This window comes from Phyllobates terribilis, unplaced genomic scaffold (assembly GCF_046119375.1).
Source record: "Phyllobates terribilis strain yellow unplaced genomic scaffold, ASM4611937v1 Scaffold_4__5_contigs__length_816908805, whole genome shotgun sequence".
Classification (NCBI taxonomy): domain Eukaryota; kingdom Metazoa; phylum Chordata; class Amphibia; order Anura; family Dendrobatidae; genus Phyllobates; species Phyllobates terribilis.
In genome coordinates this window covers 666,634,125-666,706,213 of record NW_027362764.1, presented here as the reverse complement: position 1 = coordinate 666,706,213, position 72,089 = coordinate 666,634,125, and the positions used below count along the sequence as shown (strand labels likewise).

Sequence of the window (72,089 nt, the reverse complement as noted above, 5' to 3'; positions counted from 1 at the left end):
ATAAGTAATGCCACCAGACAGTGCACATAAAAACTGGCACCAGACTACAGACATAAGTAATGCCATCAGACAGTGCGCATAAACACTGGCACCAGACTACAGACATAAGTAATGCCACCAGACAGTGCACATAAACACTGGGACCGGACTACAGACATAAGTAATGCCACCAGACAGTGCACATAAACACTGGCACCAGACTACAGACATAAGTAATGCCACCAGACAGTGCACATAAACACTGGCACCAGACTACAGACATAAGTAATGCCACCAGACAGTGCGCATAAACACTGGCACCAGACTACAGATATAAGTAATGCCACCAGACAGTGCGCATAAACACTGGCACCAGACTACAGACATAAGTAATTCCACCAGACAGTGCACATAAACACTGGCACCAGACTACAGACATAAGTAATGTCACCAGACAGTGCACATAAACACTGGCACCAGACTACAGACATAAGTAATGCCACCAGACAGTGCACATAAACACTGGCACCAGACTACAGACATAAGTAATGCCACCAGACAGTGCACATAAACACTGGCACCAGACTACAGACATAAGTAATGCCACCAGACAGTGCGCATAAACACTGGCACCAGACTACAGACATAAGTAATGCCACCAGACAGTGCACATAAACACTGGCACCAGACTACAGACATAAGTAATGGCACCAGACAGTGCACATAAACACTGGCACCAGACTACAGACATAAGTAATGGCACCAGACAGTGCGCATAAACACTGGCACCAGACTACAGACATAAGTAATGGCACCAGACAGTGTACATAAACACTGGCACCAGACTACAGACATAAGTAATGCCACCAGACAGTGCACATAAACACTGGCACCAGACTACAGACATAAGTAATGCCACCAGACAGTGCACATAAACACTGCCACCAGACAGTGCACATAAACACTGGCACCAGACTACAGACATAAGTAATGCCACCAGACAGTGCACATAAACACTGGCACCAGACTACAGGCATAAGTAATGTCACCAAACAGTGCACATAAACACTGGCACCAGACTACAGACATAAGTAATGCCACCAGACAGTGCACATAAACACTGGCACCAGACTACAGACATAAGTAATGCCACCAGACAGTGCACATAAAAACTGGCACCAGACTAGAGACATAAGTAATGCCATCAGACAGTGCGCATAAACACTGGCACCAGACTACAGACATAAGTAATGCCACCAGACAGTGCACATAAACACTGGCACCGGACTACAGACATAAGTAATGCCACCAGACAGTGCACATAAACACTGGCACCAGACTACAGACATAAGTAATGCCACCAGACAGTGCACATAAACACTGGCACCAGACTACAGACATAAGTAATGCCACCAGACAGTGCGCATAAACACTGGCACCAGACTACAGACATAAGTAATGCCACCAGACAGTGCGCATAAACACTGGCACCAGACTACAGACATAAGTAATGCCACCAGACAGTGCACATAAACACTGGCACCAGACTACAGGCATAAGTAATGTCACCAAACAGTGCACATAAACACTGGCACCAGACTACAGACATAAGTAATGCCACCAGACAGTGCACATAAACACTGGCACCAGACTACAGACATAAGTAATGCCACCAGACAGTGCACATAAAAACTGGCACCAGACTACAGACATAAGTAACGCCACCAGACAGTGCACATAAACACTGGCATCAGACTACAGACATAAGTAATGCCATCAGACAGTGCGCATAAACACTGGCACCAGACTACAGGCATAAGTAATGCCATCAGAAAGTGCGCATAAACACTGGCACCAGACTACAGGCATAAGTAATGTCACCAGACAGTGCGCATAAACACTGGCACCAGACTACAGACATAAGTAATGCCATCAGACAGTGCGCATAAACACTGGCACCAGACTACAGGCATAAGTAATGCCATCAGACAGTGCGCATAAACACTGGCACCAGACTACAGGCATAAGTAATGTCACCAAACAATGCACATAAACACTGGCACCAGACTACAGACATAAGTAATGCCATCAGACAGTGCGCATAAACACTGGCACCAGACTACAGGCATAAGTAATGTCACCAAACAGTGCACATAAACACTGGCACCAGACTACAGACATAAGTAATGCCACCAGACAGTGCACATAAACACTGGCACCAGACTACAGACATAAGTAATGCCACCAGACAGTGCACATAAAAACTGGCACCAGACTACAGACATAAGTAATGCCATCAGACAGTGCGCATAAACACTGGCACCAGACTACAGACATAAGTAATGCCACCAGACAGTGCACATAAACACTGGCACCGGACTACAGACATAAGTAATGCCACCAGACAGTGCACATAAACACTGGCACCAGACTACAGACATAAGTAATGCCACCAGACAGTGCACATAAACACTGGCACCAGACTACAGACATAAGTAATGCCACCAGACAGTGCGCATAAACACTGGCACCAGACTACAGACATAAGTAATGCCACCAGACAGTGCGCATAAACACTGGCACCAGACTACAGACATAAGTAATTCCACCAGACAGTGCACATAAACACTGGCACCAGACGACAGACATAAGTAATGTCACCAGACAGTGCACATAAACACTGGCACCAGACTACAGACATAAGTAATGCCACCAGACAGTGCACATAAACACTGGCACCAGACTACAGACATAAGTAATGCCACCAGACAGTGCACATAAACACTGGCACCAGACTACAGACATAAGTAATGCCACCAGACAGTGCGCATAAACACTGGCACCAGACTACAGACATAAGTAATGCCACCAGACAGTGCACATAAACACTGGCACCAGACTACAGACATAAGTAATGGCACCAGACAGTGCACATAAACACTGGCACCAGACTACAGACATAAGTAATGGCACCAGACAGTGCGCATAAACACTGGCACCAGACTACAGACATAAGTAATGGCACCAGACAGTGCACATAAACACTGGCACCAGACTACAGACATAAGTAATGCCACCAGACAGTGCACATAAACACTGGCACCAGACTACAGACATAAGTAATGCCACCAGACAGGGCACATAAACACTGCCACCAGACAGTGCACATAAACACTGGCACCAGACTACAGACATAAGTAATGCCACCAGACAGTGCACATAAACACTGGCACCAGACTACAGGCATAAGTAATGTCACCAAACAGTGCACATAACCACTGGCACCAGACTACAGACATAAGTAATGCCACCAGACAGTGCACATAAACACTGGCACCAGACTACAGACATAAGTAATGCCACCAGACAGTGCACATAAAAACTGGCACCAGACTAGAGACATAAGTAATGCCATCAGACAGTGCGCATAAACACTGGCACCAGACTACAGACATAAGTAATGCCAACAGACAGTGCACATAAACACTGGCACCGGACTACAGACATAAGTAATGCCACCAGACAGTGCACATAAACACTGGCACCAGACTACAGACATAAGTAATGCCACCAGACAGTGCACATAAACACTGGCACCAGACTACAGACATAAGTAATGTCACCAGACAGTGCACATAAACACTGGCACCAGACTACAGACATAAGTAATGCCACCAGACAGTGCACATAAACACTGGCACCAGACTACAGACATAAGTAATGCCACCAGACAGTGCACATAAACACTGGCACCAGACTACAGACATAAGTAATGCCACCAGACAGTGCGCATAAACACTGGCACCAGACTACAGACATAAGTAATGCCACCAGACAGTGCACATAAACACTGGCACCAGACTACAGACATAAGTAATGCCACCAGACAGTGCACATAAACACTGGCACCAGACTACAGACATAAGTAATGGCACCAGACAGTGCACATAAACACTGGCACCAGACTAGAGACATAAGTAATGCCACCAGACAGTGCACATAAACACTGGCACCAGACTACAGACATAAGTAATGCCACCAGACAGTGCACATAAACACTGGCACCAGACTAGAGACATAAGTAATGCCACCAGACAGTGCACATAAACACTGGCATCAGACTACAGACATAAGTAATGCCACCAGACAGTGCACATAAACACTGGCACCAGACTAGAGACATAAGTAATGCCACCAGACAGTGCACATAAACACTGGCACCGGACTACAGACATAAGTAATGCCACCAGACAGTGCACATAAACACTGGCACCAGACTACAGACATAAGTAATGCCACCAGACAGTGCACATAAACACTGGCACCAGACTACAGACATAAGTAATGCCACCAGACAGTGCACATAAACACTGGCACCAGACTACAGACATAAGTAATGCCACCAGACAGTGCACATAAACACTGGCACCAGACTACAGACATAAGTAATGCCACCAGACAGTGCACATAAACACTGGCACCAGACTAGAGACATAAGTAATGCCACCAGACAGCGCACATAAACACTGGCACCAGACTACAGACATAAGTAATGCCACCAGACAGTGCACATAAACACTGGCACCAGACTACAGACATAAGTAATGCCACCAGACAGTGCACATAAACACTGGCACCAGACTACAGACATAAGTAATGCCACCAGAGAGTGCACATAAACACTGGCACCAGACTACAGACATAAGTAATGCCACCAGACAGTGCACATAAACACTGGCACCAGACTACAGACATAAGTAATGCCACCAGACAGTGCGCATAAACACTGGCACCAGACTACAGACATAAGTAATGCCACCAGACAGTGCGCATAAACACTGGCACCAGACTACAGACATAAGTACTGTCACCAAACAGTGCACATAAACACTGGCACCAGACTACAGACATAAGTAATGCCACCAGACAGTGCACATAAACACTGGCACCAGACTACAGACATAAGTAATGCCACCAGACAGTGCACATAAAAACTGGCACCAGACTACAGACATAATTAATGCCATCAGACAGTGCGCATAAACACTGGCACCAGACTACAGACATAAGTAATGCCACCAGACAGTGCGCATAAACACTGGCACCAGACTACAGACATAAGTAATGCCACCAGACAGTGCGCATAAACACTGGCACCAGACTACAGACATAAGTAATGGCACCAGACAGTGCGCATAAACACTGGCACCAGACTACAGACATAAGTAATGGCACCAGACAGTGCACATAAACACTGGCACCAGACTACAGACATAAGTAATGCCACCAGAGAGTGCACATAAACACTGGCACCAGACTACAGACATAAGTAATGCCACCAGACAGTGCACATAAACACTGGCACCAGACTACAGACATAAGTAATGCCACCAGACAGTGCACATAAACACTGCCACCAGACAGTGCACATAAACACTGGCACCAGACTACAGACATAAGTAATGCCACCAGACAGTGCACATAAACACTGGCAGAGGACTACAGACATAAGTAATGCCACCAGGCAGTGCACATAAACACTGGCACCAGACTACAGACATAAGTAATGCCACCAGACAGTGCACATAAACACTGGCACCAGACTAGAGACATAAGTAATGCCACCAGACAGTGCACATAAACACTGGCACCAGACTACAGACATAAGTAATGCCACCAGACAGTGCACATAAACACTGGCACCAGACTACAGACATAAGTAATGGCACCAGACAGTGCACATAAACACTGGCACCGGACTACAGACATAAGTAATGCCACCAGACAGTGCACATAAACACTGGCACCAGACTACAGACATAAGTAATGCCACCAGACAGTGCACATAAACACTGGCACCAGACTACAGACATAAGTAATGCCACCAGACAGTGCGCATAAACACTGGCACCAGACTACAGACATAAGTAATGCCACCAGACAGTGCGCATAAACACTGGCACCAGACTACAGACATAAGTAATTCCACCAGACAGTGCACATAAACACTGGCACCAGACTACAGACATAAGTAATGTCACCAGACAGTGCACATAAACACTGGCACCAGACTACAGACATAAGTAATGCCACCAGACAGTGCACATAAACACTGGCACCAGACTACAGACATAAGTAATGCCACCAGACAGTGCACATAAACACTGGCACCAGACTACAGACATAAGTAATGCCATCAGACAGTGCGCTTAAACACTGGCACCAGACTACAGACATAAGTAATGCCACCAGACAGTGCACATAAACACTGGCACCAGACTACAGACATAAGTAATGGCACCAGACAGTGCACATAAACACTGGCACCAGACTACAGACATAAGTAATGGCACCAGACAGTGCGCATAAACACTGGCACCAGACTACAGACATAAGTAATGGCACCAGACAGTGCACATAAACACTGGCACCAGACTACAGACATAAGTAATGCCACCAGACAGTGCACATAAACACTGGCACCAGACTACAGACATAAGTAATGCCACCAGACAGTGCACATAAACACTGGCACCAGACTACAGACATAAGTAATGCCACCAGACAGTGCACATAAACACTGGCACCAGACTACAGACATAAGTAATGCCACCAGACAGTGCACATAAACACTGGCACCAGACTACAGACATAAGTAATGCCACCAGACAGTGCGCATAAACACTGGCACCAGACTACAGACATAAGTAATGGCACCAGACAGTGCGCATAAACACTGGCACCAGACTACAGACATAAGTAATGGCACCAGACAGTGCACATAAACACTGGCACCAGACTACAGACATAAGTAATGCCACCAGAGAGTGCACATAAACACTGGCACCAGACTACAGACATAAGTAATGCCACCAGACAGTGCACATAAACACTGGCACCAGACTACAGACATAAGTAATGCCACCAGACAGTGCACATAAACACTGCCACCAGACAGTGCACATAAACACTGGCACCAGACTACAGACATAAGTAATGCCACCAGACAGTGCACATAAACACTGGCACCAGACTACAGGCATAAGTAATGTCACCAAACAGTGCACATAAACACTGGCACCAGACTACAGACATAAGTAATGCCACCAGACAGTGCACATAAACACTGGCACCAGACTACAGGCATAAGTAATGTCACCAAACAGTGCACATAAACACTGGCACCAGACTACAGACATAAGTAATGCCACCAGACAGTGCACATAAACACTGGCACCAGACTACAGACATAAGTAATGCCACCAGACAGTGCACATAAAAACTGGCACCAGACTACAGACATAAGTAATGCCATCAGACAGTGCGCATAAACACTGGCACCAGACTACAGACATAAGTAATGCCACCAGACAGTGCACATAAACACTGGCACCGGACTACAGACATAAGTAATGCCACCAGACAGTGCACATAAACACTGGCACCAGACTACAGACATTAGTAATGCCACCAGACAGTGCACATAAACACTGGCACCAGACTAGAGACATAAGTAATGCCACCAGACAGTGCACATAAACACTGGCACCAGACTACAGACATAAGTAATGCCACCAGACAGTGCACATAAACACTGGCACCAGACTACAGACATAAGTAATGCCACCAGACAGTGCGCATAAACACTGGCACCAGACTACAGACATAAGTAATTCCACCAGACAGTGCACATAAAAACTGGCACCAGACTACAGACATAAGTAATGTCACCAGACAGTGCACATAAACACTGGCACCAGACTACAGACATAAGTAATGCCACCAGACTGTGCACATAAACACTGGCACCAGACTACAGACATAAGTAATGCCACCAGACAGTGCACATAAACACTGGCACCAGACTACAGACATAAGTAATGCCACCAGACAGTGCGCATAAACACTGGCACCAGACTACAGACATAAGTAATGCCACCAGACAGTGCACATAAACACTGGCACCAGACTAGAGATATAAGTAATGCCACCAGACAGTGCACATAAACACTGGCACCAGACTACAGACATAAGTAATGCCACCAGACAGTGCACATAAACACTGGCACCAGACTACAGACATAAGTAATGCCACCAGACAGTGCACATAAACACTGGCACCAGACTACAGACATACGTAATGCCACCAGACAGTGCACATAAACACTGGCACCAGACTACAGACATAAGTAATGCCACCAGACAGTGCACATAAACACTGGCACCGGACTACAGACATAAGTAATGGCACCAGACAGTGCACATAAACACTGGCACCAGACTACAGACATAAGTAATGCCACCAGACAGTGCACATAAACACTGGCACCAGACTACAGACATAAGTAATGCCACCAGACAGTGCACATAAACACTGGCACCAGACTACAGACATAAGTAATGCCACCAGACAGTGCACATAAACACTGGCACCAGACTAGAGACATAAGTAATGCCACCAGACAGTGCACATAAACACTGGCACCAGACTACAGACATAAGTAATGCCACCAGACAGTGCACATAAACACTGGCACCAGACTACAGACATAAGTAATGGCACCAGACAGTGCACATAAACACTGGCACCAGACTACAGACATAAGTAATGCCACCAGACAGTGCACATAAACACTGGCATCAGACTACAGACATAAGTAATGCCACCAGACAGTGCACATAAACACTGGCACCGGACTACAGACATAAGTAATGTCACCAGACAGTGGGCATAAACACTGGCACCAGACTACAGACATAAGTAATGCCACCAGACAGTGCGCATAAACACTGGCACCAGACTACAGACATAAGTAATGCCATCAGACAGTGCGCATAAACACTGGCACCAGACTACAGACATAAGTAATGCCACCAGACAGTGCACATAAACACTGGCACCGGACTACAGACATAAGTAATGTCACCAGACAGTGCACATAAACACTGGCATCAGACTACAGACATAAGTAATGCCACCAGACAGTGCACATAAACACTGGCACCAGACTACAGACATAAGTAATGCCACCAGACAGTGCACATAAACACTGGCACCAGACTACAGACATAAGTAATGCCACCAGACAGTGCACATAAACACTGGCACCAGACTACAGACATAAGTAATGCCACCAGACAGTGCACATAAACACTGGCACCAGACTACAGACATAAGTAATGCCACCAGACAGTGCACATAAACACTGGCACCAGACTACAGACATAAGTAATGCCACCAGACAGTGCACATAAACACTGGCACCAGACTACAGACATAAGTAATGGCACCAGACAGTGCACATAAACACTGGCACCAGACTACAGACATAAGTAATGCCACCAGACAGTGCACATAAACACTGGCACCAGACTACAGGCATAAGTAATGCCACCAGACAGTGCACATAAACACTGGCACCAGACTACAGACATAAGTAATGCCACCAGACAGTGCACATAAACACTGGCACCAGACTACAGACATAAGTAATGCCACCAGACAGTGCACATAAACACTGGCACCAGACTACAGACATAAGTAATGCCACCAGACAGTGCACATAAACACTGGCACCAGACTACAGACATAAGTAATGGCACCAGACAGTGCACATAAACACTGGCACCAGACTACAGACATAAGTAATGCCACCAGACAGTGCACATAAACACTGGCACCAGACTACAGACATAAGTAATGCCACCAGACAGTGCACATAAACACTGGCACCAGACTACAGACATAAGTAATGCCACCAGACAGTGCGCATAAACACTGGCACCAGACTACAGACATAAGTAATGGCACCAGACAGTGCGCATAAACACTGGCACCAGACTACAGACATAAGTAATGGCACCAGACAGTGCACATAAACACTGGCACCAGACTACAGACATAAGTAATGCCACCAGAGAGTGCACATAAACACTGGCACCAGACTACAGACATAAGTAATGCCACCAGACAGTGCACATAAACACTGGCACCAGACTACAGACATAAGTAATGCCACCAGACAGTGCACATAAACACTGCCACCAGACAGTGCACATAAACACTGGCACCAGACTACAGACATAAGTAATGCCACCAGACAGTGCACATAAACACTGGCACCAGACTACAGGCATAAGTAATGTCACCAAACAGTGCACATAAACACTGGCACCAGACTACAGACATAAGTAATGCCACCAGACAGTGCACATAAACACTGGCACCAGACTACAGGCATAAGTAATGTCACCAAACAGTGCACATAAACACTGGCACCAGACTACAGACATAAGTAATGCCACCAGACAGTGCACATAAACACTGGCACCAGACTACAGACATAAGTAATGCCACCAGACAGTGCACATAAAAACTGGCACCAGACTACAGACATAAGTAATGCCATCAGACAGTGCGCATAAACACTGGCACCAGACTACAGACATAAGTAATGCCACCAGACAGTGCACATAAACACTGGCACCGGACTACAGACATAAGTAATGCCACCAGACAGTGCACATAAACACTGGCACCAGACTACAGACATAAGTAATGCCACCAGACAGTGCACATAAACACTGGCACCAGACTAGAGACATAAGTAATGCCACCAGACAGTGCACATAAACACTGGCACCAGACTACAGACATAAGTAATGCCACCAGACAGTGCACATAAACACTGGCACCAGACTACAGACATAAGTAATGCCACCAGACAGTGCGCATAAACACTGGCACCAGACTACAGACATAAGTAATTCCACCAGACAGTGCACATAAAAACTGGCACCAGACTACAGACATAAGTAATGTCACCAGACAGTGCACATAAACACTGGCACCAGACTACAGACATAAGTAATGCCACCAGACTGTGCACATAAACACTGGCACCAGACTACAGACATAAGTAATGCCACCAGACAGTGCACATAAACACTGGCACCAGACTACAGACATAAGTAATGCCACCAGACAGTGCGCATAAACACTGGCACCAGACTACAGACATAAGTAATGCCACCAGACAGTGCACATAAACACTGGCACCAGACTAGAGACATAAGTAATGCCACCAGACAGTGCACATAAACACTGGCACCAGACTACAGACATAAGTAATGCCACCAGACAGTGCACATAAACACTGGCACCAGACTACAGACATAAGTAATGCCACCAGACAGTGCACATAAACACTGGCACCAGACTACAGACATACGTAATGCCACCAGACAGTGCACATAAACACTGGCACCAGACTACAGACATAAGTAATGCCACCAGACAGTGCACATAAACACTGGCACCGGACTACAGACATAAGTAATGGCACCAGACAGTGCACATAAACACTGGCACCAGACTACAGACATAAGTAATGCCACCAGACAGTGCACATAAACACTGGCACCAGACTACAGACATAAGTAATGCCACCAGACAGTGCACATAAACACTGGCACCAGACTACAGACATAAGTAATGCCACCAGACAGTGCACATAAACACTGGCACCAGACTAGAGACATAAGTAATGCCACCAGACAGTGCACATAAACACTGGCACCAGACTACAGACATAAGTAATGCCACCAGACAGTGCACATAAACACTGGCACCAGACTACAGACATAAGTAATGGCACCAGACAGTGCACATAAACACTGGCACCAGACTACAGACATAAGTAATGCCACCAGACAGTGCACATAAACACTGACATCAGACTACAGACATAAGTAATGCCACCAGACAGTGCACATAAACACTGGCACCGGACTACAGACATAAGTAATGTCACCAGACAGTGGGCATAAACACTGGCACCAGACTACAGACATAAGTAATGCCACCAGACAGTGCGCATAAACACTGGCACCAGACTACAGACATAAGTAATGCCATCAGACAGTGCGCATAAACACTGGCACCAGACTACAGACATAAGTAATGCCACCAGACAGTGCACATAAACACTGGCACCGGACTACAGACATAAGTAATGTCACCAGACAGTGCACATAAACACTGGCATCAGACTACAGACATAAGTAATGCCACCAGACAGTGCACATAAACACTGGCACCAGACTACAGACATAAGTAATGCCACCAGACAGTGCACATAAACACTGGCACCAGACTACAGACATAAGTAATGCCACCAGACAGTGCACATAAACACTGGCACCAGACTACAGACATAAGTAATGCCACCAGACAGTGCACATAAACACTGGCACCAGACTACAGACATAAGTAATGCCACCAGACAGTGCACATAAACACTGGCACCAGACTACAGACATAAGTAATGCCACCAGACAGTGCACATAAACACTGGCACCAGACTACAGACATAAGTAATGGCACCAGACAGTGCACATAAACACTGGCACCAGACTACAGACATAAGTAATGCCACCAGACAGTGCACATAAACACTGGCACCAGACTACAGGCATAAGTAATGCCACCAGACAGTGCACATAAACACTGGCACCAGACTACAGACATAAGTAATGCCACCAGACAGTGCACATAAACACTGGCACCAGACTACAGACATAAGTAATGCCACCAGACAGTGCACATAAACACTGGCACCAGACTACAGACATAAGTAATGCCACCAGACAGTGCACATAAACACTGGCACCAGACTACAGACATAAGTAATGGCACCAGACAGTGCACATAAACACTGGCACCAGACTACAGACATAAGTAATGCCACCAGACAGTGCACATAAACACTGGCACCAGACTACAGACATAAGTAATGCCACCAGACAGTGCACATAAACACTGGCACCAGACTACAGACATAAGTAATGCCACCAGACAGTGCACATAAACACTGGCACCAGACTACAGACATAAGTAATGCCACCAGACAGTGCACATAAACACTGGCACCAGACTACAGACATAAGTAATGCCACCAGACAGTGCTTATGGAATTGTCATGGCAATTGAGCTACTGAAAGCCCCTGTGTCGGCCTTGTTTGTACAGCTCTGAATCCTGTCTATGGCTGAGCGTCATAGGATTATTGTGATTTCACAATACACAGTAATATTTCAAGCACCACTCCAGCGTTTTTTGTTTTTATTGCAGCGCTGGAGTGGTGCCACTGATCTAAGTTCCCTGTCTCTAGTATTATACTCACCCAATGCCATTTTTAGCTCTTCTCGGTGCTACTTTGGTCTCTCGCCACCATTTTGTGACTGCAACTTCTGACTGACCGTAAGTCAGAGGTCACAAGCTCTCTCGGTAAGTCCATGATCCTTGTTCTGGCCTCATAGACTTACACTGCGAAGTGACCTCCAGCAAACACTGGAGCGACCCGGCAGGTCAGAACCTGCTGGAGACTGTCAGGAGTGGCACCAAGAACAGATGAAAACAGCGGCTGGTGAGTACAATACTGGGGGTGGGGAACGTGGACTAGTGCCACCACTCCAGCTCTGAAATAAAAAAAAAACAGAAAAACACTGAAGTGGCGCTTTCAGTATTACAGTGCACTGTGCAAGCGATCGCAGGTTCACATCCCCTGAGGAGGAGGGGGAATAAAAAAAATGTAAAAGCCATAAAAAAAATATAAAAAGAAAATTAAAATGAAAAAATACAAAAAGTACAAAATCAGCCTATGTATCCTGGCATGGAATTAAAATCTTAAAACATAAAAAATAAGAACATATCTTGTGTTGCCGCATGTGTAACAAATAGATTTCCCAAATTCCAAAACGCAAAAAAAAAAAAAAGGAATATAAAAAGATTAGAAAGTCAAATGGAGCCGGAGATGCAAAGAGATTCTGCAGAGGATTTACCAAAACTAATGCAAAGAAAAAATGGTGCAGAGACTCATAGAAACCTGATCTCTCCGCACTTTTGCAAAGGATTCTATTCTTGTTTCTTTACCATTTGATGGGTGCAGACTCAGAGAAACACATAAGAAGTTCCCAGGCGTGATTCTACACGAGGGATTCTACACCAGAGATTCTACACCAGAGATTTTGATGGATTCCTGATTTCATGCTACATGATATCCCTGCACAACCGCCATTCACCCACTAGAGGGAGCTCTAGACTGATCATCGAACCGATGTCATTTCTAAATGCGGCTGTGGAGCTGATAGAGCAGTCCTAAGATCGCCTGTTAATGACGTCATTAATGAGCGTCTAGGAATGACAACAGAAAAACGAGCAGGTCCCTACTGATTCCTGCATATCGATATCAGAATCTGCTGTTATCCCGGAGCTGCAGGTGAAAGGATCGTCATGGCAGAGCTGGAGATCGGGCAGCACTGTGATGTGGAGCACTGCGGGCAGCTGGGTAATGCTGGGATCACAGTGCTGTGTGTACAGTATTACAGTATTTATATATATATATATGTATTTAGATATACAGTATATAAAATGCCTCCTGCCTGTATAGACCCTTGCTTGTACATTGCACATAGCCTCCTATATAGATGTTGTATATGAGTTTTCCATGATTTTCGGTCCTCTTCATGATATCAGGATTCCTGGCTCTCCTCATTGCCTGTATAGTACCTGACCTGACATTACAATTTTTTATTGTCTAAGCCATTCCGTTTCTTTTCTTTCTATTTTTTTTAATTCTCCCTGAATAAAGTATTAATCTGAGCCTTGTTACTGTTTAATGTGACTAAATTTTAATAGAGTATTAGCAGATTACAAGAACTCTGTAACAAAACATTTGTATTGCACTTTTCTCACAATGGATTCATAGTCCTGGCTCATTATATACATTAGGAGGATGGTTCGGTTTATGCATAAAGCCGCATTGTATCTCCAAGACCTGAACTTGGATTCAACTATTTCTATTTATTTAATTTTATTCACTTTTATAGCATCCTTAATTCCATATCTCTATAAAGACATCATCATCGCTGTCCCTATTGGGGCTCACAATCTAGATTACCTATCAGTATGTCTTTGTGGGAGGAAACCCACGCAAACGAGGGGAGAACATACAAACTCCTTACAGATGTTGTCCTTGGTGGGATTGTGAACCCAGGACCCCAGCACTGCAAAGCTGCAATGCTAACCACTGAGCCACCATACAGTGCTAACCACTGAGCCATTGTGCTGAAAATATAATTTAACAGTAAAAAAAAATTAGAAAATAGAATTCACATTATTACAATGAGTAAAGTGGTTTTAACTTTAGTATCAGACCTGATGGCATCAATTTTCTCTTAGCTTTTCATCCTGTTAACACATGGGATCACTATAGATCATGTGACTGTCTCCATTTATGTGATATGTGAATTCTTGCAGCCATTGCAATTCACTATATGGACAAAAGTACTGGAAAATACCCCAGAATTGCAGTCAGATTTTGCATTCAGTCCTATTGTCCCCGGTGTATCACATCCGCCGTTACCATGGCTGACCTTCTGCATGGAAGCTTTACATCACCAAGCACAATGCCAAGTGTTGGATGTAGTGGTGTAAAGCCACCAACACTGGACTCTGGAGCAGAGGAAACGTGTTCTGTGAAGAACGTTACCTGCCTGACTGCACTGTGCCTACTGTAAAGCTTGGTGTAGGAGGGATAATGCTATGGGGGTGTTTTTCAGGGTTTGGACTGGGCCACTTAGTTCCGGTGAAGTGAAATCTTAAACCTTTAGTTATAACAAGACATTTTGGACAATTCTATACTTTTGATTTTGTGGGAATAGTTTGGGAAGGCCCTTTTCTGTTCCCCATGACTGTGCACAAAGCAAGGTCTGGTGTAGAGAAACGTGACTGGCCAAACACAGTCCTGACCTCAACCCCAACCAACACTTTTAGGATGAACTGGAATGGAGATTGTGAGTCTGGCCTCCTCCAACATCAGGGTCTGACCTTAGAAATACTCTTCTGGATGAATGGACATTAATTCCCACAGACACCTCCAAAATCTAGTGGATTTAGAGTGGTATGTTATAACTGTTTTCATTGTGTTCATTTACAGATTTCCTTCCCTTTGTGTGTGATGGCTGCTCCCAAGTCTTCTGGTCAGTGTGTGTCCCATCATTTATCCTATATCCCTAGAAAAGTAATGTGTCACACCTCCAAAAAGGAAAATATAATGATTTTATTAGATATTTAAAAATCGCATAATATTGTCATATAAAAGTCAAAAAGAATCAGGGGAATACAGAATCTAAATGCAGACATACATTGATAAGGGTATCTAATTGTAAAAACAAGGATCTACGTCAGTAATATATTAATGGGCTGATGCACATCACCTAAGGATGCATACAGTATACTATTATATATGAAAACATAGTAATAATGACATGATCACAAAAATAACAAATTACCCAAATACTATAAGGATGAGTGCGCCCTGACGCGCATTTCGCCTGCTGCTTTCTGAAAGGGAAATGTAATGTGCAGAGCAAAAAAGGCCGTACCACTGGCAATAGAATAAAAACATACTGAATATGTACAAACAAGCAGCAATAAAAGAAAGATGGCGTGTAAAAGAAAATAAATAAATGATACAAATAGAGACAGACACAGGAAAAGCACAATATTTTATTAGAAGACAAAAGACTAGACCACAATATATAAAAAAGGGGAAGACTTATGCACAATAGGGCTAATGAAAAAAATAAGATAACTATTTTTATTGAGAGGTGGGACATGATCGGCTACTTGGAGCTTATGTTCCATTTTTTTTTTTCTATATTTTCAGTTGTAGTCAGAACGTTATTCACAGATTACAGGCTGCCATAAAATAGTTTCTGTTAGTAAAGACTAGGATCCCAGTGATAACATTATATTAGGGAATTGCTTATACTGAAGTCACTTATTATAACTATTGAAGAGGCACCAAAATGGGCCTTGATGGGTCATTACCCCGTCAGGACTTACCCCTTCATTCTAACCAATCACACAGGGATCGTCCGTACAGCTGTCTGGAGGTGTGTGTAGTTATTAATTATAATTATTCCAGATATTTCATATTTTTATAGACTTTCATGCTTCCTTGAATGATGGATGGGACAATGTTCTAATATGTTATTTTTTTCCTCCTAAAGCCTCACACATAGAAGCCGGGATTCCCATGGCTGCCCCGAGGTAAGGGACGTTTTGTTTTCCTAGAACAGTAGGCTGTGTTTTCTTTCTAGACTTAAAGGAGGTGTATGGAGATTGACATATTGATGGCCTATCCATAAAATTGGTCATCAGTATGAGATCAGTGGGGGTCTGATATCTGGCATACCCACCGGTCAGCTGGAAATAAGCATTGCATGGGCAGTACACGGCACAACACATTGATCGGTGGCCGCAGTCTGAACAGCGCTTTATCTCCTATTCATCACATAATTCTGGGTGCTGCCGGAGCAGTTTTCAGCTGATTAGTGGGTGTGTCGGGTGTAAGACCCCCGCCAATCTCATATTGATGCCCTATTGTATGGATAGAAACATGTCAGAGAAGTTTTCCTGCGAGGGTCGGGGTGCTGAGACCCTCACTGATCACTAAAACAAGGAAGCACCGCTCTCCCCTGAGACTGAAGACTGACAGACTTTCTATGAGCCCATCGTCATGCTCACCTCGGCTCTTCTGCCTCTTTTGTTTTATTGATCGGTTGTGGCCTCAACTCAGGACGTCACTGATGAAAACTTCTGACATATCTCTATGCCGTGTCAAAAGTTTTCTGAACAAGAAGCTAAACTTTAATAATCAGAAAAATGTTACCCCCAATGCTAATATGTGTCGCTACTAATGATTTCTGCTATGAAATGGTCTGGAGAAGTATTGCAGTGCTCGCCCACTAGAGGGCATTGTCTCCTGTACCCATTATACATGCACCGTTATAGCAGTGCTCACCCACCAGGGGGCACTATCTCCAATCCTTTACCCATTATACATGCACCGCTATTCAAAGAAATGGATTTTATCCTAAAATAAACCCTAATGTACACCAGGGAGTACAAGTCCTCTTGTGTTCAGCTGCTTCTGTCCTTCAGTGGTCGTCTTTGTGAGTCATTATCGCAGTTCCCAGAGATGTTGTCGGCCACCTTTCCCAGCACTCGGTCTACCACAGAGGCGATATGGCTGGATCTCATTTTAGATGATGTGTCTGATTCCAGCTATCTGATCACTGGGAACTAGAATTGTCTCCTGATGCGCTGGAGAACATGATAGTGGTGGTGGTCACAGGCGAGACGTTGGTCCTGGACTGTCATTGATGGAAGCTTACACCGTGGCATTCACTCCATGTATATTAATGTGTTCTCCCAGCCGACTACAGGCAGCAGCGGCGGTGGCGGACAGTCTGACGGCAGCATCCAGCACCCTTGTACTTACGCCGGCTGCGGAGGGAAGGAGTTGGTGGAGGTTTTATGTCCTTTCTGCAAGAAACATTTTTGCTTGAGGTTAGTTTGGTCATAGACCTGTCACAGCACCTGTGCCTTGTCCTTCATTATTCTACATGTCGCCCTGTGTCTTCTAGGCACCGTCACCAGCCCGACCACGAGTGTGACCAGCTGGAGGCTCCGAAACAACGGATGTGTGCAACCCAACAGCTGGTGAAGGAGATTGTGGGTATGTCAGGCTGTGTGCACACCACCAGTATTTTCAGCATTTTTTTTTTTTCCGCTGTGAAAATTTTGCACGTTTGTCAAATGTTTTTGCTGCAGTTTTTTTTCCCTTTCATTTGAATTGGTGAAATACACTGAAAGAACCGACAGGCTGCAGATCTGAAGAAACACTTTGGTTAAAATCTGCAAGAAAAAAATAAGCAGCATGTGCTGGAGATTTCTGAAAGCTCATTCACTTGGCTAGTACTGTAAAACGCTGCATTTTTTCCATTGCAAAAAGCATGCAGGAAAAATGTAGCATATGCACAAGCCGTGTGTTCTCCTGTATTATATACTTGTATTGCGCCAGCACAGGCTGTAATGCTGTACAATATATCTGGAAGATAAATTTGGGGCAGTGAGAATGGACATACTGATATCCTCATCAGTCATACATTTTCTCACAAAATTAGAATATCATCAAAAAGTTAATTTATTTCAGTTCTTCAATACAAAAAGTGAAACTTATATATTATATAGAGTCATTACAAACAGAGTGTGATCTATTTCAAGTGTTTATTTCTTTTAATGTTGAGGATTATGGCTTACAGCCAATGAAAACACAAAAGTCATTATCTCAGTAAATTAGAATACTTTATAACAACAGCTTGAAAAATGTTTTTAAAATCCGAAATGTTGGCCTACTGAAATGTATGTTCAGTAAATGCCCTCAATACTTGGTCAGGGCTCCTTTTGCATCAATTACTGCATCAATGCGGCGTGGCATGGAGGCGATCAGCCTGTGGCACTGCCGAGGTGTTATGGAAGCCCAGGTTGATTTGATAGCGGCCTTCAGCTCGTCTGCATTGTTGGGTCTGGTGTCTCTCATCTTCCTCTTGACCATACCCCATAGATTCTCTATGGGGTTAACGTCAGGCGAGTTTGCTGGCCAATCAAGCACAGTGATACTGTTGTTCGTAAACCCGGTATTGGTACAGGTGCCAAGTCCTGCTGGAGAATAAAATATCCATCTCCGAAATGTTGGCCTACTGAAATGTATGTTCAGTAAATGCCCTCAATACTTGGTCGGGGCTCCTTTTGCATCAATTACTGCATCAATGCGGCGTGGCATGGAGGCGATCAGCCTGTGGCACTGCCGAGGTGTTATGGAAGCCCAGGTTGATTTGATAGTGGCCTTCAGCTCGTCTGCATTGTTGGGTCTGGTGTCTCTCATCTTCTTCTTGACAATACCCCATAGATTCTCTATGGGGTTAACGTCAGGCGAGTTTGCTGGCCAATCAAGCACAGTGATACTGTTGTTCGTAAAATATCCATCTCCAAAAAGCTTGTTGACAGAGGGAAGCATGAAGTGCTCTAAAATTTCCTGGTAGACGGCTGCGCTGACTTTGGTCTTGATAAAACACAGTGGACCTATACCAGCAGATGACATGGCTCCTCAAACCATCACGGATTGTGGAAACTTCACACTAGACCTCAAGCAGCTTGGGTTGTGGCCTCTCCACTCTTCCTCCAGACTCTGGGACCTTGATTTCCAAATGAAAATTAGAACTCTGGAACCTTGTGGAGTGTGTCAATGACTGCCTTCTGGACATCTGTCAAGTCAGCAGTCTTCCCCATGAGTGTGGAGCCTACTGAAACAGACTAAATGACCTTTACTCTGTCGCCTCATTGGGGGACACAGGACCTTGGGTGTTATGCTGCTGTCCACTAGGAGGCAACACTAGGCTTAATCTGAAAAAGATTAACGGTAGGCTCCTCCTCTGCAGTATACACCCCCTGATGGCGTCAGCCATGTTCAGTTTTTGCTTAGTGTCGCAACTACTCAAAGGGAGAGTTCCACTCAGGATGATGACATGGGCACATCCACGTCTAGATCAGGACGCAAGCGGACCCACAGGTCTCATTCATCTGCGTCATCCCATACCACACGGTCGTCCCCTTCCAGTGTGAGACCCCGTACTCCCAGCTCATCTAGACCGTCCCCTGACAGGTACAGACAACGCAGATCCCCACAGCCATCCCTGACCACAGAAGGCCTCTGCTCCGGTTCTCCCAGCAGGAGACGCCTTAGCGATACACAAGATTCGGAAGACATCTGTGATTCCGACTCAGACAAGGAAACCGAAGGGTCCCTGATCCCTATTCCCCCTGGCAATACAGTGCTAGTTGATGATTTAATCTCACCTATCCATCGGATGCTGGACATCTCCGATCCTCCCCTGGAGACACCAGGACATAAGATTTCCTTTGAAGGAGTCCTGAAACCGCCTAAGGTCTTCTTTGACCACCCAGAGTTTAATGCAATCCTTAAAAAGCAGTTCTCACAACCTGAGAAAAAGTTTACTAAGTTTACGCAAATATCTGGAGGCGCGGTACCCTGTTCCACAGGAGGTCACCAAACAGTGGACAGATCCACCTGAGGTGAATCCCCCAGTCTCCAGACTAGCAGCACAGACACTCCTTTCACTGCCAGATAGCTCAACCCTCAGGGACACAGCAGACCGGCAGGTAGAATGCATGACTCGTTCAATTTTCGAGGCCGCAGGGGCCTCCCTGGCTCCCGCGTTCGCCTCAGTTTGGGCTGCCAAGGCAATCCTGGCCTGGGCCCAAAATTTACAAACTGGCCTACAAACATCTACCCCTGAACTGTCGGACCAAGCGGCCCAAATAGCAGTCGTGGCAGATTACATGCTACATGCAGCTCTGGATTCTGCAAGGGGTGCAGCCGGGATAGCTTCAAACGCCATCACGATTCGGCGTATCCTCTGGCTGCGGGAATCGAAAGCAGATGCAGCTTCAAAGAAGTCCCTCACTCACCTCCCGTACCTCAGTGGTCGACTTTTCGGTGAACAGTTGGACACAATGATATCCAACGCCACCGGGGGTAAAAGTACCTCTCTCCCCCAACTGAAGCCCAAACACACTTACAAAAAGCGCAATCAAGCACGTTACCGATCCTTTCGGAACTCTTCCGGCTGGTCCGTCTCGCGAACAGCACAGAATAACAACCGCGCTCCACGAGCCAAGGCTCATGCCTTCCACCACGCGGTTTCATTGCTTCTTCAAGCAGGTGTGATAGTATCGGTTCCCATGACCGAGCGCTGTCAAGGGTTCTACTCGAATTTATTCGTAGTCCCCAAAAAAGGAGGCAGCGTACGGCTCATATTGGACCTAAAACAGCTCAACAAATATGTACGGGTACGTAATTTTCGCATGGAGTCCCTTCGGTCCATCATTGCGTCCATGGAGAAGGGAGAATTTCTCGCCTCCATAGACATTCAAAAAGGGGAAGAAGGTGGACCCAGGGAACTATAGGCCGGTGAGTCTGACTTCTATACCAGGAAAGATCTTTGAACAAATTATTAAACAACATGTATGTAAGTACATGGATAAGAATGAAGTGATTAACCAGAGTCAGCATGGGTTTGTAACTAACAAGTCATGTCAGACTAACTTAATTTCCTTCTATGACAGAATCACTGACTGGGTGGATCAGGGAAATGCTGTAGATATAGTATATCTTGACTTCAGCAAAGCATTTGACAAAGTATCTCACACCATCCTTATTGAAAAAATGACCAAGTATGCAATGGACCAGGCAACTGTTAGGTGGATTCATAACTGGCTTAGTGATCGGACTCAAAGGGTGGTTGTAAATGGCTTCACATCCAGCTGGATGAATGTCTCAAGTGGGGTACCACAGGGCTCCGTCCTGGGACCTGTATTGTTCAACATCTTTATCAATGATTTAGATGAAGGAATTGAGGGTAAACTGATTAAATTTGCTGATGACACAAAGCTAGGAGGGATAGCTAATACTAGAAAAGAGAGAGAGAGGATTCAAAAAGACCTAAATAAACTGGAGCAGTGGGCAGCAACCAACAGAATGGTTTTTAACAGGGAAAAATGCAAATTACTACATCTGGGCAATAAAAATGAAAAAAGCATATACAGAATGGGAGGAATAGAGCTAAGCAACAGTACATGTGAAAAAGACTTAGGTATACTAATAGATCATAGACTGAACATGAGTCAACAGTGTGATGCAGCAGCAAAAAAGGCAAATACAATTCTGGGATGTATTAACAGAAGCATACAGTCTAGATCACGTGAAGTCATTATCGGTCTTTACTCCTCTTTGGTCAGACCTCATCTGGAATACTGTGTACAGTTTTGGGCACCACATTTTAAAAAAGACATAGACAAACTGGAGCAAGTTCAGAGAAGAGCGACCAGAATGGTGACTGGTCTGCAAACCATGTCCTATGAGGAACGGTTGCAGGATTTGGGAATGTTTAGCTTGCAAAAAAGAAGACTGAGAGGAGACTTAATAGCTGTCTACAAATATGTCAAGGGCTGTCACATTGTAGAAGGATCATCTTTATTCTCATTTGCACAAGGAAAGACTAGAAGCAATGGGATGAAACTAAATGGGAGGAGACACAGATTAGATATTAGAAAAAACTTTTTGACAGTTAGGGTGATTAATGAGTGGAACAGGCTGCCACGAGAGGTGGTGAGTTCCCCTTCAATGGACGTCTTCAAACAGAGGCTGGACAGACATCTGTCTGAGATGATCTAGTGAATCCTGTTTTGAGCAGGGGGTTGGACCAGATGACCCAGGAGGTCCCTTCCAACTCTACCATTCTATGATTCTATGACATTCAAGACGCATACCTACATATACCAATTACGCCAGCTCATCAGAGATTTCTCAGGTTCGCAATAGACCAGGAACACTACCAGTTCGTGGCTCTCCCATTCGGACTCGCCACGGCTCCCAGAATGTTTACCAAGGTCATGGCAGTCACCATGGACATCCTGCACTCCAGAAGGCATAATAGTCATTCCATATCTGGACGATCTCCTCATCAAGGCTCCCACCTTCAAGGACTGCGAAATCAGCGTCTCGATCACAATCGACATTTTGAGTCGTTTGGGCTGGTTGGTCAACTTAAAAAAGTCATCACCAACCCCGAGTCAGTCTCTGACCTTTTTGGGAATGTTATTCAACACCCTCAAGGGTCTAGTACTCCTCCCCAAGGACAAAGCACTGCCCCTCTGTATAGGAGTCCGCACCCTACTTCGCAAACCCCCTCGGTCTCTCCGGTTTGCCATGAGAGTCCTTGGCAGGATGGTGGCGGCAATAGAAGCGGTCCCATTTGCCCAGCTTCACCTCAGGCCTCTCCAACTAGCCATCCTCAGGTCATGGGACAGGAATCCTTTTTCTCTCGACAGGTAGTTTCAGTTGACGTCGTCAACAAAGAGATCCCTGCACTGGTGGCTCAAGCCAACCTCACTAACAAAGGGGAAATCCTTTATCACGAGTCAATGGAAAGTCCTGACCACCGATGCGAGCCTGACAGGTTGGGGTGCGGTACACCTACACCACAGAGCACAGGGCAAGTGGTCCCCAACAGAAGCGACCATGCCCATCAACATCTTGGAAATTCGTGCCATTCTCCTGGCGTTGAGAGCCTTCCATCACTTACTGGCAGCCTCTCACATCAGTGTACAGTCAGACAATGCCACGGCTGTGGCATATGTAAATCACCAAGGGAGGACCCGCAGTGCCCAGGCGAAGCGAGAAGTGACACACATTCTCCACTGGGTGGAAGACACAGGTTCGGTTCTCTCTGCGGTCCACATTCCGGGGGTAGACAACTGGGAAGCAGACTTCCTCAGCCGGCAGGGAATGGACTCGGGAGAGTGGTCTCTCCATCCAGAAGTTTTTCACCAGATCTGCCATCGCTGGGGGACTCCGGACATGGACCTGATGGCATCCCACTTCAATGCCAAAGTCTCCAACTTCATGGCCAGAACACACGACCCACGGTCGCTGGGAGCGGACTCCCTGGTTCAGGACTGGACTCAGTTTCAGCTCCTGTACATCTTTCCACCTCTTCCCCTAATATCCAGAGTGGTGAGGAAGATCAAGCAAGAGGGAGTTCGAACCATCCTCAACGCATCCTGGCCCAGACGTACGTGGTACGCCGACATCGTGCAGCTTACAGCAGACGTCCCCTGGCGTCTCCCCGACCGCCGGGATCTTCTGTCACAGGGCCCGTTCTACCACCAGAACTCAGGGGCCCTCAATTTGACGGCATGGCCATTGAGACCTGGGTTTTAACCAAGTCAGGGTTCTCGCCTGACGTCATTGAAACCATGATCAGAGCACGGAAGCCAAACTCTGCAAAGATCTATTACCGTACCTGGAAAGCTTTCTTTACCTGGTGCGATTCTCATGACCAGACCCCTTTCCCTTATTCCCTCCCTAGGGTACTTGGTTTTCTCCAGTCGGGTCTGGAGGCCAAACTGTCTCTGGGCTCTCTTAAGAGCCAGGTGTCAGCTCTCTCTGTGCTTTTTCAGACGCGCATTGCTAACAAGCCGCAAGTAAAGACATTTCTTCAGGGGGTTTCCCGATTGGTTCCCCCCCTACAGACAACCACTAGAGATGTGGGATCTCAACCTCGTGCTGACAGCATTGCAGGAAACACCTTTTGAACCCCTTAGGGAAGTCTCACTCCGCCTTCTATCCCAGAAGGTGGTTTTCCTAGTGGCAATCACCTCGCTACGCAGGGTGTCTGAACTCACAGCACTCTCCTGCAGACAACCCTTCCTGGCTTTTTACCAAGACAAGGTAGTTCTCCGTACGGTTCCATCCTTCCTTCCGAAGGTTTTGTCCAACTTCCACCTCAATGAGGAAATTTCACTGCCATCCCTCTGTCCGGCCCCGGTTCATAGAGTGGAAAAGGCTCTGCATTCGCTTGACCTTGTCAGGGCATTACGTATCTATGTGTCTAGGACTGCGCCCTACCGGAAGTCTGATTCTCTTTTCATTCTTCTGGAAGGCGGCCGCAAGGGTCTACCAGCTTCCAAAGCTACCTTTGCTAGGTGGATCAAATCCACACAATAGGCCTACCGCTTCAAAGATTCTCCTCTTCCAGCAGGTATTACGGCACCCTCTACACGTGTGGTAGGGGCCTCCTGGGCCATTCGGCACCAGGCTTCGGCGCAACAAGTGTGTAAGGCAGCCACCTGGACTAGTCTACACACGTTTACCAAGCACTACAGGGTTCATACCCAGTCCTCAGCAGACGCGAGCCTGGGTAGACGTATCCTGCATGCGGCAATGCCCCAATTATAGGGGCCTGTCTACACAATATTCATCCATTGCTTCCCACCCAGGGACTGCTTTGGGACGTCCCAAGGTCCTGTGTCCCCCAATGAGGCGACAGAGTAAAGGAGATTTTTGTGTACTCACCGTAAAATCTCTTTCTCTTAGCCTCTAATTGGGGGACACAGCTCCCACCCTGTTGCCCGTTGTTACGTTGAGTTCTCATATTGGTGTTTTTTTCTTGAGCTCGTACATAGTTGCCTTCTTATAGGCATGATTATGTTATCCATGTTACGTTCCTCCTACTGCTTTTGCACAAAACTGAACATGGCTGACGCCGTCAGGGGGTGTATACTGCAGAGGAGGAGCCACGGTTAATCTTTTTCAGATTAAGCCTAGTGTCGCCTCCTAGTGGACAGCAGCATAACACCCAAGATCCTGTGTCCCGCAATTAGAGGCTAAGAGAAAGAGATTTTACGGTGAGTACACAAAAATCTCCTTTTTAAATGCTTAGGAAGCCTTTACAGGTGTTTTTCGTTAATTATTCTAAATTACTGAGATAATGACTTCATTGGCTGTAAGCCATAATCATCAACAATAACAGAAATAAACGCTTGAAATAGATCACTCTGTCTGTAATGACTCTATATCATATATGAGTTTCACTTTTTGAATTGAAGAACTGAAATAAATAAACTTTTTGATGATATTCTAATTTTGGGAGAAGCACCTGTATATTCAGGACATATATGCTACAGTGCTGCTGGGCTAAGAATCCTTAAAAAGATTGTCCACCATTTCTGAATCCCAATGTTTGCACCCAATAAAATAATATCACTTATACTCCCCTCCGGTGCCGGCACTATTCCAGCGGTATCGGCACTGGCTCTCTCAAGGATCACGTCACATTGTGACGTCATGTGATCCTTGTGGCCAATCAGCGATGCTTGAGACAGGCAGTGCTGCACCACTAGACCGGCGCCGGTACCGGAGGGGAGTATAAATGATATTATTTTACTGGGTGTAAACATAAAGATTCAGAAATGTTTTTCCAAGTAGTGGACAACCCCTTTAATTACCTTCTAATAATAGTTCTGCTCTTGTGGAAAGTTAATAAAGATCTCTGGTGGGGCCGTGCCATCAAGTTGCTTTTTTTTTTACTCTCTGTACTACAACTCCCAACATGTTGGAGCCTGTGGAACAGCCAGAACGCTGCTTGGATAGTGAATGAGCTTAGGTACATGGCACAGCCCCAATTAATTTCTACATTAATGCTCTCCAGAGGAATAGACAGGTTGCAGACAGCCCAGTTATGGAACTCAGATCAGTAATTAGTTTTTGGAGTTAATTGACCAGTAATTCACCCACATTTGGGAATGTCCCTTTTAATGGTCTGCTATTCTGTGATTTATTTTCTGGCTGTAGTTAGATGACTTGTACATCAACCGTTGCTGCTTTCTAATCTATAACATTAATGTCATTGTTTTCAGATTCCAAAAAGTCCGCTCCTCCAAATAAAGTCCGTAGAGGGGCAAAAAACGCAGAGACTGCAGCCAAGGTGGCGCTAATGAAGCTGAAGTTACACGCGCAGGGAGATAAATCTGTACCTCAGGTAAGGCACTGGCCGTACTTCTGGTTACTTCACTATAGGCTCTGTTCACACTCGTGCCCTGGTTTCTGTGTAGAACAGTCACTAGAGATTAAGTAGTCGGCAGCACACGATACAAGGGGAGTCAGTCACAATCTCTTCTGTGTGTGGTTAGCGAATCGTCCAAAAAAGCGAGATTCTGGTTCAAGTTCGGGTACAGTTCTGGTACCCAAACCAAACAATGGAATACCAGAACCCGAACTTCCACGGGTCTGCTCATCCCTACTTATAACCCAGTTATAGCTATGCTGTATCTATGATCAGTAGATGTTGGCAAATCTTCCTGGACTGGGTCAGAGTCTCATTGGAGTTCTACTATTGACCACCAGACGGTGGCGTAACTTGTGATAATTTTGCTGTCACGTATCTTACATCAGGTTGGGTGATATATCACAGACCCATTAATGCAAGTGTAGACAGACATTAACAGTTTTGTTGAACCCCTTCTCATACACCCTGTACATCAGTCAACGTATGCTTCTATAGAGCGGGCTCAGGAGCTGAACCTGCGCCATACCCGGCAGATGTCGGCTGCATTATACAGCCTGCATCTGCCTGTAACAGCAATGATCGGAGCTAGCCTCACTTGCTGCTGTTTATCTGCCTATATCAATCACTGATAGCAGCATATAAATAAAATGATCAGAAAAGATCTCATGCACTGGTTCAAAAAAAAAAAATAGAAGAAATTTGTTTTTTAAAAAAAAAAAAAGCTAAAAGGGAATCTTGTTACCTCCAGAGACGTCATCTACCTGCAGATATAGTGGTAATTTACAGGCAAATAACATTTAAATCATGTCTGATAGAGTTACTGGAGCAGCAGCAACGGGGAGAAAATGAAGTTACTTTCTCCCTGCAGCCGCTCACTTCCAGTCATCGGGCGGCACAAGATTGTTACAGTCACCTCTCATTATACAGTGAGCATGCTGTAATCACTCCCCAGCACATTGGTTGACAACCTGTATTTCAGCGTATTTGTCCAGAGCAGGCTGCCAATCAATGTGCTGGGTTGTGATTACAGCCGCTCTTTTATGTTACGTGACAAATAAGATTTTAATTTTAGAGGTTAGGACCGTCCTGAATAGGGTCACCGTGACTTGGTAGGAAGGCTTTTACATTTTTTCGATCAAAATTATGTTAACTAAATACCTATTTTATTTTCATGCACCGTTGCTATTTATTTACTGCAGGAAATTTGCTCATTTTGGTTTTATCTTGGATTTTCCCTGTATAGTGCGGGGTCACTGTTACAGCTCCCTGATCCGCCCCAACGTCTGGAAGCGAGCAGCTGCAGGGAGGATACAAGTTTATTTTCTCCTTGTAGCTGCTGCTCCAGTAACTCTGCCAGACATGATTTAAATGCTATTTGCCTGCAAATTACCTCTGTATATGCAGCTAAATGGCTTTTTGGAGGTGACTGGTTCCCTTTAAATCGTACCCCATTTCCCAGATTCCCATAGTTGGTATTGTCGCATCCGTAAAATTACGGTCTATTAATATATAAAATTATAAAATTATTTAAAATATAAATTGAACTTTTATCAATGTTATGATACACTGAGAGGTTCACCATGACATAGCAATCATGGTGAACCACAGTGTGATCAGGATGCTAAACTAAGAACCTCATATTCAATTTTGTACATTATTGCTGAGCCGCAATAGATCAATGGAGTTTTGGATGTGCGGTCTGTGTCTTTTTCTACAGCTGTGATACATACATTGAACGTCGACAGAAAAAAAAAATTGAAATGGAAGATTTGCATTTTTCACTTGTAGTACTTCCCCAAAAAATGCAATAAAAAGCAATCAATAGGGTGCATGTACCTAAATATATCAATAAAAACATAAGCTGACGGCTCAAAAACAAACCCCCACTGAGATCCATTGACGGAAAAATAAAAAGCTACGAATCACCAGAAAATAGTGACACAAACCAATTTATTTTTTTTTCAACAAGTTCTGGAATTTCCAAATGAAGAACTGTAATAATTTGGTCTCCGCATAATCTTACTGATCTGAAGTGTAATGCTGCCTGGTCATTTTTACTATACAATTGACAATGTAAAAACAAAACTCCAAAATACAATGGCAAAATACAATGGAATTGAAGGTTTTTCACAATTACACCCAATTTGGAATTGTTTCCTATTTTTCAGTCCATTACATGTTATAATGAATGGCGTCATTCACAACTAAACTCGTCCCACAAAAGAACAAGCCCCCCCATACAGCTATGTGGATGGAAAATAGAAAAGTTATAGCTCCTGGAATAAGGGGAGGAATCTTGTCATTTTCAGCAGGAATAAAAGCGGAACAGAACAATGTAGAGATCTAAGAAAAGATGACCCCAAATTCTTATGTAATGGAAAATACAAGTATTTACTGAAAAGGACTTGTCAAGAATGGTCACAAGTCGTCTTTAAAAGAAGGGTGCAGCAACTGTTTCTTTAAAATGTTTTTATACGACTTCCCTCAATTATGTCATGTAGTTTATGTCCTTGTTTCATGAACACCGGCATTATACACGCCAGTCTTAATGAGGGCGTGCAGGAGTACGATGCACATAATCTATTAGGAGGCAGACACCCCTTAAAGAAGTTGTCCACTACTTCTACATTGATGACCTATCCTTAGAATAGGTCATCAATGTCTGATCGGCCGGGGTCCGACAGCCGGCACCCCCGCTGATTAGCTGTTATCAATGGCAGCAGCCACCGACAGGAAGTAGTCACTTGCCGAGCTGCTCTGTCTACTTGTAAAGGCCACCACAGGGTACTGCCCATCCGACTCCTATTCATATGCCAATTCAAGAAGACGGCCTGCTCTATAAGTAAGTATTTCTGTCTGGAGGCCACCACCACCGATAACAGCTGATCGGCGGGGGTGCCGGGTGTCGGACCCCAGCCAATCAGACATTGATGACCTCTCCTAAGGATAGATCATTAATGTAAAAGTAGTGGACAACCTCTTTAATGAATTAGGCACATCTTACACCTCTGGCAGAATGTTACTCCAGTCGGGGACACCACCAAGATGATCTAAGTTTGCCTGAATTATATGTGCAAGTGTAGCCACGCACTGTCTTGCCCATATTGGCGCAGCTGGCTGAGACTGGCATGAAAATGACAAAAGTCACTATTTTTGTGCACCTTTAGAGTTGCGCAAAATATTGGAACTTAAAGGGGTTTTCCCATGAATAAAGTTCATTTTAATCAATAGATCTTGGAATAATAATAACCTCCACAATTGGATGTGTTTAAATAAAATGTTCCTGCGCTGAGATAATCTTATAAATGTGCCCCTGCTGTGTACTGTGTAATGGCCGTGTCTGACCGTACAGGAACATGGTCTGATCATACCACAGCTCCTGGACAGGGGTGGAAACAAAAGAGTATACAGACATTACAGCACAGGATCTCAGATGATTCTTTCTTTGGGGTAAAACATTGTTTAAAAACAGGCAGGGAAATGTTTTACCTCACAAAACTAATCATCTGTGATCCTGTGCTGTAATGTCTGTATACTCTTTTTCTCCTCCCTGCCCAGGAGCTGTGGTATGATCAGACCATGTCCCTGTACGGTCAGACACAGCCATTACACAGTACATAGCAGGGTTACATTTATGAGATTATCTCAGCACAGGAACATTTTATTTAATCACATTCAATTGTGGAACTTATTCTCATTCCAAGATCTATTGATTAAGATGTACTTTTTGTGGAGCTGTAAGGGGTGATCCTCTTCTCATTGCCGACCTCTCCTGTGCCTCTTTGTATGAAGCATCATGGCTGTATCATTGCAGAGCTGTCCTGTAGCTGTACGTATTGAGCATCATACTGATAACAGTTCTGACAGTCCCGTATCATTAATCTGTGTTATATAAAATGTCAGGCCTGTATTGGGCCTGTGTGTGCTGGTATAATGGATGCCGGTAGACTTATGGGCTCTTAAATGTCGTGTTCACACTGAGTAGATTTTCTGCCTATGCAGATTCACTTCTTACATTTTTGTACATTGCAGTCGGAAAGGGTCTACTTTCAAGTGTACTTACCTACTGGAGGAAAGGACAAAAGCAAAGCCATGTTCTTCTGTAAGAAGTGGAGTATTGGAAAAGTTGTGGACTATGCGGCTTCTATAGCGAGCCTGAAAAATGACAATAACAAAGCCGCTGCAAAGGTATGTGCCTTCATCATGGTCTGCACAGTTCTGGTTAATAATTTAGAAAATCAGCCAATATATATAAATGGGCAGGACCAAAGTAGCTAAAAACTAAAGTTCAACTTTTATTGAATATGGAATAAGAACATGTTATTATCCAACACAGTAGGCACAAAAACAGGTGACAAATTCATGCTGTATCCCCCGCTGATCATCCCATAAAGCCCTCTTCTATGAGGTGTAAGTCCGCATGTGCACTGCCGCTCCATTCACAGTCTGAGGTTGGTGGAGATAGCTCTACGTCAGTCCTATAGACAATGAATATCATGGTAGTGCACATGGGGCAACGGGCTCCCTGTCCTCATAGTGAGAAACCAAATGATGGGACCCCAAGTAATCATGCATATGTTATTTTTAGTCTGCCCTCTTCATACCCAGAAAAAGGAACATTTTCTCTTTTTTTAATTTTGTTTTTGTTTTCTGATTGTAGTGTTTTGTTTTGTTTTTTTTACTGTTTTTATTTTTTTAAGACGTTTATGGGAGAAGACTGAGCTTCTGCTTACAGCATTCAGAGATTTGCTTTATAGCTGCCATAGAGAACAGTAGTGTGGAGATTAATTTCTTTAGGAGAATGTTGTGGGCATGCCCTGTGATCTTTGCAGAGGTCATTGTACAGGAAGGAGGAAAAGGTGAGCTGTGACCATGGCCTCATGAATTTACCTCCATCTTAATGAGTAACTAAACCTTTAACCATGTTTTTCACGTTTCACTGTCCTTATAATTTTGAACAGATCAGTGGGGCCTGGGTGCTGAGATTCCCACTGATTGCTCAAACCCACCTCTCCCCCTTGAGAGGTGAGCCGCTCATGCAGACCAGAATATGGATTCAATAGAAAGAATGGGCTGAAAAGTCTCTGTTTTTTATTGTATCCATACCCTGCTCTGTGTGCGCTGCGTTCAGACAGGAGTCCTGTCTGCTGAGCTGCGCCCTCCTGTCTGCTGAGCTGCACCCTCCTGTCTGCTGAGCTGCGCCCTCCTGTCTGCTGAGTTGCGCCCTCCTGTCTGCTGAGCTGCGCCCTCCTGTCTGCTGAGCTGCGCCCTCCTGTCTGCTGAGCTGCGCCCTCCTGTCTGCTGAGCTGCACCCTCCTGTCTGCTGAGCTGCGCCCTCCTGTCTGCTGAGCTGCACCCTCCTGTCTGCTGAGCTGCGCCCTCCTGTCTGCTGAGTTGCGCCCTCCTGTCTGCTGAGTTGCGCCCTCCTGTCTGCTGAGTTGCGCCCTCCTGTCTGCTGAGTTGCGCCCTCCTGTCTGCTGAGTTGCGCCCTCCTGTCTGCTGAGCTGCACCCTCCTGTCTGCTGAGCTGCACCCTCCTGTCTGCTGAGTTGCGCCCTCCTGTCTGCTGAGCTGCGCCCTCCTGTCTGCTGAGCTGCACCCTCCTGTCTGCTGAGTTGCACCCTCCTGTCTGCTGAGTTGCACCCTCCTGTCTGCTGAGTTGCGCCCTCCTGTCTGCTGAGTTGCGCCCTCCTGTCTGCTGAGTTGCGCCCTCCTGTCTGCTGAGCCTCGCGCTCCTGTCTGCAGAGCCACGCGCTCCTGTCTGCAGAGCCGCGCGCTCCTGTCTGCAGAGCCACGCGCTCCTGTCTGCTGAGCCACGCGCTCCTGTCTGCTGAGCCGCGCGCTCCTGTCTGCTGAGCCGCGCGCTCCTGTCTGCTGAGCCGCACCCTCCTGTCTGCTGAGCTGTGTACCTCTTAGGGTAAAAGCAGTGTTCGGAATTGAAGTATCAGGGGCGTCTCAAGATCTGGACTCACACCAGTCTGCTTGTAATTGTAAAGGAACTGAAATCTTAAAAAAAAATTGTAAAGTTTCAGTAACGCATTAATAATAGGTTTGTTACCTGTCATTGTAATCCTGCTTGTGATAATATGATGACCGCTGAGGAGTGATCTCTACAGATCAGGAAGTGTCAGACAGTTCAGATTATTATGCGGCTTGGTGGTCAGAGTAAAAACTGCAAGATTTCAGGATTTTGTATAATTCAGTAGTTACAAGGAAAAATACAAAAATTTGGTGATTATTTATTTTTTTTAAAATAAGTATTCTTCTTCTAATTTTCCAATGATACATTCTCTTTTTTTTAATCAAACAACTTTTATTAAAACTGGCAAAATACATTTCAGAGCAATTTGTGATCACACATTATACAGAATATATACATAAGGATTGTAGACATACACCACTATAATCCACATATAGATTGAACACTGAATATTTTCAACCCCCTACCCTCCCCCTTCCGAGAATACGTTACCCAGCAATCCATCTAGAACAGATCCATTCTCTTTCAGTTTGTCCTGTTTGTCTTACAGAAGCTTCGGGTCTGCCATGCCGAGACAGGAGCGGCGCTACCAATGGACAGCTCTGTAGATATGTGGCTATCTACTGCAGAACATCCTGTATACAATGGAGGAAATATTATCATTGAGTATTTAGATAACCAGTGCAATGAAATTGAAGATCCCAGTTTGTATTTATCATAGTGCCGAGTCAATCAGAGGTATATTTTATAAATGGGCTTATTTTCAGTACAATAAATATTTTCTTGGGTTCTTTTTGTAATTATGTAATTTAGTCATTGACTGGTGCATCATTGTGTGCTGCTCATATCTTCCCCCGCAAAACTGGTTTTTCGCTCTAAGCTGAATGTGTAATTATAAAGATGTCATTATATTTACCACTTGTCACTTAGCCCCTTGGAAAAGTTAATTTACTAGGTAAAGGGTAAATGGACATAAAACCCATTAAAATAACTATGACTTTTAATGCCCCACTTCGTATAGGGCTCGTCTGTATCGAGGTTGTCCGTACACATTAGATACTTGTTGGCTAAACTGCCGTTTGTTTTGACCGCTGATCCCCATTCACACTCACCCTCGGGTCAGCCGAGCATCCGTGTGTGATGAGTGAAGAGCCGGCAGCTTATCTCCTCTAAAAGGATCACGTATGTTGAAATACAAATTTCAGATTTTGCTTTACTCCGACCTTCAGGAAATTCACTAAGCTTCATACGCATCAATAAAATTAGGGGGTGCGGAAAACATAATTTTAACCCCTTTACCCCCAAAGGCTGTTTGCACCTTAATGACCAAGCCAATTTTTACAATTCTGACTACTGTCAATTTACGCGGTAATAACTCTGGAACGCTTCAACGGATCCCACTAATTCTAAGACCATTTTTTCATGACATATTGTACTTCATGGCAGTGGTAAAATTTCTTCGATATGACTTGTGCTTATTTGTGAAAAAAAAATGGAAATTTGGTGAAAATTTTGCAATTTTCAAACTTTCTTATAGCCTTAAATCAGATATGTCACTCAAAATAGTTAATAAATAACATTTCCCACATGTGTTCTTTACATCGGCAAAATTTTTGGAAAAATTTTTTTTTTTAATTAGGGACCACATCACATTTGGAGTGACTTTGAGGGGTCTTTATGACAAAAAATACCCAAAAGTGACACCATTCTAAAAACTGCACCCCTCAAGGTGCTCAAAACCACATTCAGGAAGTTTATTAACCCTTCAGAGGCTTCACAGGAATTTTTGGAATGTGGAAGAAAAAAATGAACATTTAACTTTATTTCACAAAAATTTTACTTTAGACCCAATTTTTTTTATTTTTGCAAGCGTGCAAGGAAAAAATGGACCCGGAAATTTGTTGTGCAATTTCTCCTGAGCATGCTGATACCCGATATGTGGGCGAAAACCACTGTTTGGGCGCACGGCAGGGCTCGGAAGGAAATTGGTGCCATTTGACTTTTTGAATGCAAAATTTGTTGGAATAATTAGCGGGCGCCATGTTGCATCTGGAGAGCCACTGATGTGCCTAAACAGTGGAGACCTCCCACAAGTGACACCATTTTGGAAACTAGACCCATCAGGGAACTTATCTAGATGTGTGGTGTGCACCCTGAACACCCAGGTGCTTCACAGAAGTTTATAACATGGAGCCGTGAAAATAAAAATTTCACATATTTCCCACAAAAATGTTTTTTAGCTTTCATTTTCATAAGGGTAACAGAAGAAATTGCACCATACAATTTGTTGTGCAATTTCTCCTGAGTACGCTGATACCCAATATGTGGAGGGAAAGTACTGTTTGGGCACACAGCAGGGCTTGGAAGTGAAGGAGCGCCATTTGACTTTTTGAATGCAAAATTTGCTGGAATAATTAGCGTTTGGAGAGCCCCTGATGTGCCTAAACAGTGAAGACCCCCCACAAGTGACACCATTTTGGAAACTAGACCCCTCAAGGAATTTATCTAGATGTGGGATCAGCACCTTGAACCCACACGTGTTTCACAGAATTTTACAATGTTGATCTGTGAAAATGCAAAAAATATATTTTCCCCCAAAATGTGTTGTTTTAGCCCCCAATTTTTTCATTTTCACAAGGATAGCAGGAGAAAATGGACCCAAAAATGTGTTGTGCAAGTTCTCCTGAAATCGCCGATACCCCATATGTAGTCGAAAACTACTTTTGAGGCACATAGGAAAGTTCAGAAGGGAAGGAGCGCCATATTGGAGTTCATATTTTGCTGGACTGGTATGATGATGCCATGTCACATTGGCGGAGCCCCTAAAATGCCAGAACAGCAGAATTCGCCCATAAGAGACCCCATTTTACAAACTACATCTCTCAATGAATTAATCTAGGGGTGCAGAGAGCATTTTGACACCACATGTGCCTCAAAGAATTTTACACCATTGGGCGATGAAGAAAGAATTATTACATTTTTACCACCAAAGTTTTGTTTTAGCCCCAGATTTTACATTTTCAAACAGGAAAATGGGTAAAAATGGCACCAAAATTTGTCCCACAATTTCTGCTGAATGGAGAAATACCCCATATGTGGCTGTGCAGTACTGCTTAGCCACACGGTGAGACTCTGGAAAGACGGAGCGCTATTTGCCTCCTGGAGCGCAGATTTTCCTAGAATAGTTTGCGGACTCCATATATAGAGACCCTAAGTACGAAAAGAGCAGAATCCCCCCTCATGTGACCCCACTTTGGAATTTATATCCCTTTGGGAATTTATCTACAGGTGTGGGGAGGATTTTTATCTAAATGGGTGTTTTCCAGAAACAAGCAACAGTGGCTGTTGCTGAGTGAAAATTGCAAACTGCCATTGTAGTGACCCGTACATTGTAGTGACCAGTAGATTATGCCCAGCTCATGCTTCTGGAGGCATGCACCCTTAGATTAAGCAGGCTCTCATCGCTACAGAAATTCCAAACATGTGGATGCTAACTGCGGTTTAGGCACACTGGGGCTCAGAAGGGTGGGGAGAATTTGAATTTGGGAGCACAGAATTTGCTGAATTTCTTTTGTGGGGAAAAGGCCATTTTAATTTTCCAGAACCTTTGTGCTATCAGTAACGTGGAAGCCTCTATATTTCCATTAATAGATGACGGACCTGAGTGGGGACTTGTTTTTTTTGTGGATTGAGTCAAAGCTTTTTTTGTGATCCAAAATTTTATGTAAAATGTTCCCATTTATCCTGCGCTCTACGCTAAGCACTGATATTGGGGTTTCCATTTAAATCTCTGAGTGATGTAATTCAGATGAAACCCCTGAGGGAGCCATTCACTATAATGAGGCAGCAGAGTTAATCTGGACTCTGTATGGCCTCTGTTCAGCGGTGTCCTTTTCTTCAGAGGTGCACAAAACTGTGGCCAACAGCTCTTTTATGCACGCCTAAAAGGACGGACACCGCCGAATCATATGCCAGACGACGTCCACATCTGCCTCGTTATAGGGAATCTTCTGTCTGGGGTTATGTCTGAATCACGTATTTCAGAGATTTACACGGAAACCCCGATGTAAGCCCTCAATGCAGAGTGCAGGATAAATGTGACCCGAGCCTTACAGCGATCTTTGGGAGGCAGAATGAACAAATCAGAAGCAGGTTAAGAATTGGTTTTATTTATGTTTTAGAAAAAAAGGTAAGTAAAGTCCGCTCATCACTGGGGTGTGGTGCAGTCTCAGCCTCGCTTGGATCCAGCCAGAACAGCCTGGTTAATGAATCAGAAAATAGGAGGAATGATCCAGCGTATCAGGTTATAAACTTGAATACAACATAGCTTTTATTGAGCCATTAAAAAATGCTGCTACCACCATAATAAATCTCAGTGCACACAAGGATCACAGCTGTCTCGACCTATGCATTTGGACGTGCAGTCTTAATCATGGTCAGACGATGATTAAGACTGCATGTCGAAACGCGTAGCTGTGATCCTTGTGTTCACTAAGATTTATTTATTTTTTATCGCCATTCCTCGTGCAGTATACATGATTAGACATCTTTATTCTGCGGGTCGGTACGATTACAGCGATACCAGATTTATATCGGGTTTTTATATTTGACAGCTGTCACACACTAAAAGACACTTTACTGGTTTCTGCATCGCCATATTTTGAGAGCTATAGTTTTTCCATATTTTGGCCAACAGTCATGTGAGGTCTTATTTTTCGCTGGACAGGTTGACGTTTTCATTGGTACTATTTTCGGGCACGTGACATTTTTTGATCGCTTTCTTTTCCGATTTATGGGAGGCTGAATAAACCAAAACCAACAATTCAGGAATTGTTTAAAGGAGATTCTTTTTACGCTCCACGTGTGGTAAAATTGATAAAGCAGCTTTATTCTTCTGGTCAGTACGATTAAAGTGGTACCACAATTATATCTTTTTTATGTTTTGGTTCTTTTACACAATAAAAACTATTTTGTAGAAAAAATAATTATTTTTGCATCGCTTTATTCTGAGAGCTATACCTTTTTTATTTTTTGTCTGATGGAGCTGTATGGCAGCTTGTTTTTTTGCGGTACTATTTTTACTTACATTCATCTTTTTCATCGCATTTTATTCCACTTTTTATGCAATGGTATGATGATAAAGCATTGTTTTTTTATTTTTTTTTACAGTGTTCACTAAAGGGGTTAACTAGTGAGACAGTTTTTTAGGTTGGGTCGTTTCAGATGCGGCATACCACATATGTGTACTTTTGTGTATTTTTTTTCAGAATAATATTTATGGGTTCAATATATATATATATATATATATATATATATATATATATATATATATATATATATATATATATATATATATATATATATATTATTATTTTGTGATTTTTAAAAAAAAAAATATTTAAATTTTTATACATCTTTTGTTTACTTTGTCCCATTATGGGACTTTCACTTTCTGCAGTCTAATCGCAGTTATAAGGTATAGCAGTGCAAGATCACTGCTATGCCTTATAGCTGTCAGTGCTGCAGACTCAAGTTAGTTAGATCATGCACAGCGCATGATCTAACTAACTTGCTAGTGCCTGGTGACCCGGATGTCGTCATGACTACATCGGGTCACTATGGCAACGACCGGGACCCTGTGATGACGTCGCGGGGTCTCCGATCCAAGAGCAGAGCGGCTTCTGTCCCTCTGCTCGCTCGCTAAATGCTGCAGCTGACACCCAGCGGTGATCGCGTGTGCACAGCCTCTGTGTGCTCGTGATTGCAGAGACGTATCTATACGTACGTGGTCAATAAGTACCAGGCCACAGGGACGTATGGATACGTCTCAAGTCAGAAAGGGGTTAATGTGTACGGCCAGTTTAATAGATCCACAAAGTAGAATACTATGAAAAATGAAAAAAAACAGAAATTGCATAGATTGAATTTAAAAAAAAATATATATACCAACTATTCTTTATTAACCCCTTATCACCACAGACAGTTTTAATTTTTAACAGTTTCATTTATTTTTTTTTACTCCTTCTAGATGTGATAACTTTTTATTTTTCTGCCATCACTGCTGAGTTGTACTTTTGAAAGACTCCATTCATTTTACATATGATGTGCTGGAAAATCAAAAAAACAATTCCAAGTGCAGATAAATGGTAAAATAAAATGCAATTCTGACATCTGTTTTTTGGATTTGTTTTTTTTATGCGTTCATTGTACTGTAAAAATGACCTTGGCAACATGATTTTCCAGGTCTGTACAAATATAACCCAACTTGTATAGCTTTTTTCTTTTGTATTTAAATTTTATTTTTCCATTAATGGACCCCTATGAGGACTTACGTTTATAGCGTGGCAAGATGATGGTCTTATTGGTACAATTTTGGCGTAAATGAAATATTTTGATTGCTTTTTATTGCATTTTTTTAGGGAGGTGCAGGAAACAAAAAATTACGGCTCTGGAGTTTTAATATACCGTACTTGTCTTTATGTTATTTACCATAATTTTAGATTTTGATAGGTCGGACTTTTATGGATACAGGGATACCAAATATACTTATTAATATGAAAATTTGGGCTCCAAGCAAAGATTTAGTCTTTATAGAGAATTAAAAAAAAAAAAAAATTATTTTGAATAAAAGTTACAATTAAGAGGTATGGATAAAAATAAGAGATAAAAGAAATAAGTGCACAGAGATGTTTGTTTATATATAAACACTTATCAATCACACATCAGTCATAATTAATCGCTGCTTTTACGAGATTAAAGTAAACTGTTTGCAATTACGTAATTGAAATACAAAAAAAATAAAGATAAAAGCAAGAATTTCAGCAACTACAACCCCTGGCAAAAATTATGGAATCACCGGGCTCGGAGGATGTTCATTTAGTTGTTTAATGTTGTTGAAAAAAAGCAGACATGGTACAAAACTAAAGTCATTTCAAATGGCAACTTTAGGGCTTTAAGAAACACTAAAAGAAATCAAGATTAAAAATGTGGTACTCGGTAAGGGTAATTTTTTTCAGACCAAGCAGAGGGAAAAAATTATGGAATCACTCAATTCTGAGGAAAAAATTATGGAATCATGAAAAACAAACACACAAAAGAACACTCCAATACATCACTAGTATTTTGTTGCACCACCTCTGGCTTTAATAACAGCTTGCAGTCTCTGAGGCATGGACATAGTGAGTGACAAACAGTACTCTTCATCAATCTGGCTCCAACTTTCTCTGATTGCTGTTGCCAGATCAGCTTTGCAGGTTGGAGGCTTGTCATGGACTATTTTCTTCAACTTCCACCAAAGATTTTCAATTGGATTGAAATCCAGACTATTTGCAGGCCATGACCTTGACCTTATGTGTCTTCTTTCAAGGAATGTTTTCACAGTTTTTGCTCTATTGCAGGATGCATTATCATCTTGAAAAATTATGTCATCATCCCCAAACATCCTTTCAATTGATGGGATAAGAAAACTGTCCAAAATATCAATGTAAACTTGGGCATTTATTGAAGATGTAATGACAGCCATCTCCCCAGTGCCTTTACCTGACATGCAGCCCATATCATCAATGACTGTGGAAATTTGCATGTTCTCTTCATGCAGTCATCTTTATAAATCTCATTGGAACGGCACCAAACAAAAGGTCCAGCATCATCACCTTGCCCAATGCAGATTCGCGATTCATCACTGAATATGACTTTCATCCAGTCATCCACAGTCCACGATTGCTTTTCCTTAGCCCATTGTAACCTTGTTTTTTTCTGTTTAGGTGTTAATGATGGCTTATGCTTAGCTTTTCTGTATGTAAATCCGATTTCCTTTAGGCGGTTTCTTACAGTTCGGTCACAGACTTTAGCACAAAAATATAAAGTCCAGGCTCCACTAATAAAGGGAAGGTGTCAGGAACTCAACTACACTGTATAATACCTACTAAGGTTCCGGCACTCTAAACAGTATGCTCTCAGTAATGTAGTGTGAAGAATTCACAGATTGGGAGTAAGGGGTATTGTGCCCTTACTTTATCCTAGGAACGGCTGTATCTCAGATGACCAGTGGATTGTTGTGAGGGGTAAAAGGTAAGCGTACCTGGCTGTAGTTCACTGGTCCTATAACCACACCACCACCGGTTATAGGACCAGCGAACTACAGCCAGGTACACTTATCTTTTACCCCTCACAACAATCCACTGGTCATCTGAGATACAGCCGTTCCTAGGATAAAGTAAGGGCACAATACCCCTTACTCCCAATCTGGGAATTCTTCACACTACATTACTGAGAGCATACTGTATCATAATTGCCGGTTTACACCATGCTATTATCCAGGATCCTGCGAAACGGAACATACGAGATTCTACCATATAGCTTATTTGAAGCCCCTGATGAAAACCCCGGTGGGGTTGAAACGTTGGGCAACTTTATGAGCAAGCCTTGTTTTGGAGAATCTATTAAAGCATCCACCTTTTTGAAACACATCCATTGACTTTCTATCATTGTTTAGAGTGCCGGAACCTTAGTAGATACGGTCACAGACATTGACTCCAGTTTCCTCCCATTCGTTCCTCATTTGTTTTGTTGTGCATTTCCTGTTTTGGAGACATATTGCTTTAAGTTTCCGATCTTGACGCTTTGATGTCTTCCTTGGTCTACCAGTATGTTTTCCTTTAACAACCTTCCCATGTTGTTTGTATTTGGTCCAGATTTTAGACACAGCTGACTGTGAGCAACCAACATCTTTTGCAACATTGCGTGATGATTTACCTTCTTTTAAGAGTTTGATAATCCTCTCCTTTGTTTCAATTGACATCTCTCGTGTTGGAGCCATGATTCATGTCAGTCCACTTGGTGCAACAGCTCTCCAAGGTGTGATCACTCCTTTTTAGATGCAGACTAACGAGCAGATCTAATTTGATGCAGGTGTTAGTTTTGTAAATGAAAATTTACAGGGTGATTCCATAATTTTTTTCCTCAGAATTGAGTGATTCCATAATTTTTTCCCTCTGCTTGGTCTGAAAAAAATTACCCTTACTGAGAACCACATTTTTAATCTTGATTTCTTTTAGTGTTTCTTAAAGCCCTAAAGTTGCCATTTGAAATGACTTTAGTTTTGTGCCATGTCTGTGATCTGCTTTTTTTCTACAACATTAAACAACTGAATGAACATCCTCTGAGCCCGGTGATTTCATAATTTTTGCCAGGGGTTGTAGTTTGAGGAATCAGCCAAAGAACTCACTTAACCAAGCTCCTATGCAACCCATTCATGAGAACAGGTGCTTTCACCCACTTTTATCTTTTTGCACAAGGTCAGAACTATTACTAAGTATAATATTCATCCCCCACCAACGCACACACACACACTGCGCTGCCTGTAAAAATCATTTGCTAATCTATTATGAAAAACTACTTCTATATATGATAACATAACTCACACAGCTGCAGTGATCTATAGAATTTACAGGCAACCACTTATAGGCTCTGTGGCCACCAAGGAAATTCAAATTTCTATCCAGAATCAAAGATTGATATCTATAATGAGGTAGAAAAACTTTAGTTGATTTCTGCACAAATAAATCAATCCTGCTGCTATAGGATGAGAACTATTTTGCCAGGTTACTTCTTCTGGTCAGCGATGTGCACATAGAATGTACACACATGGACAAAATTATTTGTACCCTTTTGGTAAATGGTCACTGAAATAATTTGAAGCTGACAAAAATAATTTTCAATTTAAATTTACTGCATATCAAAAAAGGAAAATTTTGAATTGTGATTCAACAGTAATTAAAAAAAAATACTAACTACTGATAATGGCCAGGACAAAAATAATGGTACCCCTAATAAAGCAGTAAAATAATTTGACTATAGGAACATGTTAAACTAAGGTATGTTCTGTAATTAGCATTACAGGTGTCTACAAACTTGTAATCAGTGAGTCTGCCTATTTAAAGAGTGAAAAGTAGTCCCTGTGCTGTTTGGTATCATGGTGTATATCACACTGAACATGGACCAAAGAAAGCTAAGGCGGAGGTTGTCTTAGGAGATTAGAAAGAAAATTATAGACAAACATGTTAAATATAAAGGCTATAAGACCGTCTCCAAACAGCTTGTGTAACGGGTCTGGGAGGCGGAACCTCTGAGCTACTATACAAGGGGGCGGTCCTTGTAAGGGAGCGGGTGGCGACCAGGGTAGACGGGCAGGCAGTCACAGCAGGTGACCGGGACAGTCTCTGAATGAACGGACAGGAGGTCACAGCAAGTGACCGGGGCAGTCTCTGGATGAACGGGCAGGAGGTCACGGCAAGTGACTGGGGCAGTCTCTGGGTAAAGGATTGGTACGACCTGTGGCGGCAGATGATAGACGTGAGCTCCCAGGTGAGCAGGCGAGAGTCTCTGGATAAACGGGTGGTCACAGCATGTGACGGCGGAGCCTCCAGGAAGACCAACAGACAGGTAGCAGATGAGCGCTCCCAGGTGAGCGGGCAGGAGTCTCTGGACAGGCGGGTGGTCACAGCACGTGACGGCAGAGCCTCCTGGTAGGCTAGCAGACAGGCAGCAGATGAGCGCTCCCAGGTGAGCGGGCAAGCTGGTCCTTAGACAGACTGACAGGAGTTGGAAGGCAGACCGTCGGACCTCAGGCAAGCAGGCAGGTAGAAGATGTGCGCTTCCAGGTGAGCGGGCAAGCTGGTCCTTAGACAGACTGACAGGAGTTGGAAGGCAGACCGTCGGACCTCAGGCTAGCAGGCAGGTAGCAGGATATCAGGCAGGAATTAGACAGCAGACTGGCAGGAATCTGGCAGGTAACTGGCAACGGGACCTGAGGGCTGAAGCAGAGTAGTGAACAGTGCTACAACATTGCTCGGGCACCTCCATTTTGGAGGAGGTGCCTTTTATATGGGAGGTCCTCCGGCAATTGGCCGGGGACTCCTTAGGACGGCGCGCGCGGTCCCTTTAAGAGAGGGGGAGCGCGCGCGCGCCCTAAGCACACTGCCGGGGAAGGAGCGCGTGCCGGAAGCAGCGGGGAGAGAAGCGCTGGAGGACGCCGCGTCAGGAGCGGGGAGGTGAGAGGGACGGCGTCTCTGCCTAGAACGGGGCAGAGACGCCGATGCTACAGTACCCCTCCCTTTAGGCCCCCTCTTTTTTTGGCCAGAAAAAAATTTCTCAAGGAGAAGCGGGGCGTTGATGTTCTCCCTGGGTTCCCAAGTTCTCTCCTCAGGACCAAACCCCTTCCAATCTACCAGAAAAAAGGTTTTTCCTCTTACCCTCTTGGAGGCCAGAATACTCTCTACCTCAAAGATGTCATCAGCGGAAACCGGAGCAGGAGGGGCACCTGGATTTTTGGAAAAAAAGTTAAAGACAACGGGTTTGAGGAGAGATACGTGGAAGGAGTTGGGGATCCGTAGGGTGGCCGGGAGTTTTAATTTGTAGGCCACAGGGTTAATTTGCCTGAGGACTTCGAAGGGGCCGATGAATCGAGGACCCAACTTGTAGGAGGGTACTTTGAGCCGCACATGTTTGGATGAGAGCCAAACCTTGTCTCCCGGGCGGAATTGGGGCGGATCCAGACGTCTCTTATCAGCATATCTCTTCATCCGCTCAGAGGACAGAAGAAGAGCGGACCTGGTGCTCTCCCAAATAGTAGAAAATTCGCTGACAAGAGACTCCGCAGCAGGGTTGTCCACAGAAACGGAGACAGGAAGTGGAATCCGGGGATGTTGGCCACCGACTATAAAGAACGGGGATTTGGAAGAGGACTCGCTCTCATGGTTGTTATAAGAGAACTCGGCCCATGGTAGGAGATCCACCCAGTCCGAGTGGTGAGCATCAACGAAGTGCCGGAGGTAGCTGGTCAAGATCTGATTGATCCGCTCCACTTGACCATTGGACTGAGGGTGGTAAGCGGAGGAGAAATCCAGGGTAATGTCCAGCAGCTTACATGTGGCTCTCCAGAAGCGAGAGGTGAACTGAACCCCACGATCCGACACGATGTGGAGGGGCAGACCATTGAGACGGAAGATGTGGCGGATAAAGTCTTTAGCCAGCTCGGGTGCAGACGGAAGACCAGGCAGGGGAATGAAGTGGGCCATCTTAGAAAAACGGTCAGCGACAACCCAAATGACAGTACAACCGGCAGAAACTGGAAGGTCGGTGATAAAGTCCATAGCGATGTGTTGCCAAGGAGCAGCAGGTACGGGAAGGGGCAGGAGATGGCCGGCAGGTAGATGTTGGGGAACTTTGTTACGGGCACAGGATGAACAGGCCGCGACAAAGTCTACCACGTCCTTACGCAGGGTAGGCCACCAGTAATGCCGGGTAATGAGTTGGAAGGTCTTCTTTTGGCCATCATGGCCAGCTAGTTTAGAAGAATGTCCCCAGCGAAGAACCCTCTCCCGATCTGGCACAGCTACGAACGTCTTACCGGGTGGAAGACGAGTCAGATCCAAGGGAGCCACATTCATCACCTTGGAGGAGTCGATGATGTGCGTAGGTTCCTCCTCTTGATCGGAGGACAGGAAGGACCAGGACAAGGCATCAGCTTTGACGTTCTTGTCCGCCGGACGGAAATGAAGAATGAAGTCGAAGCGGGCAAAAAGCAACGACCACCGGGCCTGGCGAGGATTGAGTCTCTGGGCATTTTGGAGATATGCCAGGTTTTTGTGATCCGTGTAGATAATTACCGGGTAGAGAGCCCCTTCAAGCAGATAGCGCCACTCTCCCAGTGCCAATTTGATGGCTAGCAATTCACGGTCTCCTATGGAGTAGTTGCGCTCCGACGAGGAGAAGATTTTGGAGAAGAAGCCGCACGTTACCATTCTCCCGGTAGAAGACTTCTGGGTGAGCACCGCTCCGGCTCCGGAGGAGGAAGCATCAACCTCCAGGTAGAATTGTTTATTACAGTCCGGACGGTGCAGGACGGGAGCAGAGGCAAAGGCTTTCTTTAGGGAAAGGAAGGCCTCCTCGGCTTCAGGCGACCATGTCCTGGGGTTAGCCCCCTTACGGGTAAGTGCAGATATGGGAGCAGTCCGAGACGAGAAGTGTGGGATGAAAAGACGATAGTAATTAGCGAAGCCCAGGAATCGCTGTATCGCCTTCAAACCTTCAGGACGAGGCCATTTTAGAACGGAAGAGAGCTTCTCGGGATCCATTTGCAGACCTGTTTGGGAGATGACATAGCCCAAGAACGGAAGGGAGGTCTGATCGAAGAGGCACTTCTCGTATTTGGCATAAAGGTGGTTCTGCCGAAGCCTAAGCAGGACCTGACGAACATCCCTCCGGTGTGTGGGGAGATCCGGAGAGAAGACCAAGATATCGTCCAGGTATACCACTACGCAGGAGTACAGGAGGTCACGGAAGATGTCGTTGACTAGTTCCTGAAAGACCGCGGGAGCATTACAGAGACCGAAGGGCATCACAAGGTACTCGTAGTGACCGTCCCGGGTATTGAATGCCGTCTTCCACTCGTCTCCTTGACGGATACGGACCAGATTATACGCTCCTCGTAGATCCAGCTTGGAGAAGATCCTGGCGCCCTTGAGACGGTCAAACAATTCGGAGATGAGTGGCAGGGGATATTTGTTTTTTACCGTGATGAGATTGAGTCCTCTGTAGTCAATACAGGGACGTAGCGAGCCGTCTTTCTTTTTGACAAAGAAGAATCCGGCTCCAGCCGGGGAGGTAGATTTTCGGATAAATCCCCTAGCCAGATTCTCTTCAATGTACTCAGACATGGCTTGGGTCTCGGCTGTAGACAACGGGTAGATACGCCCACGGGGAGGAGTGGTGCCAGGTACCAGGTCGATCGGGCAATCGTATGGCCTATGGGGTGGCAACGTCTCAGCTTCCTTCTTACCGAAGACGTCCGCATAGGGCCAGTAGGGAGCCGGGAGACCAGGTAAGTTAGCTGGAGTAGGCTGAGGGCGAAGTGGACGAACCGGGACCAGGCAGGTCCTATGGCAGTCAGGACCCCATCGGAGTACTTCACCGGACCGCCAGTTCAATACGGGTTCATGTGTCTGGAGCCAAGGTAGACCTAGCAACAGGGAGTGAGAAAGTCCGGACAGCACATGGAATGAGATCTCAGAGTGCAGCATTCCCACCTGCAGGGTTATGGGTTCAGTGACGAGCAGGATGGTCTCCGAGAGAAGTCTTCCATCCACGGAGGCGACTGACAATGGTTCAGCCAGGGACTTGGTGGGAATACGGTATCTCTCTACCAGAGACTGGGAGATGAGGTTTCCAGCAACTCCAGAATCCAGATGGGCGAGTTCAAAGAGACGGTTCTCTCCCCAAGCAATAGAGACCGGTAAGGTCAGAGACGGAGAGGGCTTACTTTTGTCTAGGACGACCTCTCCGAGTGGTCCTAGACACTGGCGTTTCCCGGCTTTTCCGGGCAGGAACGGATGAAGTGCTTCATACTGCCACAATAGAAACAGCTTCCCTCGGCTCGGCGAGATTCTCGGCGAGAACCGACCATCTTGGTCTGGTCGACCTGCATAGGCTCAGGAGAGTGTACCTGAGGAGAGACGGAGGGAGTGACGGGTTTCTGAAAAGTAGGAGCTAGACGTGGAAACCTCCTCTCACGGGTGACCTCTTTGGCACGCTCCTGGAGCCGCAGGTCAATCCGGGTGGCAAGAGTTATTAGGTCATCGAGAGTGGTAGGAATGTCCCGACCGGCAAGTTCATCTTTAATACGGCCGGACAGACCCTCCCAGAAGACGGAAACCAGAGCGTCATTATCCCAGGCCAGCTCCGAGGCAAGGGTACGGAACCGTATGGCATATTGGCCCACGGTGAGACTTCCCTGACGGAGGCGTAGGAGAGATGATGCGGATGAGGTCTTCCGTCCGGGTTCGTAGAAGACTTTCCGGAAAGCCGTGAGAAAGGCAGGCAAGTCGGACACCAGGGGGTCTCCTCTCTCCCATAGAGGATTTAGCCAGGCCAGGGCCTCCCCGGTGAGATGGGACATGATGAAGGCAATTTTGGCCCGGTCGGAGTTAAACTGGTGAGACAGGAGTTCAAAGTGCAGGGTGCACTGATTTATGAAGCCCCGAGCCTGGGCGGAGTCGCCTCCGAAACGAGGAGGTGCAGAAAGCCGGGGTCCGGGGTAGGATACCATGTTATTAGTGGGCAGTGGAGCTGCCGGATTGCGAGTCATGGCACTGGCGGTGGTTGCAGGCAGAGCAGTCAGAGTGTCCAGGCGAGAATTGACATTCCGCAGGTGACCCAGGATGGACTCCTGTTGGGACCTCTGACGGGACAGTTCATGACACAGGTCCGAGAGCGAGGGAGCTTGGGTGCCACCGGGTTCCATGGCCCGAGCAAACTGTAACGGGTCTGGGAGGCGGAACCTCTGAGCTACTATACAAGGGGGCGATCCTTGTAAGGGAGCGGGTGGCGACCAGGGTAGACGGGCAGGCAGTCACAGCAGGTGACCGGGACAGTCTCTGAATGAACGGACAGGAGGTCACAGCAAGTGACCGGGGCAGTCTCTGGATGAACGGGCAGGAGGTCACGGCAAGTGACCGGGGCAGTCTCTGGGTAAAGGATTGGTACGACCTGTGGCGGCAGATGATAGACGTGAGCTCCAAGGTGAGCAGGCGAGAGTCTCTGGATAAACGGGTGGTCACAGCATGTGACGGCGGAGCCTCCAGGAAGACCAACAGACAGGTAGCAGATGAGCGCTCCCAGGTGAGCGGGCAGGAGTCTCTGGACAGGCGGGTGGTCACAGCACGTGACGGCAGAGCCTCCTGGTAGGCTAGCAGACAGGCAGCAGATGAGCGCTCCCAGGTGAGCGGGCAAGCTGGTCCTTAGACAGACTGACAGGAGTTGGAAGGCAGACCGTCGGACCTCAGGCAAGCAGGCAGGTAGAAGATGTGCGCTCCCAGGTGAGCGGGCAAGCTGGTCCTTAGACAGACTGACAGGAGTTGGAAGGCAGACCGTCGGACCTCAGGCTAGCAGGCAGGTAGCAGGATATCAGGCAGGAATTAGACAGCAGACTGGCAGGAATCTGGCAGGTAACTGGCAACGGGACCTGAGGGCTGAAGCAGAGTAGTGAACAGTGCTACAACATTGCTCGGGCACCTCCATTTTGGAGGAGGTGCCTTTTATATGGGAGGTCCTCCGGCAATTGGCCGGGGACTCCTTAGGACGGCGCGCGCGGTCCCTTTAAGAGAGGGGGAGCGCGCGCGCGCCCTAAGCACACTGCCGGGGAAGGAGCGCGTGCCGGAAGCAGCGGGGAGAGAAGCGCTGGAGGACGCCGCGTCAGTAGCGGGGAGGTGAGAGGGACGGCGTCTCTGCCTAGAACGGGGCAGAGACGCCGATGCTACAGCTTGATGTTCCTGTTACTACAGTCGCACATATTGTTCAGAAGTTTAAGGTCTATGGGACTGTAGCCAACCTCCCTGGACGTGGCCGCAGGAGGAAAATTGCTGACAAATTGAAGAGACGGGTAATACGAATGTAATCAAGGAGCCCAGAACAATTTTCAAAGAGAGTAGAGGTGAACTCCAAGGTCAAGGTACATCAGTGGCAGGTTGCACTCTCCGTCGCTGTTTTGGCCAAAATGGACTTCATGGAAGACCACCCATGAGGAAACTACTGCTGAAAACTAATACACAAGCGAGACTGGAATTTGCCAAAATGCATCTGGTCAAGCCACATAGCTTATGGGAGAATATCCTTGGGTCAGATGATTAAAAATCTTAAGCTTTTTGGCAAGTAACACCAGCTCTATGTTCACAGATGCAAAAAATGAAGCATACAAAGGAAAAAACAATACCTAATGTGAAACATAGAGGAGGCTCTGGGTTTTTTGGTGCTGCTTTGCTGCACCTGAGGGTGTCCTTTGAATCTGTGCAGGGTACAATGAAATCTCACAACTATAAAAGCATTGTGGAGCAAAATATGCTGCCCAGTGTCAGATAGTTTGGTCTGCGTCACAGGTCCTCTAACAGGATAAAGACCCAAAATGCACAGCTAAAAATATCCAAGAATGCTTAAGAGCGAAGCACTGGACTATCATGAAGTGGCTTCTATTAGCCCTGATCAAAATCCTTTTGAATATCTAAGGAAAGAGCTGAAACTTGCAGTCTGCAGAATGCGCCTTCACACCTTAGACAGCTGGTGCAGTTTGCTCTCAAGGAGAGATCCAAAATACCTCTGGACAGGTGCAGAAGTCTCATTGAGAGTTGTACAAATCGTTTGTTTGCACCTCAGAAGGTTGTGCAACAAATTATTAAATAAAGGCTACCATCATGATTGATTTGTTTTGTTGTTGTTTTTTCTGTTGAACCACAATTCAAAAGCAATATCTGATTTTCATTAGTTGATATTCAGTAAATTTCAATAGAAAATTAGTTTTGCCAGTTTCAAGTTATTTCTGTGACCATTGTGGGTTTTTCTAACTTTCCAGAAGGGTACCAACAGAATGTTTCCACGTATGTATCTACAGTATTCCTAATGATATTATAAAGAACATGTGTTGTGTTTCTGCCAAAGTGATGAAAGCAGTGCGTCAACTTCTTCTTTTACATAATTACAGTAAAAAGCGCTAAAATAACCTTAATAATATCAGTAACTTGAGTAACCTTTAATCAATGGGAAAGTCTGAACACTCTTGCACAGTACATGATTACAATGAACTCCTTATCAGGACAGTCATATATAGCTCTACAATTATTTTGACACCTGATGTAAGTACACAATTCATAGACAAAATCAGCTGCATGTATTAATCTGGGTAACTTTAAACTAGCAGGATCTAATAACATTTCTCCTCTCTAGAGTTTTGCTAGACAAAAAACATCAAGAATTTCAACAATAGTTAAGAGAACCCACTTCAGAAGAAGCTCCCCAGCAGCAGATGGTACATGGACACACACACAACAAACAAGGATATGTTAGATCTCTTACTGTACCAAGATGCAGTTAAAGTAAAGTGTTGTCCATCCAAATGGCGTTGAAGAGCAGTGGAAGAAAAACAAGCAGGGATGCTGTCAGCTTCACCTGATGGAAGGCTACCAGGTTAAAAAAAAAAATCTTCGTCTGGAAGGCAGCCAACTGTGAAAGAAAGAAACGTTGCTTACCGGATCAGAACTTGGTGCCTCTTGCTTGGGGTTAGGGTCCCTTGATGGCAGAGAAATGGAATTTGTTATGAGACAATAAATCAATCGAGTGAGGTTTTTCTTGGTCTGAGGAGTCTTTTGGACAGAGAAGTGGTGGAACCTTTTCGCAGTAGAAGGCGTGGTTTCAGGTGGTGTTGTTCAGATGTAGAGGGCGACTAATAAAAACTAAATGCCCTGTCGTGCCCTATGCATTATCTCCCGCCCTGACTGCCCTTGTCAGGGCAGGAGATAATGCATAGGGCACGACAAGGCATTTTGTTTTTGTTAGTTGCCCCTGGATATCCGTGGAAGCCCGCCAGATATGGTCGCCCTCTACATCTGAACTGGGTGAGATCTACCCTTTTAAGCACTTTTTTGGCACCCTGTCACTGTTTTCTGTATGGTACTGCTTAAGTGTGTTATATTTATCATTTTAGTGCCATAAGTATCATTCAGTTCCCTGTTAGTTAACAGGACCCGCAGTGTATACCTAGTATTTTGTCTTGTTTGACCTATTTAGGTCTGTACATCTAGGGATATACTGGTTTTTAAACAGTTAATTAAGCATTGTGTTTTAAAAGAATCTTTCTTAGCTATATGGTGGTAAAGTTCTAAGTGCCAAAGACAGTTCAGAGACACAAGGAAAATTAAAATCTAGTCTTAGGAACTTGTCCAAAGGGTATCTCAAACAGGAACAAGTTAGCATGGACATCAGTGCTAATCTCCCAGGATCTCTGTACAACCGCTGATGCAGATGACTGGATATCTGAGAGAACTTCAAGGGATAAGGCAATCAATGGTGTGGGTACAGTTCTCTTTACTACCCTCAAAAGTGTTGTCAGTGGTCCTAAGTTTGACTGGAAAGTCTCTAATGTAGTATGTTATTGCGTTTAGTACCGAGTCAAGATTGCCAACTGGGTGAGGCAGCCAACTGGGTGAAATCCTCAAATTCCTCTGCACGTTTCTGGGGAATTTTTAACTGCATAACCTCAAATATACAAATAATGTGACAATTTAATTGGGAGAGTAAATCTTATACTAATAAATTACATGGCACCATATCAGTGAGAAGAAATGCTGACTGTGTGCTTACCGGACCCTTTTGTACAGGCATATGCTCCATTTCAGTAAGGAAACTTACCTTACCATCTGAGCCGATACGGCATTTAGTTACCTGTTATGGGGCTAGGTCACTTTTTAATACTGTTCCTGCTTCCCCTGTGTTCACTACAAATGGAAAAGGTCATTTTTGGAAAACTGAAAAGAGAGATTGTCCTGAGAAAGGGAGTAGTGGAACAGGGAGTGCTTCAAGTCACAGGGCTGTGGACACCCTCCCACTGTCACCTTCCTGATGCCTAGGCTTCTTAGAAGCCTTGCCATTATTGGCTATGTAACCATGATAGCTTCAATTAAAACAACCCTTTCCTTACCCAAATGACTCAACTACCAATTCCTTCTTGATGCTTTTTGCCATCCTAAACTCTGTTTGTGAAGCCAAAGTGAAAATTTCATCCGAAGGTCTTTTCTGATGGTGGGGCTCCTTCATCACAATCATTCCACATGGCATTGTGTAACCCGGTCATGTATACTCCTACAAACATAGCTGCTGTAAGTCTGTCTTTACTAAGATTCAGGTATCTTCACAAGCAATTATTGCCTCTTTGAATCTATTACTGTATTCAGCCACCATCTATTTTACTCTTTTAATAACCTGTTACTCCAAGCAGCAGTGGGGAAAATGTCACCTACAGTATTGTCACAGAGGGTCTCTATTCTTCTAGTCAGTGTGTTCATATGGTCTATTTTGTCTTCTGCCACCCAACCCATTTTATCAATTAATAAGCGAGATAATCTGTTGTGCCACAACCTTTCTTATTTACTTCAGTTAGGTCTGTCCAGTAGCTGGGCTGTATTGTAGGTGCTGGGAAAAATTATATGGGTTTTGTCAAGGAGTTTCTTTCATTACAGCCCTTAGTTCTCTGGCCGACCAAGGGACCCACAGGTTGTGGATAGTGATGGGCGAGCACTAAAATGCTCGGGTGCTCGATGCTCGGGTCGAGCACATTGGAATACTCGGGTGCTCGAACGCGCAACGAGCCCAATGTAAGTCTATGGGAAACGCGAGCATTTTTCAGGCAGCTCCCCTCATCCAAAATGGATTTTCCTGGGAAATATGTTAAGAAACATCATTTCCAGGCTAATGACTTGTATATAAAGCAAAATAACCAAAAACAAAAATACTCCTCCACACCTTGGGCTATGTTCACACTCAGCGTTTTTGATGCGTTTTTGCACTTTTGCATTGCTTTTAACTGTGACAAATGCATTCACCAGGAAATGTCATTTTACAACCTTATCTGGCCATGTGGTGTGTGAGATATCATCAGACACATCGTGTTTCATTTATGAAGGAGGGACTCTGAAAGTCACAAAGCCTATTTTTATAGGGCCATCAGGCGGCCTTTACTATTCTTACAGGGCCAGCAGTCGGCCCTCACAATTCTTAGAGAGCCATCAGCCGGCTCTGTTTTACTGTTCCCATTACTAAAGAGTGGGTCTCCTATACTGTTATTGCGTATGCAGTGAGTGGCAGGGCTGCCCAAAATTTTGACGCACCCCAATACCACTTTGAAAATTTGGACGCACCCCAATATCCCTTTGAAGAGACTTAAAGGAGGGCCTCCTGAAAACAATGTTCCCATTAGGAAGTAGGTCTCCCATTGTGTTTGCCTATGCAGTGAATGCAAGTGTTGCCAAAAATTTAGAGACACTCCAATGCCCCTTGGAAGAGATGTGGAGGTCAGAGGGCCTGCTGAAAACAATGTTCCCATTATTAGGAAGTGGGTCTCCCTTGGTGTTTGCCGATGCAGTGAATGCAAGGGTTGGCAAAAATTTGGAGACACTCCAATGCCCCTTGGAAGAGACGTAGAGGAGGACCTCCTGAAAAAAAATGTTCCCATTATTAGGAAGTGGGCCTTCCATAGTGCTGGCCTATGCAGTGAATGCAAGGGCTGCCAAAAATTGGGAGGCACTCCAATGCCCCCCATTGGAAGAGACGTGGAGGAGGGCCTCATAAAAAATGTTACCATTAGAAAGGAGCGGGTGTCCTATACTTGTAATGCCCATGCACTAAGTGTATGGGCTGACAAACATTTACCCCTGGGGGGTATACATGAACATACTGCATAAAAAAATTTTTTACGGGCATCATAAACACCCTTTAAAAAAAATTATGTGGGTGCTGCATCACAGACCACGGTCACCCTGGTGATATGGTGGTGGAGGATGAGGATGAGGAGAAGGAGGAGGACAAGAGCAAATAGCCACAATCAGGAAGCGTATACCCATGTGTGGGTGTGAAGAGGTGCATGGGAATACACCTCCCAAAAAAAGACACTGGATTTGAGTTTATGTTACGCTGCTATCATTCGGTGGTGTTGGGAAGTCTGGCCAAATCCAGCCCTTGTTCAATTTTTATAAGAGTCGGCCTGTCAGCCTTTTCAGTTGACAGGCGGATGCGCTTATCAGTTATAATTCCACCAGCGGCACTAAAAACCCGCTCTGATAAAACGCTAGCGGCAGAGCAAGCCAGGACCTCCAAGGCGTAGAGAGCCAGTTCATTCCACATGTCCAGCTTGGATACCCAATAATTATAAGGCACAGAGGAATAACGGAGGACGTTGGTACGGTCGGCAAGGTACTCCCTAAGCATGTTCCCAAACTTTGCACACCTTGTGAGAGTACCCCACGCCTCAAGGCCTGTGCAATAGGAGGGGCTGAGAAAATTCTCCCAGAACTTTGACAGTGTTCTCCTGCCTCTGCTGGATTGAAGTTGTGTCTCTCTCGCCTGTACGCCTTGGTTGTCCAACGAACTGTGACCTCTGCCGCCAGCGTTTTCAGATGGGAATTTTTTTATTAGTTCCGCAACAAGGGCCTTCTGGTACTGCCCCATTTTTGTAGACCTGTCCGCCTCAGGAATAAGAGATATAAAGTTCTCCTTGTAGCGTGGGTCAAGAAGTGTCACAATCCAGTAATGACTGTCACCCAAAATTTTGAGAACGCAAAGGTCATGGGAAAGGCTGCGTAACATAAACTCAGCCATGCATGCCAGACTGCTTACAGGCAATACTTCGTGTCCTCACCAAGAGGACGACTGACCATGCTCTCCTCCTCCTCTCTGTCCTCAGGCCATCCACGCTGAAGAGACGGTATGACAGTTGTGCAGGTAGTACCGTCTATAGCGCATAAAACAAGTCCTGTTCTTCCTCCTCTTCCTCATTGTCACCCAATCCACGTTGGGATGAGATGAGGCTGGACTGTGTGTAATCACCCTGTATGGTTCCTTGTGACTAGCCCAGGGGGATGGGGATGACTCGGTACCCGGGCCTTTAGCCTGGCCTTGTAGGGATGTCGCGGTGGTCGGCTCCCGGGCCCGTACCCTGGGGTCGCTCCTTTAAAAAAAGGGTGTTGGATACTTGGTTGATTTTATAAAAGAAAGAGTTCGTGACGCCACCTGTGGCTTCTGGTGAGAATCACCAGCGCTGCGCAGTCCACTGAGGCCGATGATAAGGCAGCTTGATGGTATAGTTCCCCACAGGTGGAGCTAGGCCTCATTGCAGTGTAGGGATGGGGAGTGCAGGACAGGAAAGACCCAGCGGGGTCAGAGCAAGAACAGGGACAGACATGATAGTCACTTCAGTACCTTTTACGGATGGAAATTCAGGCACGTCCCGGAGCACTGTAGGGTGAAGGGTGCATGTCAGGATCCTCCCCAATGAGCGGGTTTTGGGCCTCCTGTTTCTTGCTTCTGCGTAGTAAGTTTCTGACCTGCCTGGAGCTAGGCCTAACTTTGCCTCTGTCCTGCGCTGGCTGACCTTGTAGGGCCTTTTCTTGGATTACACGCTCCCGACTTACAGGGCCTATGTGTCTCCTGGCTCTGATACGTATCAGCACTTTAGCGATCCTGGGACCTGTAGTTCTCCAGGGATTCCGGTTATATCTTACTGGGTCGTGGAGATCCCGGTAAGCTTCGGACCCGGTGTCCGGTAACTGCTTCGGGTGAGCCAGTTAAGCTCCTCTGCCCCCTATGTACTAACTCTCTACTCGCCTTCGGCCTACTCGGGCCCTCACCAGGCTACTCACACTAACGGCAGCTTGCCGCGCTTCACCGATCTTATGGCGCCGGCACACCTAAGCTCACCTCTCTGAGCTACAACTGAGTCTAGAACGTGCTCCACTGCAGACTGACCTCTCCCAGGCTTTTTGCACTGCAGGAACTCTCTCAACAGGTTTGCTTTCTGTCAACTCCAGTCTAGACCAACCGCTGCCTGGCTCCACCTTCCCTATTTATCTATCCCTAACGGGCTCCCTCTGGTGGTCTGAGGTGGAAGGTGGAGATGTGAGAATGGTTATGGGGGCCTCTTGTGGAGGAATCCTTCAATACACCCTTCTAGGATTTGTGATACCAAGCACAGCTGGGGGTCACATTCCCCCCTAGTTAAACTCAGCACTCCCGGGCTGAAGTACATTTTATCAAACAATAAACAATAGGAAACATAAGCAATACATGAACAATCTTCCCTTTATGGGAGGCACGAATCTTAAACGTTACATAACAATAACAAAGCAGAGCGTCCTCAGAATTCAAGTCTCCCATGGTGAGGTTCCAAAACTGGATGTCCATCTCACAAGGTAGAGTACTTGATGGTTTTTCTACGTAGGCCCTGGGGTGGCTGCAGGGCATGAAGATCCCAAGTTGGACCTCCAAAAGAGCCACTCCAGACAGGTTTTTCTTCTGAGGTCACCTAAAGGGGCACTCCAGGGAGTGCAATTATATACAATAGCAGTTTTTGGGTTGCACACAGTCCTCAGCCACGAAGTTCTTTAGTAAATAAGAAGGAATTAATGAGGTTAAGCACAAATTAATAGAAACATGCATGAAAATACACAATTAATTCAATACATTTCAATTTATTACACAATACCCTAGGGGTAACTATCTACATTTTCAGAATTTTTGACCATTTACCTCACAGGGGGTTTACCTCTCGTGCTACATGTTGATCTGCGTAGTGCGGTGATTTGTGGGGTGTCAGTGTCTGTATTCTCCGTTACTCTACCAGTTCTACGTGTGACCATGTTGTAAAACTGCCTTAACCTCTCTCTTGGGCTGGCAAGTCTACCATTGGCTGGGCCCTCTTGCTCTGCTCCTACCGGGGATCCTTCATCCGGGGATACTTCTTGAGCTGGCTCTTCTGCACCGCTTACAGGTTCAACTTGCGGTGGAGGGTTTTCTGGCTGTTCATAGAATTGGAGTACTGGAATAATTACTGCTCCTCCTATTTGAGGCCAATCTGCTGGGAAGTCTCCTAGGTCAGTGTGGATCACTGTTTCTTCAGGTTCTTCCGGGATTGTGAAAGGCACTTGTTCCTGAGGTTTCAGTAAAGCTGGACACAATTTTTGGTGGTCCCTGGACACTGTTGTAGCTGTTTTTCCTCCATCTCGACTGATTATGCAGGTCTTTTTGTTGTCAAACCTTGACGGCAACACAGTGTAGGGGTCTTTTTCCCATTGGTCATCAAGTTTGTGGTTACGTCTTTTCCTTTTCAATACTGTTTCACCTGGTGTAAAAGGTTCTGCGGGTGCATTTTTGTTGTATTGAACTTCATGCTTTTCTCTCACCCGAGTAAGACTGTCCTCGACACAGGCTTGTACCCTTCTGTACTGCTCTTGTCTGGTCTTGTCCCAGTCTTCAGTGGTCATATCAGCTTCAGGCTCAACAACACCAAGCTCCAAATCCATGCGCAGCTTTCCTGGCTTTGCTCGCATGAGATATGCCGGAGTGCAATTGGTGGAACTGACTGGTATATGATTGTACAGATCCACTAAGTCAGGTGGTAGGTCTGGCCACTGGTTTCTCTCCTCAAGTGGTATGGTCTTTAGCAGGTCGTCGATGATGATGTTGTTCATCTTTTCGCAGAGACCGTTTGTTTGTGGATGGTACGGTGTAGTTCTGATTTTTTTACACCCGTAGAGATGGCAGAACTCCTTGAACAACTCAACCTCAAAGGCCAGGCCTTGGTCCGTCAGCACCTGCTCAGGGTAACCATGGGGTCTACAGAAATACGCTTGGAATGTCTTTGCTGCTGTCTCTGCCATCAGGTCTTTGACGGGGGCGACCACCAGGAAACGTGAGTAGTGATCCACCATGGACAGAGCGTAGGAATAGCCTGAACTGCTGGGGGACAACTTGACATGGTCCAGGGCCACGATCTCCAGAGGTCGAGTCGTCTTGATGGGTTGTAGGGGTGCCTTCTGGCTGCTGAAGTCTTTTCTTCTTAGGCCACAGGGTCCATAGTCCCGGCACCACCTCTCAATGGAGCTGCGCATTCCTACCCAGTAGAATCGACACTTCAGCAGGGTCTCTAGCTTTTTCCAGCCAAAGTGCCCCGCCTGATCGTGGTAAGCTTCTAATACCATCTGGATGTCTGTCTTCGGGACAACTATCTGCCATACCATCTCATGGATTTTTGGATTGACGTACCCCCGGCACAGCTTCTCCCGGTAGATAAACAGCCGGCTTCTCTCGTTCCACAGCTGCTTCGCTTGGAGAGATGCATCCTTCTCCAGGGAGGCACCTTCTTGGGTTATCAGCTCCTTGATGCGGCTGACAACCGGGTCGCTGTCCTGGGTCTCTTTCCAGCTGTGGTGAGGCAGGGGGTTTAACGTCTTTCCACGCTGTTTCCTGGAGGCTCGTTGCTCATGGATCATCCCACTCCGATGAAAGGCAGGTAGCTCAATCTCTTCCAGGTCATCCACTTCTTCTTCTGTGTCTGACTGGTGAGGCATCCTAGACAGGGCATCGGCGTTGGCGTTCTTGCGGCCCGCCCAGTATTTAATTGTAAATTGGTAGTTTGACAGCCGAGCCATCCATCTTTGTTCCAGTGCCCCCAACTTAGCTGTTTCAAGATGGGTCAAGGGGTTGTTATCAGTAAAGGCAGTGAACTTACTGAAGGCCAGATAGTGCTTGAACCTTTCAGTGATGGCCCAGACTAAGGCCAGGAACTCCAACTTAAAGCTGCTATAGTTCTCTGGGTTTCTCTCAGTCGGGCGGAGCTTCCTGCTTGCGTATGCGATCACTTTCTCTTGGCCATTCTGCTTCTGACTTAGGACAGCGCCCAGTCCTTCGTTGCTGGCATCTGTATACAGCAGGAACGGTTGGCTGTAGTCAGGGTAGGCTAGGATCTCATCACCTGTCAGGATCTCCTTCATCTCCTGAAACGACTCTGCTTGCTCCTTACCCCAGTGGAATGGGGGTTTTTTGCCTTTGGGGGACTGCCCTACCAGGAGGTCTTGCAGAGGAGCTGCCTTCTTAGTGTAGTCCCTTACGAACCTCTGGTAGTATCCTACTAGTCCCAAGAACTGACGCACCTCCTTGAGGTTCTTCGACTCCGGCCACTTCTGGATGGCTGTGACCTTCTCCGGGTCTGGTGCTACCCCTTCCGGACTGACAATGTGCTCCAGGTACTGTACCTTTCTCTTGAGCAGATGGCACTTTGAGGGCTTTAACTTCATCCCGTACCGGGACAGTGACTCAAATACCTCTGCCAGGTGTTTCAAGTGGTCCTCGTACGTTCTGGAGTACACAATTACATCGTGCAGGTAAAGTAACACAGTCTCGAAGTTGCGGTGTCCCAAGCAGCACTCCATCAATCTCTGGAACGTTCCGGGGGCATTGCAGAGTCCGAACGGCATACTGTTGAACTCGCAGAGTCCCATCGGGGTGGTGAAGGCCGTCTTCTCCCGATCCTCCTCAGCCACAGCGACTTGCCAGTGCCCACTAGTGAGGTCAAGAGTGGAAAAATAATTTGCAGACTTTAAGGTAGCTAGGGACTCCTCTATGCGTGGTAAAGGGTATGCATCTTTATGTGTAATGCAATTTACTTGTCGGTAATCTACACACATTCTCATGCTCCCGTCCTTCTTCCTCACTAGCACTAGGGGAGCTGCCCAGGGACTACAACTATCCCTTATTACTCCCGCCTTCCTCATGTCATGCAGCATTTCTTTTGCCTTCTGGTAGTGAGCTGGGGGTATAGGCCTATAACGTTCTTTGATTGGGGAATGGTTGCCTGTGGGGATATGATGTTGAACCCCCTTAACCCTCCCGAAGTCTAGTGGATGTTTACTGAACACCTGCGAGTATTCTTGAACCACCCGGTGTACACCCTGTTTTTGATGGGCAGGAGTGATGTCTGTCCCAACATGGAGCTGTTGACACCAATCCTCCACCTGGGTTGCAGGGTCATTATCCTCTACTTCATCTGGTGAGGTTAAGGACTCCGCCTCATGGATGCAGTTGTTATTGACAGCATGTAATTTGGCAACAGTGGCATAACGTGGCAGTTTGACCTCATCTTCCCCTAAGTTGAGAAGACGGACGGGCACCCTCCCATTACGTACATCCAGGGCCGGCGTCAGCACCCGGCGCACCCGGGCAAATGCCGGGGCCCTGAGCAGGCAGAGGGACCCACTGGCGGTCGCGCACCCCGCTGGGCTATGGGCGGAGGAGAGCGGTGTCAGCGCCCGCCCTTCTCCGCCGCTTGCTCAGGGCCCCGGCAGCTGGATACTTACCTCTCCCCGTGCCTCCGCAGATCAGCTGTCTTCCTGCTCTGCGCTCCCTGTGACATCTCAGGTCAGAGGGCGCGGTGACGTCTTTACACCGCGGCCTCCCCTGAGCCGTCACAGGGAGCGCTGAGCGGGAAGACGCCGACAACGCTGGAGTTCGGACCCGAGCAGCGGGCAGCAGGCAGCAGGTAGCAGGTAGCAGGTGAGGAGAAGGGAGGTGAGTATTTGATTTTTTTTTTAATGTATGGAGGCATGGGGCAGTATAAAGAGAAGGGGGGGGTGGCATCCTCCATGGAGCATTATAAAGAGAGGAGGGGGGCATCCTGCATGGGGCATTATAAGGTGGGGAACAGCCTGCATGGGGCATTATAAGGTGGGGAATAGCCTGCATGGGGCATTATAAAGGGGGGGGCAGCCTGCATAGTGCATTATGTGGGGGGGGACAGCCTGCATGGAGCATAAGGGGGGGCAGCCTGTATGGGGCATTATGTGGGGGGTAACAGCCTGCATGGAACATTAAAAGGGGGGGGGGCTGTATGGGGCATTATGTGGGGGGTAACAGCCTGCATGGAGCATTATAAGGGGGTGACAGCCTGTATGGGGCATTATGTGGGGGGTAACAGCCTGCATGCAGCATTATATGGGGGCCAGTATCCTGTATGGAGCGTTATAAGGGGACCGGTATCCTGTATGGAGCGTTAAAAGGGGACCGGTATCCTGTATGGAGCGTTATAAGGAGACCGGTATCCTGTATGGAGCGTTATATGGGGGTCTGTATCCTGTATGGAGTTTTATAAGGGGACCAGTATCCTGTATGGAGCTTTATATGGGGGCCAGTATCCTGTATGGAGCTTTATAAGGGGACCAGTATCCTGTATGGAGCATTATATGGCGGCCAGTATTCCGTATGGAGCCTTATATGGGGGCCAGTATTCCGTATGGAGCCTTATATGGGGGCCAGTATTCCGCATGGAGCCTTATATGGGGGCCAGTATTCCGCATGGAGCCTTATATGGGGGTCAGTATTCCACATGGAGCCTTATATGGGGGCCAGTATTCCGTATGGGGCCTTATATGGGGGCCAGTATTCCTTATGGGGCCTTATATGGGGGCCAGTATTCCGTATGGGGCCTTATATGGGGGCCAGTATTCCGTATGAAGCGTTATATGGGGGCCAGTATTCCGTATGGAGCCTTATATGGGGGCCAGTATTCTGTGTGGAGCGATTCACCGGTTTCTGAGCTATTGTGGAATTTACAATAAATATCACTCATGTAATGTAAGAAGTGAAATCTTTGCATTGTACTATATATATATATATATATATATATATATATATATATATATATATATATATATATATATTCTCCGCCGTATCTCTGCATCATGAATCGTGGTATGTGTTAAAGGGGCCCACTGAGACTCTTTCGCCCGGGGCCCAGAAAAACCTGGAGCCGGCCCTGCGTACATCTACCACTCCCCTGGCGGTTAAGAGCGTGGGTCTATGCTCGGAGCAAAGGGGTTCTACTACCGCCTGGTAGCTTTGTCCTCTTAGACCTATGGCAGCTCTACACCAGATGAGCATTTCACTCATTGGAGGGATAACAATGGGTATGGGGTCTGTTACCCGCACGTTACCGATTTCACCGTCTGTTAGCCTTACTTGCTGTTGATACATCAGGACTCGGATCTCCCTTTGCAGTGCCCTCCTCTGTCTCGGCCTGGCAGTGTCGGCGATATGTTGGAGCAAGAACACAACTTCTCCCAAGCAGTTACCAACTACATTAGTGCCTAGTACCATATATGGATTGGTGTCATCAGGATTTGTCTCTACTACAATTAGCCCCTGGTCCTTTAGTTCCACTCTCCCCACCTTTACAGTCACATTTTTAACCCCGATTAGGTTAAGGGGGAGTCCATTTGAGGCATATACTGATAGATTTGGAGCTGGCGGACGTAGGTCGTCCATGGACCAGAACCTCTTGTAGAGTATGTCAGGCATGATGGTTACCTGAGATCCTGTGTCCAGCAGGGCATGCGTCGGGATCCCATCCAACACAATGGACAGGAAAGGTCTTCCTCCGACGAACCTGTTGTACCAGTCTGATGGGCCTGGTGAGTTTACTCCTGGGTGTCGGCCCTCTGACCCAGGGTTTTCTCGTTTAAAGGACTATTCTGGGCGATGTGTCCGGTATTGCGGCATCGGTAGCAGGCAGGGTCCTTCTGTGGACAGCGCTAGTCACTGGTCCTTGGCGAGGGCGGTGTTGGCCTCCTCCTCCTACGCATCCAGGGGACATCCTCAGGGCTATCGGCTAGCAGGATCTTCCCTCCTTCCTCAGGCTCCGTCCGCAGCTGCAGAGCACTCAGCACAGTGGTCAGGGTTTTGCTCAACTGACGCACTTCAGAGCACAAACTGTCCAGTTCTCTAGGGGACGTTGCTGGGACTTTAGCTTCAGCAGCCACTGGGGAAAAGGTGGGCGTTGCGGGCTCTGGGGTTGCCCCACCCTGGTAACGTTGGATGGCATTGGTTTCCAGGGGCTGCAGTCCTTTTATAGCCATGTCCTTCAGATTATCAAAGGTGGCATCTGGATGATCCAGGGACCACCAACGCACAGTCCTGCTCTCCTCTGGAGACCTCAGTCCCCGGACAAACTGTTCCTTCAGCATCTTGTTCTCATTCTCGACGCTGGTTGGACCAACCTGGTTTAGAGCCCACAGGGCCCCTTGAAGACGCCAGGCATAGTCCCGAACATTGTCCTCCGGTTGTTGGGAGCAGCTGTAGAACCTCATCCGAAGGTCCGCCTCTGTAAGGTCCTCAAATACAGTTTGTAGTTTTTGAAATATTGCGGACACTGACTCCTGGTCTGCGGCCGACCATGTTTCCACTTCCCGTTCCGCAGCACCAGTCAGTTGTCCTAATACAACGGCGGCTCTTTGTTTGCCGGTCATACAGTACATGTCCAAGATACCACTTATCTTCCGTTTGAATCCAGACAGGGTATCTGGTTTGCCGTTGTACTGGGGGAGCCACTTTGCTCCAGGAATGTACGGTAAAGTCATAGGAATGACGGGTGTTACAGCCTGCTCATCATCGGGCGCGGGTTGAATTTCAGGGACGTTGACCGGTAGGTCGGCGTTCTGCTGCTCATCGGACATCTTGGCGCCCCCCTAGTTAACCGTGGCCTACCTTTTAGTTTTTCCTTCCGGTAGGCCGCAGCTCCACAGGTGACGGTCGCCTTCAGGACCTTGCGTCCTACGTCAGAGCGTTCAGCGTCGTTCCTTACAGGACCTGGCACTTCCCGATTTGACGTCGAGGCGTGGGGCGTGTCCGAGGCTTCGCGCTCTTTTGCAGGTACGCCCCTAGTTTTCCCGCGGTTATGCCCTTCTTCTCGTTCGGCGGCCCAGCAATGGCGGCTGTCTTCACCACAACTTTACGTACACAGTTCAGAATAAAGGCGCACAGTACCCGGTGGCAACGGGCACAACACTTCGTCTTTGCAGCGGGCACGCAATCCTGTTCGTGATGCCAGTTGGAGATGACTAGCCCAGGGGGATGGGGATGACTCGGTACCCGGGCCTTTAGCCTGGCCTTGTAGGGATGTCGCGGTGGTCGGCTCCCGGGCCCGTACCCTGGGGTCGCTCCTTTAAAAAAAGGGTGTTGGATACTTGGTTGATTTTATAAAAGAAAGAGTTTGTGACGCCACCTGTGGCTTCTGGTGAGAATCACCAGCGCTGCGCAGTCCACTGAGGCCGATGATAAGGTTGCTTGATGGTATAGCTCCCCACAGGTGGAGCTAGGCCTCAGGGCAGTGTAGGGACGGGGAGTGCAGGACAGGCGAGACCCAGCGGGCTCAGAGCAAGAACAGGGACAGACACGATAGTCACTTCAGTACCTTTTACTGATGGAAATTCAGGCACGTCCCGGAGCACTGCAGGGTGAAGGGTGCATGTCAGGATCCTCCCCAATGAGCGGGTTTTGGGCCTCCTGTTTCTTGCTTCTGCGTAGTAAGTTTCTGACCTGCCTGGAGCTAGGCCTAACTTTGTCTCTGTCCTGCGCTGGCTGACCTTGTAGTAGGGCCTTTTCTTGGATTACACGCTCCCGACTTACAGGGCCTATGTGTCTCCTGGCTCTGATACGTATCAGCACTTTAGCGATCCTGGGACCTGTAGTTCTCCAGGGATTCCGGTTATATCTTACTGGGTCATGGAGATCCCGGTAAGCTTCGGACCCGGTGTCCGGTAACTGCTTAGGGGTGAGCCAGTTAAGCTCCTCTGCCCCCTATGTACTAACTCTCTACTCGCCTTCGGCCTACTTGGGCCCTCACCAGGCTACTCACACTAACGGCAGCTTGCCGCGCTTCACCGATCTTATGGCGCCGGCACACTTAAGCTCACCTCTCTGAGCTACAACTGAGTCTAGAACGTGCTCCACTGCAGACTGACCTCTCCCAGGCTTTTTGCACTGCAGGAACTCTCTCAACAGGTTTGCTTTCTGTCAACTCCAGTCTAGACCAACTGCTGCCTGGCTCCACCTTCCCTATTTATCTATCCCTAACGGGCTCCCTCTGGTGGTCTGAGGTGGAAGGTGGAGATGTGAGAATGGTTATGGGGGCCTCACACTTGCTCCATCTCATCGTGCTCCGCCTGCAATGCATCCTCTTTGATTGTGAGCAGAGAGCGTTTCAGAAGACAGAGAAGCGGGATGGTGATGCTAATTATGGCGTCATCGCTGCTCACCATCTTGGTGGAGTTCTCAAAGTTTTGGAGGATGGTACATATGTCTGACATCCATGTCCACTCCTGAGGTCTTATGTGTGGAGTCTGAACTGAGTACCGACGGCCTTGTTGATGCTGGTACTCAACAACTGCCCTCTTCTGCTCACAAATCCTTCCCAACATCTGCAGTGTAGAGTTCCAACGTGTGGGGACATCACACACCAGTCTGTGAGCCGGAAGCTGCAAATGCTGCTGAAATACAGCAAGGGTAGCAGAAGCTGTAGATGACTTTCTAAAATGGGCACACAGGCGGCGTACTTTAACAAGCAGATCTGGCAGCTCCGGGTAGGATTTGAGAAACCGCTGAACCACGAGGTTAAGTACATGGGCCAGGCATGGTACTTGTGTGAGCTCGCCTCACCTCAGAGCCACCACCAAGTTCTGGCCATTGTCACACATGACCATTCCTGGCTGTGGGTTCAGCCGTGTGAGCCACAGATGTGCCTGCTCTTTCAGAGCTGTCCACAACTCTTCAGCATTGTGCGGTTTGTCACCAAAGCATATTAGCTTCAGCACAGCCTCTTGCTGCTTGGCCGAGGCAGTGCTGCAGTGCTTGCAGCTTGTGACTGATATGGTCATTTCAGAGATGGAGGCTGAAGAGGAGGAGGAGACTGAAGAGGATGAGGTGCAGGAGCTGTAGAATGTGGGGGCAACACTGATTGACCTAGGGCCCGCAATCCTTGGCGTCGGGAGGATGTGTTCCGTCCCAAGGTCCGACTGGGTCCCGGCTTCCACTATTTTAACCCAGTGTGCCGTCAGCAAGATGTACCATCCCTGCCCATAAGCACTTGTCCACGTGTCCGTGGTTAGGTGGACTTTCCTGGTAACTGCGTTGTTGAGAGTACGGCTAATGTTTTGGGACATTTGCTTGTGTAATGCGGGGACAGCACACCAGGAGAAATAGTGGCGGCTGAGGACCGAGTACCGAGGGATGGCCGCCGCCATCAGGTTGCGAAATGCATCCATCTCCACGAGCCTAAAAGGCAACATTTCGAGCGCAAGCAGTCGTGAAATGTGAGAATTTAGTAGTGTGGCCTGTGGGGCGTTGGCTGCGTATTTGCGCTTGCGTTCCAAGGACTGGGGTATGAACATCTGAACGCTGCGCTGGGACAAGGACATGGATGTGCTTCCTGATGCTGCTACTTGAGATTGTGCTATGACAGGTGCAGGGCAGGGGGCATCTTCGCATGCACCATGGACAGGGGATTGGCTTGCATGCACAACAGCGGAAGAAGCAGTGGTGCCACCCACAGACACTGTTCCTGGACTCTGGGGTTCGGCCCACAAAGTCATGTGCTTTGCTGCCATGTGCCTGATCTTGGGTGTCACTCGAACACCCACGAAACTCAATGCATGCACGAGCACCCGATGCAAACTCAAGTAGCGAGCACTTGCGCTCAACACTAGTCGCCATATCGTCATCATTTTTTTTTCTTTATTTTTGAAAAAATACAACCCCAACCCTAACTCTAACCCTAGCTCCACCCTAGCTCCACCCTAGCCCAACCCTAACCCCATCCCCAACCCTAACCCCAACCCTAAACCTAGCCCAACTCTAACCCTAACACAACCCTAACCCTAGCACAACCCTAACCCCAACCCTAGCCCATCCCTAACCCTAGCCCAACCCTAACCCTAGCCCATCCCTAACCCTAGCACAACCCTAACCCTAGCCCAACCCTAACCCTAGCCCAACCCTAACCCTAGCACAACCCTAACCCTAGCCCATCCCTAACCCTAGCCCATCCCTAACCCTAGCCCAACCCTAACCCTAGCCCAATCCTAACCCTAGCACAACCCTAACCCCAACCCTAATACAACCCTAACCCTAGCCCAACTCTAACCCTAACACAACCCTAACCCTAGCACAACCCTAACCCTAACCCTAGCCCAACCCTAACCCTAGCCCATCCCTAACCCTAGCACAACCCTAACCCTAGCCCAACCCTAACCCTAGCCCAACCCTAACCCTAGCACAACCCTAACCCTAGCCCATCCCTTACCCTAGCCCATCCCTAACCCTAGCCCAACCCTAACCCTAGCCCAACCCTAACCCTAGCACAACCCTAACCCCAACCCTAATACAACCCTAACCCTAAAGTTTATTTTTTTACACCGTTCCTCCTGTGGTATAAGTGATTAGACGACTTTATTTTTCGGGTCGGTGCGATTACAGTGATGCCAGATTGATATCGGCTTTTTAAGATTGACAGCTGTCACACACTAAGGCTATGTGCCCACGTTGCATTTATGAAGCAGAAAATTTCTGCTTCATTTCTGCAAGTCCTCTCCCGGAAAAACGCATGCGGAATTCCGCACGCGTTTATCGCGCATTTTTCGCGCGTTTATCACGCGTTTTCCACATGCGGAATTGCCTTGCGTTTTTTATGCATTGGACAAAGGCAATTCTGCTTGCGGAAACGCAAAATTAAATGACATGCTGCGGATTTTTGAACGCAGCATAAACGCTGCGGAAAAATCCGCAGCATGTGCATAGAACTTGCGGAATCCCATTGGAGACCATGGGGTGCGGGTTACCAAGCGTTTTACAAGCGTTTCCGCATCAAAAACGCTTGAAAAACGCTACATGGGCACACAGCCTAAAAGACGCTTTTTTTTGCAAAGACTAGTTTTTGCATTGCCATTTTTTGAGAGCTATAATTTTTCCATGTTTTGGCCGACAGAGTAATGTGATGGCTTGTTTTTTGTGGAACAAGTTGACGTTTTTATTGGTACCATTTTCAGGCATGTGACATTTTTTGAGCTCTTTCTATTCCGATTTTTGGGAGGCAGAATAAACAAAAAACAGCAATTCCGGAATTGTTTTTATGGGTTTTTTTTTATGCCACTCCGCGTGTGGTAAAATTGATAAGGCAGCTTTATTCTTTGAGTCAGTACGTTTACAGCGGTAGCACATTTATATATTTTTTTATGTTTTGGCGCTTTTACACAATAAAAACTATTTTCTAGAAAAAATAAATTTTTTGCATCGCTTTATTCTGAGACCTATAACTTTTTTATTTTTTGGATGATGGAGCTCTATGGCGGCTTGTTTTTTGTGGGACAAGATGACATTTTCAGCGGTACCATTTTTATTTACATTCATCTTTTTGATCGCGTGTTATTCCATATTTTGTTTGGCGGTATGATGATAAAGCATTGTTTTTTGCTTATTTTTATTTTTTTTTTTACCGTGCTCACTAAAGGGGTTAACTAATGGGACACTTTTATAGGACAGGTCGTTCTGGACGCGGCGATACCAAATATATGTACTTTTATTGAGGTTTTTTTTTTTTCCATATAAATAAATATTATGGGTTCAATATATTTTTACTTTTGGGGGATAATTTTTACCATTTTTTATTTTTTTTCACTTTTCTACTTTTTTTTTTACTCTTACACTATGCCCCACTATGGGACTTTTACTTTTTGCTGCCTGATCAGCTGCATGGCATGGAGAGCAGCAGCTCCCTATGCCAAGCAGCCTGTCAGCGCTGCACACAGGGAGACATTACTTTGGTCATGCACTGCGCATGACCAAAGTAACGTCCTGTCTCCTGGTGACCCGGATGTTGTCATGACAACATCGGGTCGTCATGGCAACATCCGGGAAGCCGCGGCAGACATCACTAGAGGCCGGCAGGAGAGGTGAGTATAGCGATCACCTCCTCTTGCCCCCGCAATGCTGCGATCGACTTCGATCGCAGCATTGTGGGGATTAATGTGCCGGGAGCGGTGCGGACCGTTCCCTGCACATAGCATCGGGTGTCAGCTGTAACAATCAGCTGACACCCGGCAGCGGTCGCCCCGCACCGCTTGTGTGCGGGCTCAATCGCCGCTAGTGTAATAGTACGTAGCTGGTCCATAAGTCCCAGGGCGCAGCTACATACTATTACTGACATAGTCGGAAAGGGGTTAAATAGCTGGATTTTTAGTGCTGTAATATGGAAAGGACCTGGCTGTATTCTGCAGTGCCAACAAGCAAATGGCGCAGAAACACTGTGTTCCCTGGATTGATTTTTAAGCAAATAATGAGGATTAAGATCCAAAAAAAATTATTCCTGGCCCCTGAGACCTGGGCCTTTGTCTAGAAATTCATAATCCACCAATCCTGCGCTACATTATTAGTGCAGAGAAACAAAGAGATCCATAATTATAAAACAATCAATTTTATTTCATCAATCAATAAAAATCAGAATCATGATATTAAAATATATGGTTAAAAAAACAGAGTGCCCAGTATGAGAGACTACCTCCTGACCAGGAATCAAATTGTAATAAAGGCTCATAAACTATCATAATACAATATATCAGAATATTATAGAAAACTCCCTAAAAACCAAATATAACAGCATAGTAAGTATAATGAAATTAATTAGTGGCCATTTATAATGTAACAGATCCAATATAGGATCTTATAATGGGACATAAATTAACCCTATGTTTAGATCCAAATGAATATTACCCAAACATTAAAGAAAAGCCATAGTGTTGGTAATGGTAAAAAGCTCACGGTAGAAAGGGAGTAAAGACAAGGTATATACCTGATAAGATTGATGCCAAATACGAAAGAGCCAAAAATAGAGGTGACCAGAACCCAGTACAGGACGTCGTCTCTCTGTGCCCCGACACGTGTTTCTCCCGCTAGCTTCTTCCCAGGCAGATTCCCAAGGACCACAGTGCTTGTTTTACCGGCCCTTTAATTCTTCCCTGGATCATGAGTATGTGTACGAAGCGTTTTCTGCATCAGACGCAACAAATAATGACATTAGCAGACATTACATACAGTACATTAACATACATGTAAATTGATACACATTAAAGGGAATCTGTCAGCAGGTTTTTGCTATGTAATCTGAGAGCACCATGATTTTGTAGAGGAGATTCTGATTACAGCTATATGTAACTGACTGGGCTGTATTTTGCTGTTTCAGTGCAATCAGTATTTTATCAACAGTAGATTATCACTAGAGGACAGCCTGCCTCATGCCTCCTAGTCCAACCATGCCCCCAACAGCTTCTCTGTCACTATACAATATATACAGAAAGCCGTAGTGTGGGTGGGGTTATCCAGGACTTTTTTTTTTTACTAAGTGCAGGAAGCCAGCTGTCAATCAGCATGACGTTGGCAGACACGCCCTATTGACAGAGGAACCCAGAAGTGGAAGTACTGCTCTGTGGATGTGAGCAACAGAATCGCCAGCAGGTGCCTGCCTGTTAGTTCTTAGCCCCATAGTAAAAAATAAAATGGTTTGGAAAACCCCTATAACGACTGAGCTCTGATAGATCTGCAGCAGAGAAAATTATGATTTTATCGTAACTGCTGCACCCAGTAAACTAATTGACACATTGCTGGAATCGGGATCTCTGTCCTGCCTTCATGCCACTGTTAGATTACATAACAAAACCCTGCTGACAGATTCCCTTTAAGGTCAGCGAAAAATATCACCTATGCGTAACTGACACTAACTGGAGTTTATATTAGTCTTACTTTAATGCAATCTAAAGTGCGTTTATATTAAAATTTAGGTAACAAATAGCCCCCAGTACATGTTTCTCCGCAAGATGTGGCTCCTTCAGGGGGGGTTAAAATTGAATTTATATGCTGAACCACTATTATAGGTCCTTTATTGTTTATTCGTTGACTTTCTAAGTTGGAAAAACCCACTGAGCTACCATTGCCCGGGCAGTGTGGCATCTTGGCAACCTTGGCAGCCAGCACCCAGGACACATGTGTGGCACCCCAGGGGTCTGGTTTTCCACAGTAACAGCAATGTTATGTCTGAGAGCAGGTGGGAGGTCTCTTGGTCAGGGATCCTATGCATGCCACACCTCCTGCCCAGTCCTGGGAGGGGAAGAACTTCCCCTATATAAACCTAGGGCTGAGGCAGGGTGAGTGAGTAGAGAAGAAGCAGAGAAAAGAAGCAAATATAGGAAGAAACAACAGGAGCTCTGTGGGAGCAGTGTTACAAGGAGTCAGGGGCTGGCAGCTACAGAGCTCGCCCTGACTGAGAAGTTATCACCGGACCCGGAGTCCGAGGCTGTGGGGACTAACTCCTATCCAGCAGCAGAAACCGACCGGCAGGGGATTGCAGGTCCTCTGGCCCAGAAACCCGAAGGCCCCGAGTCACCGGCCATACGGGTGAGCACCACACGGTACACTCAGGGACGTGGGCTACTTATACCCGCCTCTAGCAAGGTAGCCAGAAGAGTATCGTTAGTTTGGGAGGCCTACAACTCCGCCTGGCCAGGGGAGATCCCATCTGCTCAAGGACTGACCAGGCCCCAATCGCTAGCCA

At 46.1% G+C, this 72,089-nt stretch overlaps 1 protein-coding gene across 3 annotated transcripts; it reads left to right on the top strand.

Annotated features, from left to right (window-relative positions):
- The first annotated feature begins 14,101 nt into the window (after positions 1-14,101).
- On the top strand, positions 14,102-51,431 carry ZFAND1 (zinc finger AN1-type containing 1). 3 transcript variants are annotated; one of them, XM_073679505.1, is made up of 9 exons: positions 14,105-14,325; positions 15,976-16,018; positions 17,054-17,093; positions 18,262-18,395; positions 18,473-18,564; positions 27,168-27,289; positions 31,349-31,504; positions 33,846-34,033; positions 51,068-51,431. In XM_073679505.1, exons 1-8 carry the CDS (start codon positions 14,271-14,273, stop codon positions 34,014-34,016), a joined length of 813 nt encoding a protein of 270 aa, XP_073535606.1. In that variant the 5' UTR covers positions 14,105-14,270; the 3' UTR covers positions 34,017-34,033; positions 51,068-51,431. The 3 variants fall into 3 exon arrangements, with proteins under 3 accessions (XP_073535607.1, XP_073535606.1, XP_073535605.1); XM_073679506.1 differs by lacking the exon at positions 51,068-51,431 and having other exon boundaries at positions 14,102-14,347; positions 33,846-34,303; XM_073679504.1 differs by lacking the exon at positions 51,068-51,431 and having other exon boundaries at positions 33,846-34,303.
- The last annotated feature ends 20,658 nt before the right edge of the window (positions 51,432-72,089 follow it).

What these genes read in the sequence shown, in the direction of transcription:
- ZFAND1 (XM_073679505.1), top strand. Translation starts at nt 14,271, where the DNA reads ATGGCAGAGCTGGAGATCGGGCAGCACTGTGATGTGGAGCACTGCGGG. An exon ending in GGAGCACTGCGGGCAGCTGG is followed by an intron (nt 14,326 to 15,975) that starts GTAATGCTGGGA and finishes GTTCATTTACAG; the next exon opens with ATTTCCTTCCCTTTGTGTGT. An exon ending in GCTGGTGAAGGAGATTGTGG is followed by an intron (nt 18,565 to 27,167) that starts GTATGTCAGGCT and finishes CATTGTTTTCAG; the next exon opens with ATTCCAAAAAGTCCGCTCCT.